This window comes from Apium graveolens, chromosome 1 (assembly GCF_009905375.1).
Source record: "Apium graveolens cultivar Ventura chromosome 1, ASM990537v1, whole genome shotgun sequence".
In the NCBI taxonomy this organism is placed as follows: domain Eukaryota; kingdom Viridiplantae; phylum Streptophyta; class Magnoliopsida; order Apiales; family Apiaceae; genus Apium; species Apium graveolens.
The window spans coordinates 171,905,160-171,977,248 of NC_133647.1; the positions used below are offsets into that span (position 1 = coordinate 171,905,160).

At 34.4% G+C, this 72,089-nt stretch overlaps 4 protein-coding genes across 4 annotated transcripts; 1 reads left to right on the forward strand and 3 right to left on the reverse strand.

Annotated features, from left to right (window-relative positions):
- Positions 1-21,537: 21,537 nt before the first annotated feature.
- Positions 21,538-23,146, forward strand: LOC141671133 (stellacyanin-like). Its single transcript, XM_074477269.1, has 2 exons — positions 21,538-21,808; positions 22,595-23,146. The coding sequence occupies exons 1-2, from the start codon at positions 21,634-21,636 to the stop codon at positions 22,963-22,965; spliced, it is 546 nt and encodes a 181-aa protein (XP_074333370.1). The 5' UTR covers positions 21,538-21,633; the 3' UTR covers positions 22,966-23,146.
- A 642-nt stretch (positions 23,147-23,788) lies between these two features.
- LOC141711508 (long-chain-alcohol O-fatty-acyltransferase-like) lies at positions 23,789-24,949 on the reverse strand. Its single transcript, XM_074513986.1, has one exon. It carries the CDS (start codon positions 24,947-24,949, stop codon positions 23,789-23,791), a length of 1,161 nt encoding a protein of 386 aa, XP_074370087.1.
- An 11,970-nt stretch (positions 24,950-36,919) lies between these two features.
- LOC141671140 (putative long-chain-alcohol O-fatty-acyltransferase 5) lies at positions 36,920-38,297 on the reverse strand. Its single transcript, XM_074477277.1, has one exon. It carries the CDS (start codon positions 38,197-38,199, stop codon positions 37,063-37,065), a length of 1,137 nt encoding a protein of 378 aa, XP_074333378.1. The 5' UTR covers positions 38,200-38,297; the 3' UTR covers positions 36,920-37,062.
- Positions 38,298-38,456: 159 nt separating this feature from the next.
- On the reverse strand, positions 38,457-41,182 carry LOC141671150 (rho GDP-dissociation inhibitor 1-like). Its single transcript, XM_074477285.1, has 5 exons — positions 40,744-41,182; positions 40,555-40,621; positions 39,857-40,075; positions 39,649-39,773; positions 38,457-38,806 (listed from the first exon to the last, which is right to left on the reverse strand). Exons 1-5 carry the CDS (start codon positions 40,981-40,983, stop codon positions 38,729-38,731), a joined length of 729 nt encoding a protein of 242 aa, XP_074333386.1. The 5' UTR covers positions 40,984-41,182; the 3' UTR covers positions 38,457-38,728.
- Positions 41,183-72,089: the final 30,907 nt, after the last annotated feature.

A 72,089-nucleotide genomic window follows, 5' to 3' on the forward strand; every position in this document is an offset into this window, starting at 1 on the left:
TAAATTGTTTATAGCACTTGCTATATAAAACATGGGTTATTTTGAATAGTAGCGACATGTTATGAAACAGTTCAAAAATATATTTGCAATATATCTTGAAGAAAAGTTCAAAAGTACTTGCCTTACAGGCTTTACAACTAATACTGATCAATTCTGATCCGACTCTGCCGCTCAGGCTTTAACGTCCAACCACTAGATCCCATTGGATTCGACTTCGACACTCAGGTCTTTCTATTGAAACTCTACTGAGCTCGTCGACTGACCACTATGTTAACTTTAGTCCATCGTCCACTTTCAGGTTCCCGACTATAACCTATAGGGTCAAAATACCCTACGTTAGGCGTCTAGGTATGCTTGACAAATCTCTAATACTAATTTTTACTCAACGATATTCAAACCCGACTCGTAATTATATGGATTATTATAATATAACAACACATCCAACAGTCAGGGTTCACATTCTCGAGAAATTGGTTTGGTGTTCGCTTTCCGAAAATACGTATACTTGTAATTTCACAAAATCAGGGTTATGGATTTTAGCTAATTATTTCATCACATCGTGCAATCCAGTTCCATATAGAGCACATATATATTTATATAACCATTCGACGTCCCGATAATCGTCGGATACGCTCCTGTATTTTCGTCGGTAAATTTCCCGGAAATCGGGCAGCGTCTCTTTTGTTTATCGGACTACCCGTCGAAATGATTCGACGTCAAACCAATCAACAATACAACAATCACCACTCCAGTCAACTCAAATTCATAACCCAATCACAATTAAATACGCAACCCAAGTAAAATCCAAGTCTCAATACAAACTCTAAATATCGGATAAATATTTCTCGAACTAAATTAATATTTTGAAATTTTAGGACTCAGAATAAACATCACAGTCCACCGTCGGCTCGCCGAGGCTCATCGCCGACGGCAGCGAAAATTCGCGGGTGCCCGTATTCGTCGGGTTTCCATCACAAATTTTCACCGATTAATTATCAAATAATTACGGTAAACATTATTTAATCATCCAAAATTCATTCGAGTAATCCCATAATTCAGTCAAACATTTCGAATAACCCCAAAAATTTAGGCTTCGAATTAACACGGGGAACCATCCCCATTACAGGCGAAACAATTTGCACAAACGGAGCAGGCAACAGTAGCACAACAACAACATAACTGGACACACGCACGCCGGCCACCTCGCCGGAGAAAGTCACGGCGTCGGCCGGAAATAATAAAGGAGAAGAACGGCAACACAGAATCGGAGTACCAGGCAGGACCACACCATATCAAACTCAATTGATTCACACACACATATATATAAAATTATGTATGTATATATCAATTAAGCAAACAGTGAATCGAAGTAACAACCAAAGAGCAAAGATGGCAACCGGAACTTTAAGCAGCGAGCGGAGTACAGGCGGCGGCGTAACCGCCAAAAACAGCCGCGGAAAGAAAAGAAACGACAACAATCACGTAGAGGTGGAGATATAAGACAGGAGAGACGAAGAGAGAGTTAGAGAGATTAATAGATTGAGGGTAGTAGTACAATGTGTGTCCTGCTTATCTTTTATTGTTATATTCTTAATAAACCTGCAGCTGCCACGTATTACTGGGTGAATAAAAAATGAGACACGTGTCCTGTTATCTCAGTTTCTCCAGAAATTCGTGAATAATCGAACCAAGTTGCGGGTAAAATAAACCCGAAAATTATCAAAATAATTCTAAAATATCACAAATAATTTGAAGTTATTAAAATAAATTTTTCATAATTTTTAAAGTATTTTTAGAACGCAACTTACATCTGTATTTCACAATTAACGAACCAAGCTGCACTTAAAACAAATTCAGAAAATTATGAGAATAGTTTTAAAATATTACAAATATCCCGAAGTTTATAAAGACATAAATTTTGAAATTTTAAGAGAATTTTTGAAACACAATTTATACCCGCTTTTAGTAATGAAACGAAACAACGAGCGCATGAAATTAACCCCGAAAATTTTCAAAATAATTTTAAAATTCTCGGAATATTCCAAACTTAAATAAATATGAGTTTCATAATTTTTAAAGAATTCTAGAATTAAATATGGATTTTACAAATAAAAGCATTCAGAAAATTATTTAAAGATGAATAATTAATAAAATATTGATTTCTCAATTTCATAAAATCCTAAAAATAATTATTGTAATTATAAAATCATAAAAACAATTTAAAAACATTCACAATATTTATGCAATTAAATTTGTACTAAATCCACTTTTGAAAGTGAAAATAATTCAATACGATCCCATAATTAATTGTGCGGATAACCCAGTACACTATAAATCACATTTGGATAATAATCAAACAACACATAGCGGTCAAAACCAACACACATATTTTATTTATTTAATAATTTCCATAATTGCACAATTAAATAATTAAAAAGAATACACAAGTCGTTATAGAATAGATTTTGATGAGACTTTTGCTCATGTTGCAAGACTTGAAGCCATCAGAGTTTTTCTAGCCTATGCAGCCCATGCCAATTTCAAAGTCTATCAAATGGATGTTAAAAGTGCATTTCTGAATGGAGATTTGGAGCAGGAAGTCTATGTCAGTCAGCCTCCAGGTTTTGAAGACCCCAACTTTCCAGATTATGTCTACTATCTTTTGAAAGCACTTTATGGATTGAAGCAAGCATCTAGATCCTGGTATGATACTCTGTCAAAGTTCCTTTTATAAAATCACTTCACAAGAGGTACTGTTGACAAAACCTTTTTTTTAGAAATGTTAATGACTCTAGTATAGTTGTTCAGATTTATGTAGATGATATTATATTTGGCTCTATAGATGAGAAACTTTGTAAAAAGTTTGCCAAACTGATGCAAAGTAAATATGAAATGAGCATGATGGGAGTACTAACTTACTTTCATGGTTTACAAGTTAAGCAGTTAGTGATGGAATATTCATTAGTCAAACTAAATATATTCATAATCGTGTAAAGTAGTTTGACTTAATGGATTGCACATCTGCAAAAACTCCCATGGCCACTGCCACTAAACTTGAATTGAACACTACTGAAAAGTCTGTGGACATTGCAAACTATAGAGTCATGGTTGGCTCACTTTTATATTTGACAACCATTAGGCCAGATATAATGTATGCTACTTGTCTTTGTGCTAGATTTTAGGCTGATCCTAGAGAATCTTATTTAGTAGCTATTAAGAGAATTTTCAAAAATCTCAAGGGTATACCAAAACTTGGCATTTGGTACCCTAGAGATTCTGGCTTTGATCTAATCGGTTATTCAGTTGCAGATTATGCAGGGTGCAAAATAGACAGGAAAAGCACAACTTGCACATGTCAGTTTCTAGGAAACAAGCTTGTGTCCTGGATTAGTCAGAATCAGAATTCAGTTTTTACTTTCAGACTTGAGGCTGGATATATTGCTGCTGGTAGCTGTTGTGCATAGATTTTATGGATGAGAAATCAACATTGGATTATGGTCTACATGTGGACAAGATTCCAATTTTTTGTGAAAATACAAGTGCCATTTCCATCACTAAAAATCTTGTGCAGCATTCAAGGACAAAGCACATCGACATCAAGTAACACTTCATTAGAGAACATGTCATGAATGGTACTATGGAACTACATTTTGTTCTAAGTGAGCAGCAACTTGCATACATCTTTACCAAGCCACTTGATGAATCAACTTTCTCTAGGTTGGTAAGTGAGTTAGGTATGCTTATTATTCGTAATTCTTTTTGATATTTTTGTAATTTGTGATGTAGCCACAAATAAGTTTGCCTTTATTAAAGTTACAAATCAGGATTAGTAAGTTGTCAGATCCTAACACCAAAATCAGGATTTGCAAACTGTCAAAACCTGACACCAAAATCAGGATTTGCTAAAGGTAAATACTGATGAAATTCAACGGATAAGAATTATCGGTTGAAAGTCAAAATATTTTCGGGTACTTTATCACTCGATGAATAAAGGCACGTCGTGTATCCATTGAATTGTTTCAATCATAGCGGTTAATTCTAAACCCTAGTCGTCGACTTTACTTACAGTGTGTATGTATATGTCGATGGATAAGTTTTGGAATTTCTATAGTCTACTTTATTTTTAAACGGTTATTTTTAGAAATTATCATCGGATATTTTATTTTATTTTTTTATTATTTATATATCTTTTTTTGAGATAGTATAAAAGCACATTGCATTTCTATATTTCACTTTTATCTTTCTCTGAATTACATAGAAATTTTTACTCTCTTCATCTCTAAAACCCCTTTCTTTCTCTGTAACTGCATATTAAGCAACAATGGCACCAGTAGTCAAAATCATGTCTCAATCTGGGTTTATCTATGAGAAACACAACTTCGTAGCACTTGTGGACAAAAGTGGTGGTTCTGAAGACTTTCACAAGATGATGGACTTCATTAACAACTGTAAATTAAAGTACTCTATGCTCGAGTCTCCGGTGATTTACTGCGAAGTTGTGAAGAAACTTTGGACCACAACCGTTTTTAACTCTACAGACAAGACCATTAACTTCAGTCTCAAATGTAATGATTACTGTGTTAATTGTGATGAAGTTCAAGCTTGTTTTAAATTGCCTAAATATAACACATTTGTTCCACACCCAGAAACTAACGTGACTAATATGCTTAAGTCTATGGTTTATTCTATTGATTATTCTAATTTAGGTGGAATTAAAAGAAAGGGCCTTTACTAGTTGCATTCTCTCAAAAGGATGTAGCTATTGAAATAAGCTCTCAACCAAGAGCACATGCCAAAAGGGGAAGGGACACATCTGACCAAATACAAACCAATATCAGAAAGAAGAAGCTAAAACCTTTGGGGGAGTCACAGGGTGCACACACAATGTCAAATGCAGTCAAAGACTCGGTTAAAGCATCATCTCAAAGTCAGGATGATGTGGCTCCAATAAATGTGGAGTCACACCCAAATTCTCTCATTATCAATACACTACACACACACAATTCTCCCACAAACTCACTAGATGTGGACATGATAAACACATCAGTTCCTGATTCTCCATCTTTAAAATTCATGTAGGATCCAAAATCTACAGCAAGTGAGCATCATCTTATTGATGATTTGTTGGCTCACTTGCCCTTTCTTTCTGAAACTAATGATGAGTCTGTGCATAAAAATCTAAAATTAATCTCCACAGACTCAATCATAGTTTCAACTCCTAACTCTTTTACTTCTACCTCTTCGACGGATATTCCTCATCCGTTGATGAATGATTGTCCCTCAACGGATAAGCTTACAACAATTATCCATTTACACTCACAACTGCTACTTCGACGGATATCACTTATCCGTTGAAAGTCTCTACACAACTAATATTTCCAAAACTATGAAAAGTGTAGATGACTTAGTAGTTGTACAATCACTCCTAGGTTTGAGGGAAGGGAGTGACTTGAGTGATAGGCTGAGTTGCTCTCAGGAAAAAGGATAGGAAATGACTGTGCTTCCACATGTTATTTCTTCCAGCATGGTAAAAGTGAGTGAGAGGAGTCCCACCTTAGATGGTGAAGGTGAGGGTGTGAGGGTGGGGAGCCAAGGGGAGCCCTTGCTGCAAAAAGAGAGAGAAAATGAGAGAAAAGTAGGTACAAAAGGAATAAGGTTGGAAACCACTGCAAGTGAGTCAATAAATGTCAATGAGAATGAAAGGAAAAAGACTATATCAGCAAGAATACAGAGCTATTATAGATTCTATCTTCCTAGATGCTGAGACATTTACTCATCCTATTACAGTCTATTAAACACTAGTTGTTCAGGGCAATGATGAAGCAGACAGGACAATTAATCTGGTACATATTACAGCTTCAATGCTAAGAGCAAAGGATGTAATCAAATCTCTTTCACCTACAATTGGTGATGTTTTTAAGTATAATTTTGGTGACTCTTATGGCGATGAGTCAAATGGGGAAGATATTGATGTAGCTGGCATGAACTTAGGGGGAGATGCAGGCCCTGGTTCATCTACAAACATTCCAGCTTGGATGCTAACAAAGGATTGTAGTTACCATCATTTCAACTCCATAATGTTCAAGCTAATTTTTCAGACTCAATCAGCCATTCAAGCTACCACTAATGCTAGTACCAGATGTCTTATAGAAGCCCATCTTAAATCTCTACAACTACACAGAATTTTAGACTCTTAAACGAAATCATGAGCTCAAGAACACCATTGATACAGTCAAGAAAGACCTCAATAAGAAGATATAGATCAAGCTTTCTGAGTCAACAATGAAGGATACTTAACAGAAACTTAGAAAGGAAAGTGATCTAAATAGGAAGGTTGAGGTATTGAGTTCAATAATGACAGCTGTTTAGAGCTCAGTGGCCAAGATACTATCAAACCAAGAAGCTCAAACTCAATTACTTCAACAGTTGATGGTTGCTCAAATTTCAAACCTTGTTTCACTTGATGATAACAAAAGGGGGAGAAGGATATGTATATGTAAATCAACAAGGTGATAGTACTAGCTATTACTATCTCTAAGCCACCAGCTTTGGACAACATTAATCTAATCAATCTTGCAGCAGCCGAGCTCAAGATAAAAGAGCAAAGAAAGAAGATTGATGATAGAATTGAGAAGGTTTTGGCTCAACTGCTACTCATGATCAGTCTGTGAAGCATTTCACTCAGTTGAAGCCAATCACCATAGATGATATGCAGCTAGGAAAAGGAGATAAGGGTGAATCCTCAATAAAGAATGTGTTCAACAACTTTGTGGTGCTGAAACCTAAACAAGCAAGTGTCACAATATCAACAAAGCACCCAATATTGGTTGATTATTCTCCTCATAGGCCATATAAAGATAAACTGATGGGTGCATCAATTGAAAGCTTTAAGATCACCAAAGATGCCATGTTAAGACCAAGAATTTCAAGAATCTATAGATATGGCTAGATGATTTCTGTGATGGCTGGGCATCCTCGGTTTGGGGAATCTAAAGAAGAAGAAAACAGAAGACTTGGAGCTCAGAGAAGTAGGAAGAAGTAGATCATTAAAGGAGTAAAAAGAAAACTGGAAATGCCTGCTAAATCAACTGAAACTGAGAAGACTTTAGCTGATGAACCAAAGAAGAAAGAAGCAAAACCACAATGGGTAAAGGGGAATAGGAAGAAAGCTAACGCAAAAGGCTAGCTAGTGCTACTGAAAAGGAAACTGAGTCAATTCAATCTACAACTACAAGTCAACCAACTATGCTCACTGAGGAGCCTATTGAATTCAAGATTCATACATGCACCAACTTTCATGGTGAGCCTATTTTTCCTAATGATGAACTCATAGATTGGGACAGTTTTCCTTTACCTGAACTCAATCCACCATTGCCCACCAAAAAGAGAAATCCAAGAAAGAGAAGTTTAGGAGTCAAGTCAAACTCACCTCAACTCACAATGATTTCTAAGCATAAGCCCAAAGTTAACAAAAATGATCAACTATTCATCTGTGACATCAAAGAATTTTCAAATATCAATCTTTTCTTGGATGAGCTAGATGAAGTAAGGGGAATTGATGCTTACAACAAGCTTCCAGAAAGATTGGTGTTTCAATATAAGGGAGGAAAGGAGATCACTTGGCCTTTACATAAGATTCTCAATAAAGGCTACAATGTCCTAGTGAAGGTGTTCTCTACAATGATGAAGGATTTTGGCTTCACCAAAGTTGCCAAATCAGAAGTACTTAGTAAGATTAGCCAAATTAGACAAAGCTGGAGAGATCCAAATGCACTGCCTAGAGTTTTAACTATCACATACAATGGTGATACAGTGCATTTGAGATGTTATTGGATGATGGAGTTCAGGGATGAAAAGGGTGTCAGAAGATTTTTCAGACTTGAAGACCATCTACAAATATAAACAATGATACACTCAAAGAAATACAGGAAATGCTGGATCTCATTGACGATGATGAAGCTGAATTCTTTAGACAACTCTAACACCAAATTGAAGAGAATGACAAGAGGCTGGGAAAGAGGACTAGGGATTCAAGGAAAAAGAAATAATCAGCTAAGACTAGAGGAGCACCTTGAAATGATATGTAAATAGACTCAACTCCCTTTGTTTAAATTTTATTTGAAGCATTTTACAATTTATCTACTGCTTACAGGCTTACTTTAATTAGGGTGTTTTGTTATCATCAAGTTAACCTGAATTTATGGCTATAATTCTATTAGACATAAATTGGGGTGATTGTTAGGAATATGTTGTAGGCTTGATGATAACTTAACAAAATACTCTAAATAGATAAGTTAAATGATTTTGTAACCATCAACTGATGGAGTAGCTTGTGTTAAACAAGTTTGTAGCATGTTTCTGTATGCAACAAGAAGATTAGAAGCTTAGAAGTTGTAGTGAATTATAAGTCATATTGACTACTAGAAACATATACAAAATAGGTTGTCTAATTCTGAATAGAAGATGCCTTGTACTTTTGTATAAGTGAAAGAGTGTCAACTGTTAAGGAACTCATCATCAACGAATAAACTTAAAGCTTCAACAGATGCCTCAAGATGCTTTCAACGGATAATCCACTAGAGACTCAACGGATAACTTAATTGAAGTATCAACGTATAATGCTGAAGTCTCAACAAATAACAGATTCAAATAGCAGTTAAAAGTGACTTGACAGTCACATGGGTTGATTGTATACAAAAGGAATGTGGCATCCAGTTTGCAGGTTTTAGAGAATGAAGAAACATTTCCATTTCCATGCTTAACTGAAGATATTCAAAGAGGCTGGATAGAGAAATGAAGCAACATGTAAATAGACCTAGATTCTTGCCTTTCCAGTTTGTCTTATTCATATGTAACTTGGTAGTATATAAACCAAGCGTAGCAAATGTTTATTATTGATCAAACGAGTGAACAAAAGAAGAAGAACAGAGAAATACAAAAAGCTACATCTGTTAGGAATTCTCTCTGTTCATCTTTGTAAAACACTTGTAAGCAGCTGTATGCATTCTTGCATCACAGAGTTCTTGAATCTATATATATCTCTGGTGTAAAGATCAATCCACCAGGAAGTTTTTAAACTATCTTGTCTAAATACTGTATGTTTGAATACTTGAATTCTTTTAATCCGCACTACTGCATATTCATTCCCAATTATATATATTCAAAAGAGATTTTATATTTCCAAAAGAAACCAGAATTTCATTCAACCCCCTTCTGTAATTCTGTTGTTTGATTGTTAGGGAATAACACAGGGTTTACTCTATCCGTTCAAGGCGAATCTTGTGCTTATGGCCTTTTGTGATGCTGACTGGGGTTTCTGCAAGACAACTCGTCAATCCCTTACTGGTTATTGTATTACATTTTGGGGCACTCTCATCTCTTGGAAGTGTAAGAAGCAACAGACGGTGTCACGGTGCTATCCATAGGCGAAATATCATCGTCTTGCTGATACATGTTGTGAGCTCAGATGATTGATATCTTTGCTTCATGAACTGCACATCTCCAATGTCACTCTTATGCCTCTTTTCTTTGATAACTAGTCTGCTCTACATTGCACCCAACCCCGTGTTTTATGAACGAACCAAACACATCGAGATTGATTGTCATCTCGTTCATCAGAAACTCAAAGAAGGTCTAATATCTCCTTAACGTATTTTTACTCATGATCAATCTGTAGACCGTTTTACAAAGGCTTTGTCTTCTTCTCAGCTGGCCTTTCAATCCAAGTTGGGAGTTGTTCACTCTCTTCCATCTCCAACTTGGGGGGGGGGGTATGAGACAACACATATGAGCGTTGACTTTTCATTCTGATTTTATCATTTTTCCTCCAAAAGTTGTTAGAAGTTGTTATATTGGTCTAGTGTCTAGCGTACTAAAAAGTACATATCCCATTTTGATATTTTTGATAATAATGTAAACACTCTCTATATAAACATTAATTTCTTTTTAATTCGGTCCTGATCTTTAGTGCTGATTGATTGTTACTTCACTTAATCGATGTGTTGAAGCTCGGAAGGTGAAGATATTGATGTTAATCTGATTTAGACAAGGTTTCTAACAATAACGAACTTGTTTAATTGATAATTTATTAACTTATTAATTTTTTTACCTATTACATAAATGAACTTATTTTTCTTAACGGTTTAAACGAAAATTGCCCAACCAGAACTATTATAATTTGGGTGATTTGGTTATATCCGTAGTGGTTATAGTTAGGTTAATGGTTAAGTAAAATGTAAAACCGCTAAATATGATTTAAATGGTTATCAGCTCCAAATCCGACTATTCGACTTGATACTCACCCTTAGCCTGACCTTCTATATGTACTCCTAAGCAACTACCCAAGAAGAAGCTTTTAGATCCTTGGCATATTGTGTTAAGCATATTGTGTCATCTTTACCTGGTGTAATATACGTTACTCTCTTGTTCTCATAATAATAGATTATTTTCAAATATTTACGTTTATTAAGAGTTTTAATTTAAGGGGTTCGGTGACGGGAAGAAGGCCACCACTAATGTGGTGGCGGTGATGGCGGTCGTTGGGAGGAGGAAATCGAGAGATTGGGGGAGATGAGAGGAGGCATGGAGATTGAAAGAAGAGAGAGGATGATCCATGTGTGTGTTTTCCTGAAGTGTGTGTATGTGTTGTGTTTGTGCGGGTATGAGTGTGATTCGGAAGAAATTTGGGCATTCGGGAAAATTTTGGTGGGAGGGGAGGAAGTTTGGGGGTGGGAAAGTAATTTTGGAGGTGGCCGGAAATTAGTCGGTGGGTCGCCGGACGGTGTGGCTACCATGGCCGACGGTGGGTTGGGGGCGAGGTTGAGGATGCTGATGAAGAAGGAAGATATAGGAATTAGTAGATTTTGTTAATTAAATTTAGAATGTATCAGTGCCTTGATTGAAGATTTTTGTTCCTTTAATGGGTTTATTAGTGCCTTGATATAAGGTTCATTTGTACCTTTTATGGGTGATATTTAGTGGCAAAATATTTGACATTTTTTAGAGGAAATTGAGTGCCAGTTATTTTGGCTTATTTGTATCTAACTACAGGAATTACCTTTGGTTAGATTTTACATAATGTTAATATTTCTACTTATCTTATAATTATTTTATTAAATTTAATTTCTATATTAATTGAATCTATATCGCCGACCGAAAATATTTAGGTGACTAAATTCTTTTGTGATATTATTCAGGTGTGGTCTTTGAACATGATGCTTGCTGGATTAGATTTGAAAGTCGAATATTTGGATTAATCTACAAGTAGTTTGCTCGAGCATATACTTTAGATAAATGATCATATTTTTCTTTTATTTAGTCATGTGTTCTCTTTTCAGACCTTAAGGCGTTATTGTCTAAGCTTCCGGGGCCATCGTGCATGACCTTCGGTTAGATGATAAACTTTATTGTATGAAGAAAACTCCTTTCTTTATTTTTGTATCTAGGTACAATCTATATTCGAGATTTTATATCTCACCGACAAAAATAAAAAAAATAAAATTTAAGGGGTTTAGTAGTTTGCCACAGACGGGTTATATAACAAATGGTTTTCTGGCCGTTGGCTGTAATTAAAAAAATAGCTAAAGGGACCGCGAACATTGTCTGGGGTCTGGAGAAATTACTTTACTATCCTCTTGTCACGGACCGCGGACATTGTCTGCGGTTGGCATTTGATGTTAATGCAGGGGGTCAATTTTCACTTTGTAAATAGAAATTTATTTAAGGTCCCAATCGCGGACAATGTTCGTGGTCCGTCACTCCGAACCCCTGATGATGTTTGCGGTCCCTATAGGTATTTTTCTTAATCACAGTCGTTGGATAGTTGATCCAACGGACAAAAAACCGTTTGTTCTTTAAGAACTCCCTGGCAAACGACCATTCCCCTTAATTTAATGATATATTTTTACTTATACTCAATATATGAATATAAATTTTTAAAATAATGTAAACATATTTATATTCAAAATAGGAGTTTTTCCAACAAATATTAATGTTGTAGGAAGGAAGGACCATTGAAATAAACTTAGGTCAATTTCCCTGACAAAATACGTGAGTTTAAAAGACATAAAAAATTTGATATTACTGCCACTTACAATATATACAGTAACTCATTAAATTATAAGTTCTAGTCAAAGGGATATTTGTGTCAGTTCGTTTAATCTGAACTTGTAAGTCGTAAACGAACCGAACGAATTATTTGTGAGCAAGCTTAGCTCGATACAAGCTCGGTTTAATTTGGTTCGATAAAAAATCGAGTTCGAATATTGAAAATAACAAATTTTATTTTTCTTATAATATAAATGGCCATATCCGTATCCGCATCCACAATCATCGGATTCAAATACGGATAATATCCGCTTTATTTTGGATACAGATAATATCCGTTTTTTCTCGGATACGAATGCGGATATTTCGGACGAATTTCAGATTTTTGAATTTTTTTGTTACCCCTACCGTTTTTTATTGTAGATAATTATAGAATATTTTTTATGATTAAATACAAATAATATATTTATATATGTATAAAGTATGTGCACGATTATATAAAATTTGTATAAACGTATTACTTAATACATTTACACACACTATAAACTAAAAAAATAAATTACAAATTATATATAATTATATATTTATATAATTTAAATATCATATATGTATTTAGTTTCATATTCGAATATCCCGAATTTGGATACGGATAATATCCACTTTTATCTCAGATACGAATGCGAATTTTTTGGACGAATATCAAATTTTTCGAATTTTTTTGACAGCCCTGCCAGCAACTTATATACCGGCTAACTTTTTTCATTTTTCTTAAATTTTGTATACATCGACTTATACTAACCTATTGAGAGACGACAAGCCGACCGTTAACTTGATACATATAGCATTTGCCGAGCTGTAGAGTCCAAAGTCCAAACCATGATTGTCTTGTAAACTAACAGAGCTACTCATAAAAAAAATTCGGATCGGTTCATTTCAGTGAACTCGCGATTTATTTTTTAAATATTTCAATTTTAAATATAAAAATGAGCTCGAATGAGTAAATAAATCGAGCGGAGCTTTTTGTTTGTCTGGCTTAAACTCGGCTCGTTTAGCATGGACTCCGCCCGAACACGGCTAAATTGACTCGTCTCGGAAAATAATTATAAATATTACAAATAATAAATTATTACTAATCACTTAAAATTTTTATTAGTACATTTTCTCATCATTTAATAATAATTTTATTATTTTTATAAATTTTATTTATATTTCAAAATTAAACACTTAATTTCATCGTAATAAAATTTTAGAACACTATTATCACGATCTATCCATCTCAAATTTTTCATATTTTCACAAATAATATTAAATAACTTGTAATTTACAACAATTAAATTTAACTAAAATATCAAAACATAATAAAAATTCTCCATCAACAAGTTAAAAAGTAATGTAAGATTTCTAAAATTGTGAATATCTTAATAATTTAAAATAAAATTGGATATATTTTTAAAATTTGACTTTAAAACAAAATGATATAGATTAAGAAACAAATTAGAGTGTTAATGTGTACATCATATAAGATAAAGACAGTAATTGATCTCGATTTAACTTGTAAATCTATAAATTATACTCCCTCAGTCCCAGCCAATTGTTATTGTTTCTGAGAGAGTGTGCGACACGCATTTTGAGATGAATATAAAGTATAATTTTATACCATTTTTTTAAAATTTTCTTTTTCTGAATAAAAATAAAATGTTTAAACTTTTATTCAAAAAAATATTTTTTTTAAAAAAATTAAAGAACTATACACTCTATTCATCTTAAAATGCGTTTCGGACACTTTCTTAGAAACGATAATAATTGGGAGGGATGGAGGGAATATTAAAGTTGTGGTCGATTAAAAACTATATGCTAAGGACAACTTGACTTTGTTCGAATTCGACTTAAATTCGGCTAAGCTCGCCTTGGCTTGGCTCATTTTCAAAAAGTATTAAGCTCTATTCGATTCAGACAAAAATCGACTCGGTTTTGTCCGTTCGTACATCTAGTCCAAACCATGATATATATGCTAAAGTTTTTAAAGAAATTGTAACCTTTTATCAAATTACAGCCAAATGAAGAACAAGAAGAGCAAGAGAATTGCAGAGGATCAGAACCTGTTCATATATCTCAGAATAAGACAATTAGATAATTAGTTGTCTCTATACCCTCTTGTTTGTCACCTTATAACTCCATACAAAATAGTACTATCACAATTCTAACAGAACCATAAAGGAAGTCGAAAATGCCCTTGGGCTTATTACACATTAAAATGTTCACTGCAACACTAGGAAAGAAGTAGACATGATCATAATATGTGACTAAGATTGACTGAGAGGAGACTTGGTCCTGCTAATACTCCCCCTCAAGCTAGGAGGGAAGTTGACCTGAAGCTCCCAGCTTGCCCAGGAGATAATAGTGTTGTTTAGTTGATAAAGCTTTGGTCAGGACGTCTACGATCTGAGCATGGGTTGGAACATGTTTAGTGATGATTGTGCCTGAGTTGATTTTATCATGGATAAAGTGACAATCAACTTCCACGTGTTTTGTCCTCTCGTGCAAGATGGGATTGGCTGCAATGGCAATGGCAGCTTGATTGTCATAGTGTAGTATAGTAGGAGGAAGATTCTGGAGTCCCATGTCTTTGAGAAGAGCCTTTAGCCAATCAATCTCACAGGATGCTAAAGCCATAGATCGGTATTCTGCCTCAGCAGTCGATCGAGCAACAGCAGACTATTTCTTGGTTTTCCACGAGATGGTAGATGATTCAAGCAACATACAAAATCCAGTGGTTGATCGACGGGACATAGGACATGTAGCCCAGTCGTTGTCACAATATGCTTGCATCTTGGCTGCAAAAGAGGAAGATAAGAGAATGCCTTGCCCTGGATTTGAGTTAAGATACCGCAGAAGTTTGTTTGCAGCATCCAGATGAAGAGTGGTTGGGTGTTGCATAAATTGGGTCAGTATATGAACTGAGTAGGAGATGTCAGGACGGGTAATCGTGAGGTAGATCAGTTTGCCAAGGATTCGCTGGTATGGATGTGGGTCTTGCAGAAAATCTCCACTAGTGGCAGTTAGGTAAAGATGAATATCCATGGGAAGTTGGAGTAGAGATAGAGTATCAGCTCCAAATTCTCGAATAAGGTCCAAAGCATACTTCTTTTGGGAAATGAAGAATCCAGCTGCTGATCGATAAATTTCGAGTCCAAGGAAATACTTAACATCTCCCAAGTCCTTCATATTAAAAGTTGCTGACAACATTGTTTTTAAATGATCAATTTTAACCAGATCATTATCTGCAAGTAGCAAATCATTAACGTATACAAGAACAAGAGTAATGGAAGATGCAGTGGTGTGTGTAAATAGACTATAATCAGACAGAGACTGAGTAAAGGCTAAATCTTTTAGAGTTGAAGAGAGTTTACTCAACCAGTTTCTGGGTGCTTGACGGAGTCCATAGAGGGATTTTTTGAGTCTGCATACCAGCCTAGATTCTGTAGTTTTCTCCCCCTGATTCAGACTGATCCTGCTTCCAAAATGAGTGTACCCTTTAGGCAACTTCATATACACAGTCTCATATAATTCGCCATGTAGGAATGCATTCGTCACATCTATCTGCATTACGTTCCAGTTTTGAAGGGCTGCAACAGTCAACAATGCTCGAACCGTAGTCATTTTGGCTACGGGAGCAAATGTATGCTCATAGTCCACACCATAGACTTGTCGACATCCCAAAATGACTAGCCGTGACTTGTATCGTTCCACCTTTCCATCTGGATGAAATTTAGTTTTATATAGCCATTTACACCCGATGGCTTTCTTGTCAGGAGGTAACATGACTATATCCCATGTATCATTTGCTTTCAATGCCTCTAACTCATCATTCATAGCCTTTACCCAATTCTCATCACACACTGCTTGATTAAAAGTCACTGGATCTGTTTGTGAAGTCAGAGAGGAGAGAAACGACTTGAAGACACAATCAATTGGCTGATTTGTAACTGTCACCGGGTTTGCAGACGAGGGTGGAAATGGTTTAGAGACATAAGATTCCATCCAAGCTGGAGGTTTGTGAGCTCGAGTTGACCTTCTAGGTGCAACAGTTTCTCCTTGAGTGTCTGGGCTGTTCTCATCCACGTTGTCATCAAGTTGAGTGAGCTGAGTTGTCTCTTCTTCATCATACAACAATGGTTCATTCAGCAAGTTAATATTCTCTTCAGTTCTGGGTTCAAGAAAGGTTACATCATCGACATATGATGAAGGTGATGGGCCAGGCATTGGCATGGCAGTAGAAAGAGGCTTCATATATGGCTTCGGTGTAGCAGAGTTCAATGGAAAGACATCGTTGAATGTCACATCTCTCGAGACAAACATCTTCATGGTTTTGAGATCAAGGAGTCTATATCCTTTTTGAGTAACTGGGTAACCCAAGAAAGCACATGGAACTCCTCTAGCAAGTAGCTTGTCATTGCTATGAACAGGATTAACTGCAAACGCTAGACATCCAAAGGCTCTCAGCTCGCTGTAATCAATAGATTTATTATGCAAAATCACATACGGACATTTGTTTTCAAGGACAAGTGATGGCAACCGGTTAATAATATAGGCAGCCGTGAGAACTGATTCACCCCAGTATGACAAATACAACCCTGACTGGAACATGAGAGCACGAGCCACTTCCAACAGGTGCCTATGATTTCTCTCTACGCAAGCATTTTGCTGAGGTCTGTAGTTGCACGAAGTTTGGTGGACGATACCGTGTCCTTCAAAAAAGGTTCTACACACTGCATCTTTGAACTCGAGAGTGTTGTCAGACCTCACAATTTGTATTGTGGCCTTGAATTGATTCTACACATAATTACTGAATATTTCCAGGGACTTTAAATACTCTGATTTGCATTACAAAAGGTATATCCAGGTCATCCTCGTATAGTCATCGACTATTGTGAGGAAGTATTTGAATCTTTGTCTAGTGCACACCGTGTAGGGACCCCATATATCTGTGTGTATCAACTGAAAAGCTTTTGCAGCATAGGATTCACTCACTGGAAATGGAAGTTTCGTAAACTTTGCCATTGGGCAAGTTATGCATACTTGAGTATTTCCATGAGCACAATATTTGATGCAGTCAATTAGCTTTATCTTCGATTCAGGGGCATGGCCAAGCCTATTGTGCCATAAGGTGAATTGATCTGCCAGAGACGCTTTGGAAGCAGTGAGACATTGAGCTTTAGAAGGCATTGTCAACTCACTATCTACTGTGTTTGACATGTGATACAGGTCATTGACCACTGTGCCCTTGCCTTTAACTTTGTGAGAGAAAGTATCTACAATGGTACATGTGTCCGGAGAGAACATAGCATAGCATTGATTGTCTTGTGCTAACTTGTGAATCGAGAGTAAATTATGTGTGAACTTGGGCAAATATAGCACATCGAGCAACCGTAAACCATTCTGTAGATAGACATCACCCACATGTGACACAGCAGCCTTGGCTCCAGTGGGAAGATTCACGATCATATTTGCTGCAGCAACTTTCTTATTAACTAAAAGCTCCAAATCAGATGTCATGTGATTGGTGGCCCCAGTGTCCATAATCCAGTCAGTTGAAGCTGCTTGTACATTATAGCAAGTAATCATGCCAGAAAAAAGGGCTATCCAAATATTCTTCAGAGAATTCATGACTCATTGACTGAGGTTGAGTGGGCAACAATTGAAGTAATTGTTGTAGTTGGTGAGCAGATAGTGACACTTGAGATGAGGAGGATTCTATATCATGACCAATAGAGACATGAGATGCACTAAGACCTTTGCGTGAAACATTGTGTCTGGGTGGAGGCCATTTTCTATTAGAAGGAACAGACTGGTTCTTATGGATTTGTGTAGGTTTGGGTTTATACTTATAGTGTTATTAAGGATATTCTATGATATTCCAACAATTATCATGAGTATGACCCCTGCCACCACAGGCACTACAAAGGACAGGTTTATTAGGTTGAAAACTAGCTTTAGTAAACATAGCTGCCATGTCATTATCAAGAGTATACGAGGACTTCAACACTTCCTTTTGAGATTCCTCCTGTTGAATGGACGCACACGCCATTTCAACACTGGGTAAAGGGGTTATCATTAACAGTTGACTACGTTGGGGACCAAATACATCATCCAAGCCATTAAGAAATTGAAAAAGTTTGGCTTCTTCTTTTTGTGTGTGAATGGCTTTTAAAGGGCGGTAACATCTGCACCAACAGTGGTGAGAGATGGCAAGAGATTCATGGATTCCAGCTCTTCCCAAACACTACTAATAGAGGTAAAATAATCAGCAACAGGGGCTCCATTTTATTTCATACCAAAGAGTTCTTTACTCAACTTGTATTTTCTAGATCCGTTCGTTAGAAGGAATCATTTTTCAAACTGGTTCCAAACTTCAGAAGCAGATGTAATAAACAAAACAGATTTTTTAATAGAATCGCAGATGTTATTATGGATCCAAGAAAGTACCATATTATTGCAGGTGTCCCATTGAATGGCTTCAGTGGTTTCAGTGGTGCTGCGTTTCTCAGATCCATCAACAAACCCAATTTTTCGTTTGGATGAGAGTTGGATCTCCATAGACCGTTTTCAGGCTCGATAATCTCCAGCTCCTTGCAGTTTGGTGACACAGATGGAGAGAGGGTTGTCTGAAGGATGAAGGAAAAGCGGGTTCTACATATCCGTAAAAGAGAACTTGCTTCCAAACGCCATGATTCGAATTATAACAGAACACCAGCTCACTCTTGAATCACAAAGGCTTTGAAGATGGGAGGAGCTAACTTTCTGAGTAACAACTATATATGAACAACTAGGTATCACTCTGATTAATTCACTCTGTTCAGCATTAGCAGCTCTGATACCATGTAACCTTTTATCAAATTACAGCCAAATGAAGAACAAGAAGAGCAAGAGAATTGCAGAGAATCAAAACCTGTTCATATATCTCAGAATAAGACAATTAGATAATTAGATGTCTCTCTACCCTCTTGTTTGTCACCTTATAACTCCATACAAAATAGTACTATCACAATTCTAAGAGAACCATAAAGGAAGTCTAAAATGCCCTTGGGCTTATTACACATTAAAATGTTCACCGCAACACTAGGAAAGAAGTAGACATGATCATGATATGTGACTAAGATTGACCGAGAGGAGACTTGGTCCTGCTAATAGAAATAAAAATAAATTTACCGCCAATAGACATACATTACTATTTGGAAAAATAGAAATATTCATTAGCCAGCTTATTTACAGAGCAAGACATGAATAGCGTTCTTTTAGTTTACATTAGTTAGCTAAGCTTGTTCTAATTCTAGCTAATGCATTCGGCATTTCGGCTAAATACATGAATCATTGACATTGATTCGCCCAAGCAAAACTTCTTGATTAACAGGGATAAGAAGAAGTAAAATACTTGTCTCTATTTTAACAACAATGAATCTTGACTTTGCTTTTATCTACATTTTTGTTGTCTTTAACCTTTGGAGCATCCGTTTGGTTAAACCAAAAGGGATCAGCTATATTCCTTCATAGGATCAACTATAATATATATAATTTTAGATGATAAACATATGACATTGCTTTGACAGCACTTAAAGAGATCTTTATTCTCTAGGTTTCTCAGATTAAAACAAAATACAACTGCATAAATAGCCCTTTAGATAATTATCCGAACCATATCAAATGTTGGAGATTCATATATAATGTAACTTATCCATAGATATATATACTCTGATCATTTCGAGTACTCCGAAAAAATGGGTCAGAATCTCTGTTGTATGAAGCACACGGGTTCCGGAAATGATCACACCAAGAAGGCTAGCAATAATGGTTCAAATTTGAGCACAAAGAGAAATTTAGACAGGAAGAGTAAACAGGTGCATTGTTCATGCGAAAATAAAGTGAAATTATTGACATTGGAGGATTATTTAGTGGATTCACAGGAAGTGAATAGATACGCTCAATGCATTACTGATATTGGTGATCATCAACGTCAAATTGTTCAGAAAGGTTATCAGAAGATCCATCCAGCTTCTCCAGATGTCAATGCTGGTTTTTATACCCCGAGAATAAGCTTTTCTTCGGATAAAATAGGTCTGTTGGGAAGAGTTGATGAAGAAAATGAAGATGGTAGTTCGACTAGTGGGAGAGGGAAGAAGAGGGTGAGTTTTAAGTTGCCAGATGAAGCTGATATTATTGTATTTTATCCATCAGATGACACATTTGAAGATTACTGATGACTTCTGGCCTCAGAAATTCCGCCAAACCATACAGAGTTCTTCACAAATTTAATTTGTTCAAAGCATTAAAATGCTTCAAGTATCAACTTTAGATAATTAAGTTTAAAAGGTTCCTCAAAGGAAACTTAGAGAAAATTTTCTCCATGTACTACGTCCATAAAGTTTCTAGAGGGGAATTGTGTTTCAACTTTCAAAAACTTTAGATTGCGATATTTAACAAATATTTTAAGTATTTAACTTTTTACTGTAAAAAACAATTATTTGAATTTTCATAATGTATCATCATTTAACAAGTCTCGAAGAAATCTAGATCTATCATAAAAAGAGCAAGAAAAATACCGCTACATCAAAAAGCGACATTCACCGAGTACTATTATTTGTGGACTCCTGAGCCAAAATTTAAGAACGGACCAAGATCAAATCCTATTGTTGACTGTATTGGTTTTATGTTTTTTTTACATTTTAATCCATAATATAAGCATGTGAATGTGATGCAGGTAATGCATATATATCACCTCTTAAGTTATAATCCAGCCTCCTTGGTGCTTTCTGATCCCAGCATTCGAATGATTCGTTATTAGAAAAAAGTTAAGTAGCAAAATAACAGAAGAAACATTTTGTTTTCCTTTTTCTTTTTTCAGGTTTAGATGCATAAGCACCCCAAAAACATAGAAACCATAAATTGATCAAGCGTGGAATATTTTACTTGCTCATGCCGTAAACCCTCTGCCCCATGTTGATATCCAATGCTCACACACCGTGAACTCTACTTGCTCACAATTTTCCCTTATTCATTTTTTTTTTTGCTAAATTAATTTTCCCTTATTTTTTATAATGAGAATCTTTTTTTATAACCAAATATCCTGACCAGTTTACGTGACATGATCTCTTATACATTCACCTGCAATTGACTCTAAATTTTGAGATGATAAATTTCTAAAAACTCGATTTCACAAAATGAGTTACTTGTGATGGATTTATTTAACACCCGCTAAAAAGAAAAACGCTGTAATTGTCCTGCATCTTAATCATAATTAATCTGGAGAGGGAGGAATCGGTCATTTCACAAAACAAGATAATGTAGATGGTCGGCACTTCGAAAATGTGGCTAAAATCTCACCGTAGTGCACACCTACCAATCCTCACTTTATGTAGGGCACAATTTACCGACACTCACGGATATCAAAACGATAAAATATAACTTGTCATTATGATAAAGTAAATGTAAACTTACTACATCTCCCTTTATATAGTACCTTACCATAACACAAAAGTTGGTACACTTCAATACCAGTTGTTTTAGTTTGAAGAGACTAATCTAGCTTTTCTAATGGCTAGGTTTGATATCTTCACTTGTTTGGTTGTTGTGTCATTGGCTATGGGAGGTGTATTGGTTCAAGCCCATGTCCACCATATTGTTAAAGGTGAAACCGGGTGGGAACAGTTTTTTGAGCTGGGTTTTAAATCTTCAGAACTCATGATGTTCAAAGTTGGAGATCATATTTGTAAGTTCACTCTTTCCTCTTATTTAATTTGGTCGATTAGTAGTAGCAAAGGTAGTATTAGACTGTTTAATATATAGAAAAATAGTAGTGACAATTTCTTGATGTGTAAAAGCTACCTTGATAATAGCAAAAGGCCGAGAATTCTAATTTTGGTTCTTGATATAAATAAGAAGTTGAAACAAGAGACCTAGACACAAGAGACCTAGAGTTTAAGTGTTTGTGTTGTAAATTTTGTAGAATAGTTTATGTAGCTTCTATAGGATACACAATAATTCGGTACAAGATCTTAAACCTTACTCAAAACTTCTTCAAATATATGTATAGGCAAATAGGCAACCTTTTCAGATATATGGATAACAGTGCAAGAGAAACACAATTGCAAGTGACTAAATGAGGGTAAAATACCAAATGTGATTGAGAATTGAAGTTTCGATGGAGACATATGTGCGAAAAAGGTAGTTTTAGCGTATCATCGTAACATCCCACATCGATTAAATTAAGAGTACTCAAGTTAAAACGACAAATTTGCAATTAATGTATATCAAATTACCAGCTCTTTTGGATTAATTTGTAGTGGGCTGTTGGGCCCAGATATGCATTTAGTTGTAGGTTTGAATATTATAATCACAGTCTTTTTTATAACAAGAAATGTACGAATTCGAATTTGGGTGGACTGTCAGTCTAAACACTGAATTTCCTTAAAAGAAACGGACATTAGCCGACTCTTGATTATTCTAAATGCAGTACGACGTTTAATACAAATGTTGATGTTTTCACTTTTTGCAGGGTTCCGCAATGCACAGGATGGTATCGTGGAGCTGCAAAGCCGCGACGAGTACTTATCGTGCGATGTATCGAATCCAATCAAAATGTACACAGACGGTCCAGACAAGATCTCCCTGCAGGAAGAAGGTATCCGCTACTTCGCAAGTGGGAATCCAAGAGAATGTAAGAATGGTTTGAAGCTACACGTAGAGGTGCATCCTCAACAGAAGAATGAGGGAACAGAATCAGCTGCATCAACTACAATAACAGCTTCATCAAATGGTTCTGATGTGGTCAAGGCAGCTGGGCCTACTTCAACTTCAACCCGTCTTGGTGGGTTTTCGAATATGGTTTTTATTTGCCTCCTGGTTTTAGTTGTGGGCTTGGTTTAAAAACCTTTAAGTTGGTAGCACAAGACCCTTAATTAGTGTTTTGTAATAAATTACTTGGATTTGTAGTGAGATTAGGATTTAGATAATATTATTACGTAGATGATCTAGTCCAAGTATGATGTAATCTGCGAGATCATTTCGTATCCTATAATATTATGGACCATTTCTAATTTTTCCCGTATTTTACACTCTCCTCCTAACTATCACGGATAACTAACTATTGTCAAAATTAACAATGTTGGCCAGTGAAATGGATGATCGGTTGAATTTAGCCGATTAAATTTAACCATATTTACTTAGATGCCCACCAGCACAATCAATCGACAAGCTTAGGATGCCCACCATCACGATCACAATTCATGACCCATTGCCCCCCATTGCACAAACTTCCATTTGCTGGACAGACCAGAGCTGTCAAGTTTAGCATTTTCCTATAATTAGTGATATTTTCAACCGATGGTATTCGAGCCATATTACATCTATTTTGGGTTTTTTGTACTAAAAAATTACCAAATTACCTATATTCTTGTTTTCGATTTTAATTTTTTTCAACTTCTATTTTGGGTTTTTTGTACTAAAAAATGGTATTGATAGGTGTCTTATTTATACTGTGTCTTTTTGTAGAGAACATTTGAGAATTTAGAATGTCACTTAGCTCAGAGACAATTTTATATAGAAGATGTGTTTGTTTAGCCTTGTAATTTTTATATGGAAAAGAGACCACAATATGAAGAGACCTTGTAATGTGAAGGGCTTATTGTCCTCAAGTAAGATATATTTATTTTCGAGGCATAACAAAAGTTTCATACATTTGCATAGCAATTTAAGTTTCATCAAGACTTTGATTCCATGAATTTCCAAATGCTCTATTGAATAGTGGCATTACATGCCCTTCCAAACCAACACAACTCATCAAGAATTCATATACAAGCACATACTCTTTCACCATCAACGTATCTACATTCTTTTGCATCAAATCCAGGATCACCAGCCACACAAATGTGATCATTATGAAACCAATAATCATCGGTGACACAATTACTCGAGGCGGATGCCACCGGCTGCTAAACTTCTTCTTTAACTCACCCTCGATAACGACACACAACCCTTGCATGACAAAGAAATATGTGTAACCCCAATTGGGCCCAGTCCGGAATAACTGATAGTTCAGAAGCTCATGCATGAGTCCAGACACGAGAAATGTCGCCATAATGGCCAAAAAATACGCCCATGTACGGCCTAATATTTTTTTAACATAGTTGTATATAGGTCTGAATATCGTTAGGCGAAGTATATCAGAAGAAATCAAGTTCCATCTTTTGCCCCAGTAATCCCCAATTGATGTTGAGAGTAATGGTTCATCAAATGGTTTCCGAACCTCTACTCCTAGCAATGATTGTGCAATGATAGCACACAATGCCAACATGACTTCTAAACCGATGTAGACGTTCGACATATAGAAAAACATAAGCATTTTTGGATTTAAGGACTCTCTGTAAGCATAGAAAAGTAAAATTGAGGGTAGGTACATTGCTTTCATAGCATAATGCGAATATGGTTTTAGGCCATTGCTCTTGGTGATGACAACTGAAGATGGAATTTCTACAATTTCTTCATATTGTCCATTAATCTTTTTTATGGGAGCCTCCTTTGTAGGGTTTTCTTCGGCTATAATGATTGGTAAACATGCAACTGCCAAGAACTGGGACAGAGGAAGTGATGGATCGGATAGAGGGCCCGTACCAAATGAGAGGAGAAGGAGCTTGAAATTTGCTACCCAAGACAAGCAGAAAGCAGTTGAATATCCTAGATGATATGAAGTAAGAAATTGAAGAGGAAGGAAGACAAAGAGGCACATGACAGGGAGCATTGGTATGAGCCTGAGTATACCTTTCGGAACAACTTTAGATACGCCATGGCAATAATATAGAGATAAAATTGCAGAAGTCCAGACCAAAAGATAGTTTTTAATCTCCCCTTCCATATTGTTAGCTTATCTGAGGTTTTAACTTGGTTTAAACATTCTTTATTATAGCTGAAATTTGTAATGTACTTGAATTTGAGTCATACAAAGAGTGTCATTTCAATCCTTAGGCTTATTTCAATGCCAATTGCCGCAAGGAAGTTGTGCATCACTATTTCTAGTCACATACAGAGTAGTATGTGGTTGTTGGCTTGTGCTTGAGCCTATTTGTGGGAAAAATGGGATTCGAGTGACAGTAGCCTAAATGTTAAAGGGTTTTATATCATGCTGGCCACTCATTCTGCTAAAATATCTCACCCGACTCCCCGTTCTCGATGGGACTCATTTAAATCACTCAAAACACTAAATATATGTTTCCATTAATTCAGAGATGTTAACGGAATACAAATTAGTTAAATGATATGTCCGCCACGTGGATAAAATGAAACAACATAATAAATATATATTTGCCACAAATACGCATGTGTACCATCAATTCATCTTCCCAGTAAACAAATTTACATAAATCAAATCCTTCAATCCTCTTATGCACCGTCTACACCTTCCACTTGCCAAACATAATCATCAACACTCAGTTTCTAAACTCGCTAAATATATCCACTTTAGTACGTCTAAATAGGCCACCTTTAGGCGTCCAATCGATCCCTGCTAGCAAAGTTGGGGTGGGTTCTTACCAACACAACAAAACAAAGAAAAGACTTGGGGTAACCGGAAAAGAAATAGATGAAGAAGAGAGGTAGAAATTACTGTACGAGATGCTAGTGACCTTGATGATTATCCATATATCTTTCCTAAACCCAAAGCCATTTTTATGTGCTTGCATCATCTAGAGACCATGCTGTTCAAATCTATTTGGGAGATCACATGAAGCCCATTAATTGATTTGGATTTTTAACTTGATGTTTAACGAAATTGATATAAACAGAGCCAACAACAAACAAAAAGTATTTGTGTTCCATGTTTATATTTTTTGTTTTTTTTCAACTCCATGTGGCAACCACATCATATGCCGAATAGAATTCTGTTAACTTCTTCGTTAACCAATTTTTTAGATTAAACGGAGTGATGTATGCAGTATTTTTAGTGGTTTAAACGAGTCCTCGTTGAAAACGGTGAGTCAAGTGAGATATTTTGAAGGAATGAGTGGCCACATTGATATAAAACCCAAATGTTAAATGATTCATTATATTTTCCTCACTCTTTTCACCATTTCTTCCGATGTTCAGTTGTATGCTCTCTTTTCCCCTCCTTTCCTTCGCAGAACTGTTGGTAGCAAAATTTATGTGAAAACCAATTTTATGCTAATAATATGGAATTGAACTACTTAACAAGTATGATCTGAGTATCATTGTGTTTTGGTGCGACTGAGTATCATCCGTGATTTCTGATTTTCTTAGACCTTCGTGTTTTGCATATAAAAATTGATCAAATCATGGATATGCGCGACTTCTTCTACATTAAAATTAGCGGAATTCTGCCCATACTTTGGTATTTCCATCCAAACTCTCAGATAATGTAGTATTCTGAAATTTTTTTCCCCTTCAATCGACTCTATACAGATGCCTGACAATTAAAGGAATAAAGAGTAACTTAAAAGGTTCACAAGATGTGCACTTCATGTTTGGGAAAAAATGGTAGTAACTTGGATATTTCTTTAACACTTTCAGATTGAAATTATTTGTGGTTCACCAAATAAATCAATCGGATAAAGTCAGAAATTCTGCGAGAATAGAAAATGTGTTTTTGTTGTGAATTTCAAGAAAATGAACCAACTCCTAAAATTGATCAATTCAACACCTATATATGGATGTCAGCAGATGTGTCTTTTTCCAACAGACACATCTCAGTCTTTTACCAATAGACACATCTCACTCTAACAGTCATGACTAAAACTAACAGACACATCTTATTTCAATAGGTGTGACTGCTGCCAATGGACATGTCTCATAAATAATAATATCAAAATCACAATAAACTCGAACAAAGCGTGCACTCCGCACTCTCCCGACTTGTTTAATTTAATATTATGATTATATTGATCAACTAGTCAATCCAATTACACTAAAATATCCAACAATCCTCTCCCATTTTAGCGTAATCCATGATTAACTAAAATAAATTCACAACAAACAACAAACTCATGCATAAATGAAATATCATGACGATTGAATTTCATATTAGTATATTACACATTCCATATATTCGAATATCAAGGTATCACTATGGATTGAATCTCTACTATTCATAGGGAATACACGAAGATAATATACACATAAATTTACATTCTCAAATTGTTCTTATTTGACATTATCTTTTACTAGCCTTGTGTCCTAATCCTTCATAAGCATATAAAAACCAAGACTTAGCTTCTTGAAGCGGCTAAACTTCATGCTCAAATAGGTAGTTCTTTTACTCTCGCACCTGCATATGCAATTTTTCAAAAGAACTATTAAGAAGATAAGCTGCAACCTCCTCAACTTGCAGGTATGAACACATACCTTGGGATGATACTTCTAATGTGTTCCAATCTCTAGATGTTAAGCTTTCCACATTGAATTCAACACCTAATGTAATATTAGGTGAGAATTGGGCTTCTCAACATGAGAGACTTTTAGATGAACTTCAATCCCATCCCCACAGCCGACTTGTGCACAAGATCTCTACTCAACCCTTTGGTTAGATGGTCGGCTAAATTATGTTGAGTTCTTATAAACTCCACTGATATAACACCATGCGTGATAAGCTCACGAATCATGCTGTGTCTAACACCTAAATGTCTAGACTTGCCTTTGAACACTTGTCTATAAGCATTAGCCAAGGCAGACTCACTACCACATCTGATAGATATGGGTGATATCGGTTTAGGCCACAATGGAATCTCATAAATCAGATTTCTTAGCCATTCAGCTTCTTTACCAGCCGATGATAATGCCACAAATTTAGATTCCATCAATGAATCAATAATGCAACTCTCTTTCTTTGATATCCAAGAGATAGTACCTCCGCCAAGAAGGAATACCCAGCCACTTGTGGAAGAATGATCTTCCTTATTGGAAATCCAACTTGCATCTGAATGACCTTCAATAACCGAAGGAAATCCGGTATATATCAAACCATAATCCATGGTTCCTTTCAAGTACTTGAACACTCGACTTAAGACTTGTCAATAATGTGAACTTGGTTTGCTTGTATACCTACTAAGCTTTCCAACAACATAGGCAATATCCGGCCTAGTGCTTAACATGGCATACATAAGACTACCAATAGCTCTTGAGTATTCAAGTTGAGATACTGCCACACCCTTATTAGGTAAGAGTTTAATAATAGGATCAAGAGGAGTGCTAACAGGAGAACAATCCTTAAAGTTAAATCTTTTCAAAATCTTCTCAATATAATGAGATTGAGAAATTGAAATACCATTGTTCTCACGCTTGATCTTTATACCAAGAATCACCTCAGCCTCCCCCATGTCTTTCATATCAAATTTAGATGACAAGATTTTTGTTTTATTTACTTGATTTTGGTCAGTACCAAAAATCAACATGTCATCCACATATAAACAAATTATAACTCCTTTACCAGAAGCATCAAATTTTCTATATACACACTTGTCTACTTGGTTAAGAAAATAACCATTAGACAAGACCACATTATCAAATTTATCATGCCAATCCTTCGGTGCTTGTTTTAGACCATAAAGTGATTTCTTCAACTTACACACCTTGTTCTCATAACTAGGCATAACAAACCCTTCGGGTTGTTTCATATAAATTTCTTCATCTAACTCACCATTCAAGAATACAGTTTTCATATCCATTTGATGAATGACAAGGTTGTGTATAGCAGCAAGTGCTATTAACAACCTAATAGTGGAAATCCTAGATACAAGAGCATAAGTATCAAAATAATCAATCCCTTCTTTTTGTCTAAAGCCTTGGATAACGAATCTAACTTTAAACTTATCTATTGTACCGTCCACCTTCATTTTCCTTCTGAAGATCCATCTGTTTCCCAATGCATTACAGCCAGGGGGCAGATCACTCAATTCCCATGTATTATTATTTATGATAGAATCCATCTCATCCTGGATAGCTTCTTTCCAGAATGCAACATCCCTTGATGTCATAGCTTCACTAAAAGTTTTTGGATCATCCTCAATAATAAAATAACATTGGTATTGATATTCAATTTCATCTCTACCTTCAACTAGATAAAGATGAAAATCATCTACAAAAGACTTCACTTTTCTAGCTCTAGTGCTTCTCCTTAGTTCAGACGGTCCATGAACATCTTCAGTAGAAACTGAGTTCCTACTATAAGAATTATGAAGCATGTCCCTTGGCCTAGGCATAGACGTAAATATGTTTTCATCAAAGATAGCATCTCTTGACTCAATAATCGAGTTCACGGACACATAGTCATCTGATTCTAACACATAAAATCTATATGCGATGGAATGCTCAGCATAACCAACAAAAATACAATTTATACCTCGTTCACCCAAGTTTATTCTTTTTTGTTTAGTGAGTCTTACAACTGCTCAACATTCCCAAACTCTCAGAAAACTCAATTTTGGTGACTCTTTGTACCAAAGTTTATAAGGGGTAATCTTATTTCTCTTACTAGGAATTCGATTCAATAAATAACAGGCTGTTAACATAGCCTCACCCCAAAAACCCTCACTCAAACCCGAGTAAGATAACAAGGAATTAACCATTTCTTTCAAAGTCCTATTCTTTCTTTCTACCACACCATTTTGTTGTGGTGTATAAGGAGCCGTGGTTTGATGTATTATACCAGTAGATCGAAAATATACCGGATCATAATACTCTCCTCCTCTATCAGTACGTAGATTTTTAATCATGGTACTCTGATGTAGCTCTACTTCTTCTTTATATATTTTAAAGAAGTCAACAACTTCATCCTTTGCATGCAACAAAATAACAATATTTAGAAGCATCATCAATAGTAACTACATACTTTTTATTTCCTAATGATGGTATAGAATGAAAATCACATAAATCACTATGTATTAGTTCTAATACATCAGACACCCTATTAGCATCTTTAAAGGGCATTCTATTTATCTTTGTCGACATGCATGTTTTACATATTTCATTATTTAAATCAATAGCAGGTATGAGACTCATTTTAGATATATCCTTTATTCTTTTATAATGTACATGTCCTAGTCTAGCATGCCATAATTTTGATTTATTCAAACTATTGTTAGTACTAGTAGAAGCCATACAAGTAGATTCTTTAATAAATGGAGTATTTACATTCAACATAAACACACCATTATATAAATAGCCAAAGCCAAAAAAATTTCCATGTTTTGACAAGATAGACTTGTCACTTTCATAAACTTGTTTATATCCATGATTATTTAATACAACACCAGACAAGAGATTCTTTCGAATCCCCAGAACATACAACACATTATTTCCAGAAGTAAAAACTAGCTTGACATTTCCTAGTCCTTTGATCGGTTCAGTTGCAATATTTCCCATCTTTAAGATAGATCCATCTTTGATTTATTGAAAGTCTATGAACCAACGAAGATCTTTACATACATCACTCGTTGCTCCTGAATCAATCCACCGAGCAACATTATCATCCTGCACATAAAATGCCTCAAATATTAGTGATACATAATTCTGACAAGAATTATAATTTTATATTAAAATCCGACCTTTTTGCTTTTCTGGATCCTTGGATCCACTTGGACCAGCATTTTGCTTTTCTGCTTCCTTTTACCAACCCGACAATCCTTCTTGAAATGTCCAGGTTTGCCACACTTCCAACATGCCATCTTAGGCTTTTTGTTGGAAGAGTTGTAGTTTTCTTTAAACTTCCATTTATTACCCTTGCCATCCTTAGAATTTTTAGAAGGTCCACCATCTTCAACCATATTTACAGAAGAATTACCGACTTGGTTCTTGCCCTTAGGATTATTCTCAATTTCTTGAGTTCTCAAAACCTCTTCAATTCTGAAGTGACTTCCAAGTTCAACCAACATCATATCATCTTTATTATGTTTCAAGGTGTATTTAAAATCCTTCTATGATGGTGGCAGTTTGACTATAACACCATAAACAGAGATAGATTCATCCATCTTCAAATTGTGTTGAACAAACTATCCCAAAATCATTAATAATTCATTGTATTGTTCTATCACCGGTTTAGAATCGATCATTTTATAGTTCATAAAATTACTGACCAGAAACTTCTTACTAGAAGCATCTTCTGCCATGTACGTGGATTCAAGAGAATCCCACAATTCTTTCGCTGAATCAACATTTTGGTATACATCGAAAAGGGAATCAGACATATTGTTCAAGATGTGACCGCAACAGATGTAATCATCATTTTCCCATTTGTAGCACTTCCTTGTTTATTCAATAGTTTCATTCTCAATCACTTCTGGCATGGGGGTACTCAGAACATACACAACCTTCAGCGTGGTCAACAGAAAATGCATCTTCTTCTACCATCTTCTAAAATCCTGACCCTCAAACTTGTCCAGTTTTGCAAACTTGCTTGTCATATCTTTTGCAGATTCTCCGTTCGTCATCTTCAGAAAAAAATTAACTTCAAACTTTGTTGGGAAAAAATGGTAGTAACTTGGATTTTTCTGAACTCGTGTGAACACTTTCAGATTGAAGTTATTTGTGGTTCACCAAATAAATCAATCGGATAAAGTTGGAAATTCTGCAAGAAGAGAGAATGTGTATTTTGTTGTGAATTTCAAGAAAATGAACCAACCCCTCAAATTGATCAATGCAACACCTATATATGGATGTCAGCAGATGTGTCTTTTTCCAACAGACACATCTCTGTCTTTTACCAATAGACAGATCTCAGTCTAACAGTCATGGCTAAAACTAACAGACACATCTTATTTTAACAAGTGTGACTGCTGCCAATGGACATGTCTCATAAATAATAATACCAAAATTACAATAAACTCGAACAAAGCGTGGACTCCGCACTCTCCCGACTTGTTCAATGCAATATTATGATTATATTGATCAACTAGTCAATCCAATTACACTAAAATATCCAACACTTGAGTTCTTATTTTTTCCAATTTCCCTGACACTTTCCTCACGAGAGTAATGAGGGCTTGTGACAGTTGAACTGGTGATACAAAAGGCTAAGATCATTGATATTCTGAAATTCCTTCCTACATAATTCACAGATTATTGTATTAGCAAAGTAACTATATATTAGAGCATCACAATGTTGTCCCTATATTTAGAGCCCAACTGATGCCACGTCATTAGAAAATGGGTATAGATCAATACTCTCCAAAGAAAAGTTCACTTCCCAGCTCTAATAAGTCAATTTTATTCAAAGTAAATGAAATTAAATTAACAAAAATATAAGAAAAATTAGGGTTTTGAGAGTCGACCCCCAAAACTAGAGTTCTAGCCACCACTCCTCCATTCTTCAACCTTCAGATCAAACCCCCCTTCGCTCTCCCATCTCCTCTTTATTTATCTATCATTTTCTCAATAAAACCAAGATCTAATTCTTTTCGGGTGAGATCTTGTCGAGTACCTTATTATCAAGGTTGTTAGTCGTGCCCATATTTTTGGGACGTTGTTAGTGTTTTATGTTATTATGTCATTTGGTCATTTGTTGCTAGTTTCGGCCGCACAGAAAGAATTTATATGAAATTTTTTGAGATCCGTAAGGCTTGTATCAGATCTGGGATGGTGGTGGATATTGCAAAAGCTCACATTTCACAACAAAAAAGTGTTCGTATTTTAGGGGTTTTTGTTGCTCTATTATCAATTGATAACTGATAGTTCTGAACATTAGGTTACATATGATACTTATGTGAAGGTCAATTGTCTTACTACTAATTTTCGGAATTGATATAGGTAGGATTTGTAATATATGGGATATCGCGTATAATTATTTTTATCAATAAATGATTATTATATGATTATTATGTGAATTTTGGTGAATTATCTGATAATTGATAATAATATTTATATGTTTATATGTGACAGGATATGAGTATGTTAATTTTAATATGTCTAGAATAAAATATAGATAACTGTGATATTTTTCTGGTAATTTTTGGATCGTTATTTGATTTTATAATGATTTACAGATTTAACAATTATTTTCAGTGTAATTACAAAACTATTTTATAAAACTGGGAATCATCCATCCTCAACCGGTTTTACGTTTTTACAACCCGAAACTCATCCGAAAACTTCTTCCTAACCTAATCTAGTAATTCCGGACATTTTCCGTTTTTTGACTTTTTCGATCCAGATTATGGTTTGACCCGTGCGCGACCCCGCGCACAATTTTCGATACGATAATTATTTCGATATACCAACAAAACCCGTATTCTCCAAAGACGGGATAATATTACATTATTTCGTATAAAGTGTTTTATAAAAAGTCCGGTTTGGATAATTATACAATACAGGTATCAAAACGGATTGTTTTCGCAGTTACTTAGCGGCTAAGCAACTAATTTAACGATCCAATACAATCCAATACAATCCAATATTCTATAAATATAAATAGCCCTTTTATTATTTCATTTTAGTCGTATAATCACAATCAGTCAGTCAAAACCATTAATTTACAGAGAAAAACCCTAAAAATGTTATGTTCTTGAAAATCAAACGCACGAACGAAGGTGTTATCGAACTCGGGTTCAAGCGTGTAATATATCAAATCGAAGCTCTCAAAAAACCCTTTCTGAATCCACCATCTATTCTAGTGTAGTAATCAAGTTATTTTTCTTATTTAATTATTTTATTTCGAATTTATTAAAGATTAAATTATAAAATTTTGTTCTTGATGTTGTTGATATGATTTGATGATTCCATCGTGTAAATCTTTTTATGGTCATTTTGGTATATTATGCTTCAAATTTAGAGTTCAATAACATATACAAATTGACGTTTGATTCTGGGAAATGGAAATTAGGGTTCTAATAGTTGAATGTTTTTAATTTGAATTGGGGACTTCGTTTATGTTGATTCTAGGTTGAATTAAGTGATGTCAGTCAACAGATCATAACAAAACAAGCTCAGTCATGTGTTTGGTTTCTGTGTTGGAGGCCTAAAAGTATCATCGGAAAAGTTCGAAGCTCCGCCGGCGATAATGGAGTTTTCGTCGGAGAAGCCAAACAGGAATTCCTCTGCAATCATCGTTGGTCTGGCTGTGTTTCTGAGTTGTTGGGGAATCGATTGGACTCAAGAACAGACGAAGATCATCCGTAGTTTGCTCGAATTGGGCTCGCCGAACTCTGCGATTTTCCGGCGGGTTTCGTTGTTCTTGATTGACCCGTTCGGGTCGGTCTTGGACTCGAAATAAACTCGACTTTGATCTGATTATTACAAAAACATTTCTGAAATTTTGTTTTTACAATTTGACCCCCAAAACTTCTGAAATCTTACAAATAAAGGATGCCTATTTTAAAAACATACAGAAAATGGATTTCTGTTTTAAAAATATTTTGTTTATTATTTTAAAAATCAGAAAAATAGTTATTTAATTATTTTAAATTCAGAAAATTCTTTAAATTATTTATTTATTTAAAAATAAATCAAAATTATTTTATTAATTAATTTTAATTAGTTTTTAATTATTTTAATTAATCAATTAATTTATTATTAATTGATTAATTAATTAATTAATTAAATTAATTATTAATTAATTATTAATTGATTTAATAATTAGATTTAAATATTTATTTTGGATTTAAAAAAATTCTAAAAAGTAGTTTCGAGTTTTAAAATATTATATTAAATTATTTTCAAGACTCGATAATTATTATAAAAATATTTTAAAGTCAGATTCGTATGTTAGAACCTTATTATTTAATTATAAAATAATTCGGAGTCCCGTTTAAATTCCGAAAAATATTCAAAAATTTGTATTAAATACCTGAAAAATCATTTTAACCCCGAACCTTCTTTGAATACTTATTTTAATTAAATATCTTATGTGTTGTGCGTTATATGTGATTCGATTGATGTATAATATGACTATATGTGCATTGTTTGACGATTTTAATCATAACTTTCAATCCGTACGTCGGATTTGGGTGAAACGAAGGGTAGTTGGAAGCTTGTAACGAATAGAACGAAATAAGAAGTAGTATTGATAAATACATGTGATGTTTAACAGAGGAAGCGAGGCGTAGAAAGGGAAAGCAAGTAGTCAGTAAGTGGGAACCAATTGACAAGTGCTAGTAAAGTGAAAGCGAATTGATAAGGCAAGTGTCCCTAAACTTTCTCGTATTATATTGCAAATACTTTTGAACTCTATTCACTATGTTGAAATCATTCCAAATATTTCGTATTCTGTATTGAAAGTAGTTTGAAGTACTTAACCCTAAACCCTGATTCTTATTGATCTTGAGCCATAAGCCTGATTCTTCACATAAACCATTGATTGTTGAATTCTCAAATACAAACCACACCTTCACGATACTACTCCACAAATACATATCTACCACATACTGATTCTTGATATGAAATTGCTTAACATACCAACCATTATATCTTGTGTAACAGAAGACCAATTCTTGTAACTCTTGAACCCTTGGGTCTTCTGCTTTCTGATTCTTTCCTTGATTGAAACGAAACCTTTATGATTTCCTTGTTATTTCATGGATTTACATATCATCCTATGCTTCAAGATACATATTATTTATGATTCAACTATTGATTTACATTGCTTATCATATTGTGATTCTAGAATTGGATTGTTTTTAAATATAGATCAGATTTATGGTCAGACCAGATTCGTGGTCATAATAGGCCAATGTGTGCCTTGGATCCAGTATATAGAGCAAAGCTGAGAGCCTTTCTCGGGGTTAGTACGTGACTGATCAGCAGCCTAACCTTGGTTTTTAAAATGAAAATGAATATCCAATTTTAATCATTGCTTATCAGTAAACTTGATTCCTTATATCATCTCAATTGATCATTGTTAATCTCAATGACTATCATTGTGACTTGATGAGCTAGCTAGCTCACTCTTGCAAATCTGTTTACATTCTTTTCCAGTGAAAAAGGAAACTGATGGTAGCGAGGATCCCCAGACAAGTGTGCGAGCTAGGTATCCAGGTTGAGATGGAATAAGCTAGCAGATGATGTGTGGCTTAGTTTGTGTTGATAGTTTGTAATAAAGTTTACTTCTGTTGTAAGATAAATAAACCGGGATTTGGAACGTTTGTAATATAAATAAGGTGATGGCATGTGAACATACTTTAAACTGCTTCGATCTGTGGATAACGGTAAGTAGGGTCATTGCTATATATTATTATATTCATAAAAAGGTTTAAATATGGTGTGTATGTGTGTTGTGGTCCCCAAATTTCTGACCCGGGTTTGGAGGGCGTTACAGGATTACTCGAGATGTCATTTTAATACTTTTTAGATTAAAGAATTTAAATATTCTATGCGTTAAACAATCTTAAAGCAAAACAGCTATTTGGGTAGCTCGATTTTTGTTTAACAATCAAGTTGTAGTTGACAGTTCGAGGGTTTTTTCCGGCTGAGGTTCAATATTTTAATGAATTTTTCATTTTGTTCGTAAAAAAAAAGTTAACAAAAAATGAAAAAAACTAAAAAGCAAGAAATGGGTCGGTCCATCATAGTTGGACTGCCCACTTTACAAGCATCTCCTCCAATGCAAAAGTCCCTTAAATTTACCAAGCCATTTCACGGGGAACGAGGCACCAACTGGGCTCCCATTGTAGTTGTGGATGCTCTTAGGATCACATTTACTGTATTATTTTTTATTTCTCTTATGTTGTGTTTTTTAATAGTCAATCATAAGTATATCATAGCATTAAGATTGTTTTCGTGAAAACTCCTTTTTATAATAGTCAGTTATAAGTACATTTTAGTGGTAAATTTTCGAAAACACTCTAGACGTGTGTATACCATATACTATAACGAGTATCGCAGAGTGCTTAAATGAATTTAAAGAAAACTTTATTGTCGTATTACTGCTACAATATTATTCTACACGAGATTCGTATAAATATGCAAACTATATGCTTATGGTTCCGTCTCGCGGTACAACTTCTTGCATTTCATTTTCGAAATAATCTACATTTCCTAACAAGCTAAAGAGATTATCATTCTAAACCAACTTTGATATACTCTCAGGAGAGCAGCATACTGATTCAGGAATATAGTGTCAACATTATGATTTACCAAGTCGACCATCACTAGCCCCGCAAAAGAACTTATCACAAAGAAAAATACAAATGGAGGTGGAAAGCCCCGTCGCACGGTGGCAAATTTGGTCTGCAGACGACCCTCAATGACCAAGCACAACCCCTGGACGACAAAGAAATTTATGAAACTCCAAGTAGGAAGAACACGGAAAATTTGAAAGTAGAGGAGCTCATGCATTAGAGCGGACACAAGAAATGTGCCCAATATGGAAAGACTTAATGCCCATGTTTGTCCTAATGTTTTTGATAAATAGTGAAACATCGGATTGAATATAGTTAAACGCAGTATGTTTGTTGACACTAGGTTCCATCTTCGACCCCAAAATTCACGAAGTGAGGTTGAGAGGTATGGATCGTTGAATGGTTGTTGAAGATCCAAGTTGAGCAACCATTGTGTAAGCATTGCATAAGTCACCATCAGGAATTCTATGATAACGTACACATAGTAAGAATAGATATGTACGCGCACCACTGGATGAATCGACTCCTTGTAAGCATAAATTAAAGGTATCAAGGGCAAAACCAATGTCCTTCTGGCAAAATGTAAAGGGGAATTTAGGCCATTACTCGTGCATTTCACAGCTACTCTGGTTATTCCTTTAACTACTTCATGTTGCCCATTCCTGCCATTTTGAGGCTTCTCGTTGTCTGGATTTTGGGGAGGAGGCTTTTGTGCTGAGGAGGCCTTGATAATGGGCAGACAAGCAAGTGCAAGAAAATGGAGCGGAGGGAGTGATAAGTCGGAAAGTGGGCCAGTGTCAAATGAAAGGAGGAGAAGCTTGAAATTGGCAATCCAAGACAGGCAAAAAACAGTTGCAACCCCCATATGGCATGTGTGAAGGCAATGAAGAGGAGCTATGAAAAACAGAAGTATCACAGGGAGCATTGCCATGAGCCTTGGCATACCTTTTCGGACAAAAACTGATACAACATTGCAATAAAATAGACATGCAAAGGCAGAAAGCCAGATCACGATGAAATTACGAACTTCATCTTCCATTCTTCCTTTGTTCATTTTCAACTTAATACTAAAACAGATCTTTAATAAGGTTTATAATGGTCATGCACAAGCGTGAGCTCTCGGTCTGTTGGCTCATTTCATTGCCAATTCCTTGCTGGCAGTTATGTTACATTCTTTTTGTTTTGTTCTTTAATATATACAAGAAGCATTTGTTTGATGATAATTAGGCTTGCTTTCAGGGAAAATGAGTATTGTATGACAGACCACAAGCTAATTTATACTGGATTCACCAGTACTGCTTTCATGATAAATGAACAAATAATATATAAACCAATAATAAATTGTAACCAAGGCAGAGCATGGAGCGGTTTTGTTAACAAATCACAGACCTAAACCCCAACTGCTTATATTACTGCGCTGCAGTACTTTCATATTATGAATCAGTGATTATTTAAATAAGTAATCAATCTTCCATTTCTTAATTAGCAAAGTATTGAATTCAATTTTCATTTGTATCTCTACTAAACATCAATCAGGAATGTCGAGAAAATTAATATAGTTTAGAGTGTAACAGATCAAAAGCTTAAGTTGATTGCCAGTCCTTCCGAATATCAAATGTGTAGTTGATTACCAAGTAACATTTGTTGTCGTCATCAAGAAACTGTAAACAGAACAAGAAAGCAAACGAAAATAATGAGCAATGAAGAACAATAACACGAGTTAAACATCTGTCACAGCGATCAAAAGATATAATTACATTCAGAACAGTGATAATTAAAATCCAGATAATCTGCCCAGACACCAAGTGCCAACTGCAGAAAACTGTCCCACAGAAAGATGTTGAAGCAATTATCAACCAATATATGGAAAAGCCTAACATGCTCCTAGATTTTTCTTATCTACAATTATGACAGGTGGTCCATTTTTTACGTTATTAGGTGATTTATCCTTGCACATGATGGTGCAGTTCAATATCGACCCCATCCTACCTGAACGCAAATCTCTACACCAGTTCATGTAAATTTATACACAAACACAAATACATGATTTATTCAAAAAAAGCACTCATATACATGCAACTGTAGACAACTTCATGAGTTTGACACATTCAAAAGAGCGCATATAATTTGTAGAATATCTGGACTCATTGAACCCCACCTTGTCAACTTTCAGCAATAAAAGTTCCTTTCTTGCTCCTCTAATAATTAGTACTTGCGTAAAGTGAAAGCTTTAGCTGGTTTTTTATATCCGAAAATTTTCATTTATTAAATTTATTTTGCATTACAGTTCCCCGCAGCTTTGCCTTGCAATAAAAACTAGTTCCTTTAATTTTGCATAATTTTTTTGGTTTAGTCTTTCATAGATGTAAAACAGAGACGGCCTAACCAACTTTCATATGCTTTGATATCGTTGAAAAATGTGTAGTATGTAATCATATTTTTGCACAGTTTGTACAAACAGTACTGGATAATGTCATAGACAAATGACTATTGTTAAACTGACCTTTGTTCTAGCTGAATATGAACCTCTGGCAAACATGCCTGAAGGGGTTGTTTCTTCAGGCATTTCGTGTGTATAAGGTTCCTGTTGAGGACTGAATGTTCCAATCATTTCTTTCGTGTTGTCCACTACAAAACAAACATTCTGTTAAAAAGACCAATCCAATTGTATGATCATTGAGTTTATTCTGCAATTTCAGATGGAAGTATACCCTTTAAACCGGTTTTCCAAACTGTGTTGCGGTATTTGAGTCCTGATACAATGTTATTTCCAACTTGAAAAGTGAACTTCAGGCTGTAGCGGCTCCCTTCTTTTAAAGTAAACCACAAACCCTTAGGACTTCCAGACTCGGGAATTGAAAGCAAGATATCAGATCTGCTAGGGGATTTGATGGCAAGGCTTAAAATTTTAACTTCCGGGTCCAGAATTTCTGCAATATCAAGGCATTAATAAATTGTCAGCATTGCTTGACACAGAATAAAGATGGTGCTATGGTGGTATATGAAAAAACACAATTTTTTCTTCTTTGCTAGTTATAAATAACACTGTTTTTAACGTCACTGTGTCCGGATAAACATTCTTGATTTCAAGGAAATTCACAATGGCAAATATTTTCGATTCTTAGAACTTAGAAGACTGTATTGAAGCTTTTCATTGATAAGAACAGGTTCAAAGTCTCCAAGCAATTAAAAATTTATAAATTCACACCAGCCTATATTTGACGGTATAATCAACATAACTGATACTGCTGTGATTAACTATACCATTTTCAAACTTTTTCATATTCGGCATGCATTTGTCATTAACAAGAATGTAAATTGTCTACAAAAAATCCAAGAAAGAAAAGAAAATTTCTGAAGAATTCAGTGAAAAGAACTAAGAATTCTCTTATCTTATCGAACAACTTACCTGCAACAGAATTTATATCTAAACTTCCAAGAAGTTGTTCTTTCCATCTCCTCAAGCTCTCATCATCCTAAATTCCAAACACGAACACACAAGTACACATTGTCATGACAAAGTAGTCCACTGTTAAACAACCTTAACAATTAATTAAGGGCCAAAGATAAACATTGTATGCTTTAGACAAATACAGACCTTATCCTTCTCATACTGTTCTTTGAGAGTTTGTTGAGGACCCAACTGTAATATTTCTTCTGCATCATCTTCATCCTGATCAGTAGCATAAACATGATTCTCATTGATCTTTATACTCATCTTCTCCTTTCCAGGGCCTGAACTACCATACTCAATATCTTTAAGCCCCTCATTGTTTTCATCATCAAAGCCCATGTTCTTGGAAGTAGAACTTGTACCAACTTCAACAGCCAAAGACATTTAAAGGGTCCAAAGTTGAATAATTGGCTTCAACTAAATCACCAAATGGAAGTTATGGAGTGACAGATATATGGGACAAACAAGAAAAGTAAAACACTAGCATTAGTTAAATAAGGTTCCTCATTCTGTGAGAGTAAAATAAACCATAATAATACAATGGGCACACCCCTTGTGACATGCTACTTGTATTTTTTATGTGAGATTGTGGAAAACAGAATTCCCTCACAGAATGCAAGTTCTTATATACCAAGAAACTAAAAAGAAAATTAAAAAATAATAGACTATGAATTAATATGTAAATTCACATAAATTAATAATCACACACTAAAAATACAATTTTTACATGAATAAATTGAAGCTGAATTTGACTATAAAAAATAGAGGTCCTTGTTCATGCACATATATTCTAGTATAAAAAAATCAAAAAATCCTATAATAAAATGAGAAAATCCCAGAATCATAATAATAACAAACTTATTATCAATTACATATTTTGATATAGTAACATCCAAATAATAATAAAAAAATTGGAAGGAAATTAATACAACTACGAACGTTTGCTTTATTTTCAAATAATAATAATAATAATAATAATAATAATAATAATATACAGTAACAAAATGAAATCAAAGATCTTAAGAATATCTTTAGGGGACATGGATTTAAAAACAAATATTTATAATAACAAAAAAACCATAACTATATTATTATCATAGGGGAATTGTTTAAAGAAATTGATAGACGGAGAGAACGTGAAGATCACTATATTTCCGTGAAGAGCATAATAATAGTGACAACATGTTAAGTTTAAAATGATTTAAAAATACGGGAGAGAAACAGATCTCTTGTGATATTATCAAATTTCATTAGTTCCATAGTGGATAACCTTGCCAGAGAAAAACATGTGCACACATCACAGCTTCTATTACTCTTAGAGGTTGATCTCTTCAACTTCTGAATGATTGTATATACTTCGTCATAACTAAACTGGGGCTACCCATGCACCAAAAATTAATTAACCTTTTAAATCTAACTCCAATAAAATTATGTAATTTTTTTTAAAAGTTGGTATTAATGCTATAAATTATACTTCATGAGTTGAATTGGTATTGTATGCTAACTAAAATTTTGAATATTCTTTTAATCACTTAATATTTAGAAATTATTTTTGGTTATGTGTATTTTTTTTTTCAAAAGCAATCAATTTAGGGCTGGGAAAACTTGTAAAAAACATTTAAATTAAGTGCAATAAGAGAGAAGTCTTTCAATGTATTGGGCTTAAACACCAAATTTTCAGCTTTCTAAACAACAATAACTTTGAAGTTAAGCTTGTCTGGGAGGTCAAAAACATTGGAGGTCTTTGTCTGGTTTTTTGAAGAAACGAGTCAACAAATTTTAATCTGATATCATGTCATTCTTGTTTTCCAAGTACACGCATCTAGCTAGTTTCCGTAAAAAATCATCTTACTAGAACCGTGAACTGTGGAGAATCATTAATTTTATTATAAAATCTTATTATAAATTGTAAAATTTTATTATAAAATCTCATTATAAATTATAAAATCTTATTTCAAAAAATATAAAATTTGATGTTAATGTAGAATAATAAATATATTTAAATATAATAAAAAATTTAACAATTAAAATTTTATAGAATTACTTGATTTTAAATTTAATTTTACAGTGGAATAATTTTTAATAAATATGATTCTGCTGCGATTCTACTATAGAACCAATTTAAACTTTTTCAATAATTTCAATAATTTTTAAAATAAAAAAATTGTTTAACTTTAATTTTTAGCTTGATAATTAAAATTTATAATTATATATGATGAAAAATAAAATAAAATATATATTTTATATTTTTTAAATAATGGTTCTACACAATTCTCTATATAACGGGTTCTCCGTGGAGTCCCTCCAACATAAACCAATTTAGAATAGAAACTAGAAACCAAATAATTTATTTTTAAAATTAATTCGAAATATAACACATATGGTATGCAAATCGATCATTGAGAGATGTAGAAAAATACAGTGAAATCGGATTTTCAAATAAATTTACGGTTTGACGGGAAATATCAAATTTAAAAACGGGGGAAAAACTGAAATTGAGTGTGGGAGGGTGCAGGGTAGTTGGGTGGTGTGATTTAGGGGACGATCTAATGGCTTAGATTAGTTATAAGTTTGTATTTTAATTTTAGTTTGTATTTGATCATTCCCCTACATATATGAAACCAATTTAGAATAGAAATTAGAAACCAAATAATTTTTTTTAAAAACTAATTCAAAATATAACACATATGGTATGTAAATCGATCGTTGAGAGATGTTGAAAAATACAGTGAAATCCGAATTTAAAAAAAAATTACGGTTTGACGGGAAATATCAAATTAAAAACGGAGGGAAAAAGCTGAAATTGGGTGTGAGAGGGTGCAGGGTAATTAGGTGGTGTGATTTAGGGGGACCATTAGATTGAGTAGATCTAATGACTTAGATTAATTCTAAGTTTCTATTTTAATTTTAAGTTGTATTTGATCATTCCCCTATATATACTAGCCTTACAATCCGTGCGATTCACGGGTTTTCATTAATATTTTTATATTATTTAAAATTATAGTAATTTTTTTTTATTCATTACCTTATTATTATATTTATAGATAATAATATAAATATTTGTTATTGGCGAAACTCGAACCTGAATATTAGGTAGTGTATAAATATAATATAAATATTGGGTAGTGTATAAATATAATATAAATATATGTTGTTGGTGGGATTCGAACATGGAAGCTTTAATAGTGTATTAATAATAATATAAATATTTGCTGTTGGCGGGGTTCGAACCTGAAAGATTCAATAATGTATATCCTTTTAGTATTTAAATATAACGGTCAAGATCACTTAATTAAAAAAAATATGATAATCATATAAATGGGGAAAACCAAATCAACCAAAAAAGACATACCAAATTATAACTCATTCCGGTTATCCTAGTATTATTATTTAAAATTATAGTTTTTATTGTTATTGGTGGAATTCAAACATGAATATTGTGTAGTGTATATATATACAGGCCTTTACTCCGTAGAGAACCATCTTATATGGAGAACCGTGGAGAACCATTGTTTTTATTATAGAATCTCATCATAAATTGTAAAATTATATTTTAAAAAATATAAAATTCGATGCTAATCTAGAATATAAATATCATAAAAAATTTAACAATTAAAATTTGATAAAATTACTTGATTTTAAATTTGATTCTATAGTAGAATAATTTTTAATAAATGTGATTCTACTGTGATTCTGCTATAGACCCAATTTAAACTTTTTCAATAATTTCAATAATTTTTAAAATAAAAAATTGTGTAACTTCGATTTTTAACTTGATAATTAAAATTTATAACTATATATGATGAAAAATAAAATAAATTATATATTTTATATTTTTTAAATAATGGTTCTCCACGATTCTCTATATAAGAGGGTACTCTATGGAGTGCTGCCCATATATATATATATAATATAAATATATCGTGTCTAGTTTTTTGCGTATTCCAAAAAATAATGGTCAAGTCCCAACTATACTTAAGTTATTTAATATAATTGCAGATTAATATACATGTATGACATTTGATGTCATTTAGTTCATTAAAGTGCTAATTTTTAAGAAAGAAGTTGAGTGCGATTAGAAATCAATTTGGATAATAATTTATAGAGTTTGTAGTTATATCAGATACATGATTTAATTTTTTTAACTAAATTATATTTGTTTACTTTATTTTGGAATGTGTTAACATATTTTTTAGGAAGGTGTTAACCGACCGACCAAACGAAACTATGTTTCGCTTATAATAGTATAGTATAGATACACACATTTTATGGATAAGAGAGCTATCTGTACAATGCTGTCAGAGGGCTTCTCTCTTCATTTTTTGTGTAATGCATAATCCAAAAGCTCCCTCTCTTCATTTTTTTTGTAATGCACAAGTAATGTACAATACAAAAGCTTACATACTCTTAACATATATAATATTATTATTGAATAATTTCGTTATTATAATAATTTACTTGTTAAGATATTTTCCCAATAAAAAAATCATTAGTATAATATAATAATAATTTTTTTGTTGTAGCGTTCCCTAAAGGTGTTAGCACCGTGCCTTTATGATATGTGCCCATGGTCAGACTTCTGCTCTGCATGTTTTCTACTATATTTATAATATCTATCATACTATATAAGTATATATGATATATATATATATATTCTAAAATCCCATTCAAACTCATGATATTGCAGCAATGAGCATTGAGAGTTTGTCAGACAAAAACGAAATCGCGAAATAAAGTGAGCCTTTGTAAAAATATCAGCAATCTGAAACGAAGAAGGAACAAAAGGCAATGAGATAGTACCTTGTAGTAGATGAAGGCGAGTAAGATGACAATCAATCTCAATATGTTTAGTGCGCTCATTAAATACCGAATTACGTGTAATATTAATTGCACTCTTATTATCACAATATAATGGGGTGGAATTAGGAAGGCTAACACCCAAATCTGCAAGTAAGCGACGTAACCAAACAATCTCACAAGTAGTGGAAGCTATGGCACGATACTCAGCTTCCGAAGACGATCTCGAAAGAACATCTTATTTCTTACTCTTCCATGAAATAAGAGAATCACCAAGAAAAATATGAAAACCAGTTGTGGATTTACGATCCTCGGGATCACCAGCCCAATCAGCATCACTGTAAGCACGCAACTCTAAAGATGAGTTAGAAGGAAACAAAAGACTCTGAAACTGAGTCCCACGAAGATACCTAAGAATGCGAAGAACTGCAGCCCAATGTATGGTAGTAGGAAAAATGATAAATTGACTAACTATATGAACAACATGTGCAATATCCGGACGAGTAATAGTGAGATAAACAAGACTACCAACAATCGTACGATATAAAGTAGGATCTGCTAAGGGAAGACCGTCAGATGGAGAATATCTAGCATTCATCTCTAAAGGAGTTTCCACAGTCTTGTTATCAGTAAGACGTGCACGGTCAAGAAAATCAGCAATGTACTTAGATTGATACAAAAGATACCCCTTTGATGAGCTAGCAACTTCAATTCCCAAAAAGTAACGGAGAAAACCAAAATCTTTCATGGAAAAATAACGAGCCAAATCACGTTTCAATGACTCAATACCATCACAATTATCACTGGTAATAATCATATCATCAACATATAAAGACAATAAGATACGAACAGCACTCGTAGATCGTATAAAAAGAGCAAAATCATGATTACTAGGATGAAAACCAAGTGAATAAAGTACTATAGAAAACTTCTCAAACCAACAACGAGATGATTGACGAAGACCATAAATAGATTTACGAAGTCTGCTGACATAACCTGGTTGATGCGGAAGACTGGGAGGAGGCGTCATGTAAACTTCCTCGTAAAGATTACCATACAAGAATGCATTCTTAACATCCATCTGAAATATTTTCCACTTTCGAACAGAATCCATTGCAATCAAAGTACGGATATTCGTAATCTTTGTAACAGGTGCAAAAGTTTCTTCATAGTTCAATCCATACTCTTGAGAGTAACCTTTAACAACAAGTCGAGCCTTATAACACATAACGGATCCATCAGCATTTGTCTTAATTGTATATACCCAACGACAACCAATTGCATGTTTTCCTGGCGGCAGTGGGACTAAATCCCATGTATGAGTTTTTATGTAAAGCAGTAAGTTCCTCGGCCATAACATTCTACCATAGAGGATCATGAACAACCTCTCTATATGATGCAGGCTTAGAAAAATGGTGAACAGAAGTAACGAATGAAGCAAAAGACGGGAATAAGATGAATAAGTAAAATCAGGAAGTTGGGTGGACTTACGTATGCGAGTAGACTGGCGAACTGGAGGAGGAGTTGAACTTTCGGTAGACGATTGAGTGAGAGGAGAGTCTAAAATCTCTAGTGATGATTGACTTGTTCTAGAACTAGGTGGAGATTTCGGAGTCTGAGATGTAGATGTAAAAGTCGGTGGAGATATGGGAGTTTGAGATGTAGATGCCTCCGGAACTGAAGTATTACAGTTTGTGGTTGAAGCATCCTCAATGTTTATGTCAAAAAGATTAATACGAATAAGCACTTCTTGTGTCATATGACGCGAACTAGCAGGAACATAGAAAAACGAAATATGCTCCAAAAAGTAAACATGCCGAGAAACATACAATTTTCCACTGACCGGGTCAAAACAACAATATCCTTTCCAGGTAACACAGTAGCCCAAAAACACACATAAGCACACTTAGCAGACAATTTACTACGCTCAACCTGAGGTTTAAAAATAAAGCAGGTACAACCAAAGACACGCAACGAAGCATAATCAGGAACTTCATCATATAATTTCTCAAAAGGTGACAAAGCAGGTGACATAAACAACAGTAAGAAGTGCTTCACCCTAAAATACATTTGGAACGTCAGCCGTCAACAAAAATGTGCAAGTTGTTTCAACAAGATAACGATGTTTCTTTCAGCAACATCGTTCTGTTGAGGAGTATCAGTATATGAGGTTTAACATATAGTCCCATTAGAAGCAAGCAAGCGAAAAAAAGCGTTAGAGCTGTATTCACCTCCCAAATTACAACGAAAACATTTAATGACAACTATATGTTCAGTTTTTATATGAGCTCTAAAATCTTTAAAAATATCCAAAAAATCAGACCTACGCTTCATAAGATAAATCCACGTATAACCAGTGAAATCATCAATAAACGAAACATAATATCTAGATCCTCATTTTATGGGCATAGGCAGGTCCCCACACATGCACAATATAAACGGAGCTAGAGATAACGTAACACTCTTATAAAAAGGTAAAGCCGTAAATTTCGCTAGTTTACAACCGCTACAGTCAGAAATATCATGAGCTTTTAGTTGTCCCAAGGCTCTAGTTGAAACTAAAAATTGTAAACGAGATTGAGAAACATGACCTAAACGAGCATGCCATATGTAGAAGTCAGAAGACAAATCACTCAAATGAAAAGATGATAAATCAACACTAGGAGTTCCCATAGCAAATACATTGAGTTCATCCAAAATATAAAGTCCTCCCTTCTTACGACCTTTCCCAATTACTTTTTGAGATCTCGGATCCATAACATAACAAGTAGTAGAAGACAAAGAAACCAATTAACCAGATTCACATAATTGACTAACCGAAACAAGATTTAACTTGAGATCCGGAATATAATAAACATCAAAGAGAGATACTGTTGGGGTAACTACAGAAGCAACACCTTTTAACGAAATAGGAGTGCCATCAGCAGTCATGATGGATAAAGATGAATCATCAGAAAATGAAATGAAAGACGACCAATGAGGAGACATGTGATGCGATGCACCTGAATCTAGAATCCATAGAGAAGAAAATAAACTTGAAGTACCCGTTGACAAAAGACCCGTTGATGATGAGACATGGATGTCGAAATATTGCTAAAACTAAACTCAAACCAAATCAGAAATAAAGTCGAATCCAAATTCAATGCCAGATTTAAATTGTACCCAAATTCAATCAAGAAACCAAACCCGAAATCAAATCCAAACTCAAATAACCAATTCCAATCCAAAATCAAATCCGAAAGTAGATCGAAAACCAATTTCAATTCTGATTGTAAATTTAAAACTAATATCAAATCTCAAGCAAATAAATAAATTACTAAAATTGTAACATCAAAATAATCAAGTACTCCAAAATCCAATCAATCAAATAACCTAAATTACAAGATCAACAACGATGAAAAGAATTAACTAAAAGTAAACAGTAACCTATTGGAACCATCAAAAAATCAATTTATGGAGCTCCAAATACGATCTCCACCGTTCAAAATTTAGATACTGATGCAAATAAGGGGTGGTTAAAATTTCAGGATGATCCAACGGTTGAAACCCTAGATATCGGAAAAACAAGTTGGCTGATCTGGGCAGAAAATTGTCTGCGAATTTTTAAGAAAATTTTGTTGTTGTAACGTAACTCTATCCATTTAATGATCCAACTAAACTTTCACGATCACTCGAAATCTAACTCTTGATACCTTGCTAAGTTTGGAGATATAATACGAACGTGAAACTTTATTACAATCAACTCAGAATTTATAATACACATTTCAACATATATAGAAAATCAATATAAGCTAAATACTGAAAATAACCTAATATATATATATATATATATATATATATAGGGTTAAGTTCTATGGAGACCACTTTTTTTGGAGACCTTGGAGACCACTTATGTTTTGCAAGTTAAATATTGCATAAAAATATTGCAAAACATATTATTTTGCGAATAATGCTCTATAAAGATCCTTATTTTATTCAAAATCTTGAATATCATATATGTACTTCATGTAAAACATTACAAAAATATTTTATTCTGCAAAACATGTTAAGTTTGCAGAACATTTGTTCAGTTTGCAGAACATACACATTCTACTTATTAAACTTAAATGATCTTCAATAATTTTAATGAATTAGTGATACTCGTAAAACATACTTCACAAAATAATATATTTTATAGTGTTTTGATTGCAGAACATATGTGGTCTCCAAGGTCTCCGATGAAAACGTCGTCTCCATAGAACTTTTCTCTATATATATATATGTTCTAAAAATAAGTAGGTTAAAATTGTGTTTTGTTGGTAAAAAATTGCTCGTTTATTTTTAAATATCGCTCATTAATCGTTTGTTAATTTTCTTAGAAGATAATTTTATCATTTTTCAATTAATAAGTGTACCAGTTGATAACCTGTGATAAGTACGGGATGATTTAATTTATTTAAATAATCTTTAAAAATCATAATAGTATAAGTACCATGTCAAAATTTCTAACTTTTACTCAGAAAATCCAACCCAAACTATTGAGTACGATATTTATTGTTATGATTATAGTAAAAAAATTATAATTATTATACAATTTCAAAAAAAATTATTATTTCATTAAAATATACTATTGAGTCATATGAGAAATAGGAATACTTAATTGAAATTAATATACGAATTGCAATTAAAAAATGGGTAAAATAATACATATAATATTATAAGTCATATAGAAGTAAAAGAAGAATAAAAATTATACATTTAGAGTTATAATGAAATTCAAAAAGTGTGAAATCAAAAATTGATGAAACCAAACACGTATAGTATATTGAATTTGTAATACATAAGGGAATTAGGAACACAAAGGTTAAAGTCAAAATTGGGTAAATAAAAATAAAACCAAACTTATTAGGTAGAAGTATAATGAAAAAACTAAACTTAATAGAATCACACGATATGTAGAAGTATAAGATAACATAAATAAACCAAATTTAATAGAATCATAATACATGTAGAAGTATAACATGTATAAATGGTTTAATTAAAAATTTAGTAGAATTAAAAGACAATACAAAAGTAGAATTATAAGATATACATGAATGAATAAGTGAAATCAACAGTTGGTGGTACCAAAAATTGGTGAAACCAAAATTAATAGTACCATTTAAAATAGGTTTCTCTTATGTTAATTATCAAGTAGGTCATTTACTACGTCCAAATGTATTAGGGGTTTTGTAGTTAGTGACTCACTTGATACATTTGGACGCAATAAATGACCTACTTGATAATTAACTTGTTTCGCTTATTAATAAAGATTATTAATGGCAGGTGAGAAAACGTATATTTATTGTCTTTTTAAAGAATTTGACAACTGTTGAGATGGTAGTGTCGATGGACGACAACTTAACGCACCTATTTTATTACTCATTTTTGTAAGCACCACTTTGATTCCGACATTCAAATTTCCTCTTACAAGGAGTTAATTGGTAAAGATCGTGAAGCCTTTAATACAGTAAATGATGTGCTTCGTCAAGTTGACCAGTGACTTTGTGGTGATTGTAGAAGTATACATTCGGTTCGCAAACATTGTTAGCATGCAAATGATCAATTATTTTCACCTCCCGCATATAGGTAGACAGTTCTATTTTTTCTGTATTCATGGTATTTTCACACCTAATTATATCCTTAAAAGCGTTGTTGATTCCATGGACCCTATGCCTATTATCCAATCCCGTATTTTAGATGCTATTATACTTGACAAAGAGTTCCGATACTCATTTAGGAAAGTAAAAAAATTCCTCCTACATGTAAGGTTTACCTTTTTTGTAGTTCTTAAGGCTATTTTGACTATAATTGTCAGCAATCATTTCTACTGCGATTCTTGGGTACGACTTCTCATTTTTATTGCATTTAATTTAAAGGTCTTCACCCTATTGATTGTCGAGAGAAAAAATATGGTACCAAAATTTTGTTGACATTATCTGGTGTTGCCCCAGACACTCCAAATACTAGGCTTTTAGCCGAAGAAAAATACCCTCAGGCACATTCTCCTACAACGCCCAGTTTCTTTTATGATGAAAGCCCTATTTTGGCAAATATTGAAACTATTCAGCGTTGCATCAAATCCTTTCTAAAAAGAATTTCATATGGGCGAGATGTGTTGCGGGCTGAACATCTCCTAGATGCATGTTGAGGTGATGAGTCTACTTTAGACAAAGAGTTTCTTGCACTCCTTACTCCAATTATTAATTTATGTCTGCAAGCTAATTACCTAACTTTATTTGGGGGATTTGTTGCAAGTGCTCCATTAACTCCACTTCTTAAGCCTGATGATGGAGTGAGACCCATTATTGTAGAAACTTTATGAGACGTCTATTTTCCAAAGTAGTGTTGCAGAAGGTGGGAAAGGAGATGCCTGCTAACTTAAGAGATTTCTAGTTTGGGGTTGGTGTTTCTGGAGGTGCTGAGGTTGTGCTGCATGCGGTTGGTCGATTTGTTGAATCACGAAAACAAGACGATATGAGTGAAATTGTGAGTAGTTTTATAAATGAGTTAATACGTGCACAGACATTCTATTATCTGCCTCGAAAAAAATTCGATTCATGTTCAATTCGATTTTTAAGCGAGTCGAATATGAACACACTTTTAATGATTGTTTCTTAATGAGCGAAAATATAGTTTGATTCCAATATTTACGAACAAGTTCAGTTACATAGTTTGTGAACCAGTTCGAAAACCTGGTTCGTGAAATCGTCAGGAAAGTTCATGAACAAACTCGTAAATATAGTTCATGAACGAGTTCATATACATACTCTTCGATATGTACCATCTGTACTAGCCATGCAAGCATTTAAAAGGAGTTGATAAATTTGCGCTAAGTACTAGCAGAATGTATTACATATCTATGGAAGTTTACTTAAACCCTTCATTAGTTACTTTTGTTTGATCTATCCATTACTTTTTATTTGAACTAATTAAAATTGTAACATTAGTTATTTCAAAAATCTTACTACATCAATATGTATATATTTTTTCAAAGATAATTAAGTTTTTGAATTTTCATCTTATATTAAATATACATTTGGACTTATATTTTGTTCAGACTTAAATTTTGTCAGACTTAATTTTAAAAAATAATAATTTTATGTATATAATGTGACCAACAACTATGTACAATGTATTACATATATTAATATTTGTACTCCAAAAAAATATAATATATAAAGAATAATAAAGAAAAAATCAAATTACTTTTTTTATTAAAAGTTAATTTATTATAAGATTAAAATCACAATGTTTAACATTGACTAAACTTAACATATCAAATATAACGTAGAATCTCATCTCAAATTAAAAATCAAGCGTAACACAGAACCCAGTGTAAAATACAGAATCTGGTACATTTTTTTATATTTTTATAATAATAAAATTCTATGTAGTAATGTCGTATTTGATTCTAATTTTTTCTTAGAAACTATTTTTTATTCATGAAAAACCCCTTTCACTGTGAAAATTAGAATCTAAATGTATTTTCACTCAGCGGGAAGTTTCCCTCTCTTTTTTGTAGGACCTAAAAACTAAATATGACCGAACAAATTCGACCAGGAATAAATTTGATTGTCATCGGTCAAAAATAAGTATTTGACCTCAAATTTGACTACTTTCAGTCAAAATTAAGCCTCACCGGTTATAAATTAAAATTGATCATAAATATGACCACCGGTGGTTAAATTTAGCCGCAGTCATATTTAGTTAGTCAAATTAAGACTAAAATAATATACAAATAACAGCCCGCACTTCCGGACTGTTAATTCTAAATCAAAACTAAAATAAATACAATCATTGAGCCAAAAATCTATTTCAAAGGTTACTATTACAAAATCGCAGCTAAAAACGAAAGTCCAAAAATCAATCTACTCCAAAGCTAACGTCCTCGAATTCCCAATGCTATCCAATTTGAGTCTTAAAAGAAACTTGAAATTTGTAAGTAATGAGTCATACAGCCCAACAAGAAACCAACCGATCTAACTAGTGGGGCCAAGAAACATGTACATATATAACAAAATAAGATAATCTTTACAATACGAAACAAACACTTTCAATGCATATTTTTATTCTTATTCGATACATACGATAAAAATTGCACGTAAATAACAATATTTCAAAACCCATAATTCATGTCACGACAACTACAAACCGGTGATAACGATCCTAATTTTTCAGAAAACTGTCACTGCAATCCGGTGATCACAGTCCTAAGTTCTTATTTGTTATTTTCATAAATCATGACATAAATCAGAGATCCAAAATTATCGTTTAGACACCACACAAATATAAGAATATTTATACTATGACACATAATGATTTCAAATATATCATCACTTAGCCCAAGTTTTGATAAACAAATATACACACATAACACATAATTTTGAAAACACTAGCAAGAGCGATTGGAAATTTACCTCAAAATCTGACCAAATCTGAATATATCCTTTTCGACACTCTAAACGACCTTATCTTGGAAAATACGAAACATGAAAGTTGTAAAGAATGAAAAGACTTTTCCGAAAAGTCCGGAATCAATGAATTCTAACTTACGGTGAATTTATTAAAAAATTTACAAAATTGCTAATTTTTATGGCTTTTTACCCTACGAATTTTCATAATTAAGATGAGAAGGACGAATATGATGTATTTATAATGATACAAGACCCCATTTCTTAACCTATAAGTTATCCATATTTGAATATTATCCAAATTTTAGGCCCATAAATTTAATTTAATTTTAAATTGTAATCATAATTTTTAATCCCCTTTTCTATTATCCTATTATTATTATACTTTTAAAAATAATGTGATATTATATTACCCTTATTTTTTTGTAGTGGCCGTATGTATTATTCAGACTATATTTATAATTAAGCAAATGAATCAAATAGCTATTCTTTTGAATTATAATATAAAAACGATGTGATCATGAACATGAACTCATAAGCATATTCATGAGATGTTCGTAAACATTATTTTATGAGACATGTTCATGAATAAGTTTTTTTAATAAGCGAAAAATAAATTGAAAGTTTAGTTTGAAAAAAGCTTGCTTTCGCAAAATTTAATACGAATTGAAACATGAATACTTAAGAGTTATGTTCAGTTCAAATCATTTAGGGTCTTAATTGTCAAAAGAATAATATATTAAAAGGGTTAAGTTATATGAAGACCAGTTTTTTTTGGAGACCAGTTTTTTTTGAGACCTTGGAGACCACTTATGTTCTACAAGTTAAATATTGCATAAAAACATTGCAAAAAATATTATTTTGCGAATCATACTCTACAAATTTCCTTATTTTATTCAAAATCTTGAATATAATATATGTACTGCATGTAAAACATTACAAAAATACTTTATTCTACAAAACATGTTAAGTTTGCAGAACATTTGTTCAGCTTGCAGAACATACACATTCTACTTATTAAACTTAAATGATCTTCAATAATTTTAATGAATTAGTGATACTCGTAAAACATACTTCACAAAATAAAATATTGTATTGTGTTTTGATTGCAGAACATATTTGGTCTCCATGGTCTCCGATGAAAAACTGGTCTCCATAGAATTTTTCTCTATATTAAAATAGATTACAATAAGTCTTTGTATCTACTCTAGGTCTCCCACAAGCATCAAATCCTATGCTACAGCTTAATTACACTTCTACATTTAATAATTTCACGCAATTGTACTTTTTATTAATAAGCTAAAGCAGTACAAATTATTGAAATATCGAGTTTTGGTACTTACGTGATAATTATGTCACTATTTTAAAATTAATATTAAAAATCAACTATTAAAACAAATAGACTTCTATTCTTCTTAGATTTTCTTTCTATTAATTAATGTCATGATTATATAATTGTATAATATTATTAAATCTCAACAATTAATTTTAATTGTCGTATATTCTAGATAGACTTTGTTTTCTAACCATGTTTGAACATAAAAGTACCAAATTATTAAAATTACCAAATTACCAAATTTGATACTTTATATAACTATTTTTAAAATTTTATATTATTAAATCTCATTTGCCGACATGAATTAAATTTTATTTTTTATAAACTTTGTTTAAAATAGTTTATTAACAATAGTTAAATAATAGTAAATGACTTTATTGACATTTATTTATTTTTAAACCAAAACTCATTGGTTTAACAATTTTATTTGTTGGCCATCACAACCTCTATTTATTTGTTTCGAAACAAAGTACGAGTTTCAGTATTAAACATTTTTTAACATTTTAATTTAAGTATTAAACATTTTTTAACACCAAGTAATTAATGAATTGTATGTCAAATTTTATTAAGTAATAATAAGTTAAGTAAAATAACATTTATTTATTTTTAATTTGAAAAAGAATTAAATAAACAAACAAACATACCCCGTATATCCCGCTTAACGCAGGGTCTGGGGAGGGTAAGATGCACGCAGCCTTCCCCTCATTTTGAAAAATGAAGAGGCTGTTTCCCGAAAGACCCCCGACTTGTGTGTGCGTGGCAAAATATGTAAAAAGTAAAATAACAATTTAACATGTTAGATATATTTGATAATGTCATGGCTAATATGATTTATGTTTAGTTTTCAGATCTTACTTAACAGGACAAATTAGTACTTAACTGGGAATCAGTACTTATACTGGAAGTCAGGACTTAAGGATATCAGTACTTATATTATCAAGAGATAATCATCAGAAGTTGGATATCAGAACTTAAGTGCTGAAGGACGATCAGATAAGGATAGTAGCTGATTAAATGAAAGAAGATCGAGATAAATATAAGAAGAGATATGCATGAAGAAGGAGTTCCGTGAAGAATGGAATACTTGGAAGAAAAGATATCTGATTGATATATTTTAGGAAGCAGAATTATATTCCATATCAATTAGCGATTATCTTGTAACTGTGTAATATATAAACACAGACATAGGGTTTACACTATAAGTGTTATCATATTCGAGAAGATTATTCATTGTAACCCTAGCAGCTCTCGTGATATTTGTTCATCACTGAGAGGTAACAGTTCCATACTGTAACAGAGTTTATTGTTTCAATAAAGTTTATTTTCTGTTACTTAAGATATTAAAGTTCGATTTAATTATATTTTACACTGTATTCACCCCCTCTACAGTGTGTGTGACCTAACAAGTGGTATCAGAGCCTATCTGTTAACACACATATAGTTAAAGATCCAAACACAATCATGTCTGACACAGAAACTCCAACTAAGCCTACCAAAACTGAAGAACCTCCAAATACACAAATCCAAAGTCGGTATGAAACCATCAGAGTTCCCATACTGAGACCATCTGAATATGCCATATGGAAGGTGGGGATGACCATGTTTCTGGAGGCTACAGATCCAGAATATCTTGATAGAATCGAGGAAGGGCCTCACAAACCAACCAAGCTCGCTGTTGCAGTTGCAGGTGAGGCAGCAAAGACTATACCAAAGGAAAAGAGTGATTATACTGCTGAAGATATCGCATCAATTGCTAAGGATGCTAAGGTACGACACTTACTGCATAGTACCATTGATAATGTAATGTCAAACAGGGTAATTAACTGCAAGACTGCTAAAGAGATAGGGGATGCTCTGGAAACAAGGTGTCAGGGAACTGATAAGATTAAAAAGAACAGGAAGACAATACTCACTCAAGAGTATGAACACTTTGACTCAAAGGCTAATGAATCATTGAGTGATTTATATGATAGATTTGTCAAACTCTTGAATGATCTGTCACTGGCTAATAAGGAGTATGATCTTGAAGATTCAAACCTTAAATTCCTGTTAGCTCTTCCTGAATGTTGGGATTTGAAGGCAACAACAATAAGAGACAATTACAATCTTGATGAAACAACTCTTGATGAAATTTATGGAATGCTCAAGACTCATGAACTTGAGATGGAACAAAGAAGCAAGAGGAAAGGAGGAAAGTCAAGGACAGTTGCTCTTAAGGCTGAAGAAGAATCCCCCAAGGCAGCTACCTCAAGGAAAGACAAGGGTAAAGCTCTTTTCAAAAAGTCTGATACTGAGTCATCAAGTTCTAAAAGTGATGATGACTCAGATTCTGAAAGCTTGCCTGAGACTGATGCTGATGAGGAGATGATGAAGTTGTGTGCTCTTATGGTGATAATGATAAATCAGAAGTTAGAGAGGGATTAACTTCTGACAAACTAAAATAGGAAAAGACAGCTGAAGTAAACATAGGCTTAATGACTAAGAAGCAGCTTAAGCATAAGCTGAAAGATGTTAAGAATGTAAATAAGGTAAAATCACCTAGGAAAAATAGGAATGGAAAGGAAGGTGTGAATAAAAGCAATGATTATAAACCTGTTCCTGATGCTCCTAGGAAAACATGTCATAAATGTGGAAGTTCTAACCATCTGGCTTCTTTTTGCAGGAAGAATAAGAACATTAACTCCTTACCTTCAAAATAAGGAGTTAAGAGTCAGTCTGTTAGATATAAACCACAGAATCCTTCTTTTCATCGTGGTAGTTTATGGCATTCCATTTATACTTGTAAGGAATATCATAGCTTATACTATGATTATTATCAATTAAAACCTTCTTTGAAGAAAGTTTCCATTGTTCCTTCTAGTGTAAATTCTGATTCAAAGTCTGATAGTGTAAGTTCTGATAAGAAAAATGTTAACATAAACTCTGATGCTAAATCCGCTGCAAATGTTAACAAACTTGATAAGGCCAAAGGATCCAAGCAAGTCTGGGTTCTTAAAACTAATCATTAGTGGTCTTTGTGATTGCAGGGCAACAGGAAAAATATTCTAGTTTTGGACAGTGGATGTTCAGGACATATGACTGGAAATAAAGCCCTGCTATCAGACTTTGTGAAGAAAGCTGGCCCAAGTGTTTTTTATGGAGATGGCAACATTGGAAAAACATTGGGATATGGCAATATCAATCTTGGGAATGTCATCATTAAAAAAGTAGCTCTGGTCTCAGGACTTAAACACAATCTGCTTAGTATAAGTCAAATCTGTGACAGAGGTTATCATGTTGATTTCTTTGAAGAACACTGTGAAGTTGTGAGTAAATCTAAAGGCAAAGTTGTTTTGAAAGGATACAGGCATGGTAACATTTATGAAGCTAAGCTTTCAACAAGTACTGATGGTTTTGTAATCTGTCTGATGAGTAGAGCATCAATTGAAGAAAGCTGGAATTGGCACAAGAAACTCTCTCATTTAAATTTCAACAATATAAATGAGCTGGTCAAGAAAGATCTTGTGAGAGGACTGCCAAAGTCAGTATTTGCTCCTGATGGCCTTTGTGATTCTTGTCAGAAGGCCAAACAAAGAAAATCTTCATTCAAGAGCAAGACTGAATCATCAATTCTTGAGCCTTATCATCTACTACATGTTGATCTATTTGGTCCAGTAAATGTCATGTCTATTGCAAAGAAGAAATATGCATTGGTCATAGTGGATGAGTTCACTAGATACACATGGGTGTATTTCTTGCACACAAAAAGTGAAACTGCATCTATCTTGATTGATCATGTCAAACATCTGGATAAATTGGTCAAAGATTCTGTGAAAACAATAAGGAGTGATAATGGCACTGAGTTCAAGAATTTGATAATGGAAGAGTTCTGCAAAAACCATGGAATTAAGCAGGAATTTTCTGCTCCTGGAACTCCACAGCAAAATGGAGTTGTTGAAAGGAAGAATAGAACTCTCATTGAAGCTGCACGTACAATGCTTGAAGAAGCAAAGCTTCCGACCTATTTCTGGGCTGAAGCTGTGTAGACTGCCTATTTTACTCAAAATGCAACACTCATTAACAAGCAAGGAAAAACACCATATGAGATGGTGAAGAAAAAGAAGCCAAATCTGAAGTACTTTCATGTATTTGGATGCAAGTGTTTTGTTCTCAAGACTCATCCTGAAGAGCTATCCAAGTTTGATCTAAAAGCTGATGAAGGAATTTTTGTTGGATGTCCACTTTCCACAAAAGCCTTCAGAGTCTATAATTTGAGAACAAAAGTGGTCATGGAATCTATCAATGTCTCTTTTGATGACAAGAAGATTACTAGTCTTGAAGATTTTATTGACCATGATCAGCTGAGATTTGAAAATGAAGTCTCAAATTCTGATACTGAAAATCCTGACAGTCTAAGTCCTGATACTGTAAACTCTGATGGATTAAACTCTGATGTTATTGAAACTGTGGTGACTACGCCAAAGGAAGATGCACCTATGCAGAGGGAGCATACTCAAGATCTTACCACATCTCAAGAAACATCAGAACATACATCTGGCTCTTCAAGTTCTGATTCGTCAAGTTCTGATAAGCCAAGTTCTGATAGTGCTGAAAATCTAAATTCTGAAGAATCCAACTCAGAGAGCATAGTTTCAGGGGGAGCATCAAAAAATGAAAATGAAGACAGCATGGATCATAGGGAAGCATCCAGTTCTAGAGAAAACCTTCCATCTGCAAGGAAGTGGACAAAATCACATACACCTGATTTGATAATTGGAAATCCTGATGCAGGTGTCAGAACTAGAACAGGTACTTCAAACGAATGTCTTTACAATTCTTTTCTCTCTCAAACTGAGCCAAAGAAAGTGGAAGAAGCTCTTCAAGATGCTGATTGGGTGTAAGCAATGCAGAGTTAAATGAATTTGAAAGAAACAAAGTCTGGACCCTAGTGCCAAGACCAAAGAATAGATCTGTTGTTGGTACAAAGTGGGTATTCAGAAACAAAACTAACAGTGATGGCATAATTACAAGGAATAAGGCAAGGCTGGTTGCAAAAGGATATTCTCAACATGAGGGAATTGATTATGATGAAACATTTGCACCAGTTGCTAGGTTAGAAGCCATAAGGATATTTTTGGCTTATGCTGCTCATAAAAAGTTTACTGTCTTTCAAATGGATGTGAAAAGTGCTTTTCTCAATGGAGAATTGGAGGAGGAAGTATATGTTGAACAACCTCCAGGCTTTGTAGACTTTAAACATCCAGATTATGTCTACAGGCTTGATAAAGTACTTTATGGACTTAAGCAAGCTCCTAGAGCATGGTATGAGACTTTAGCTCAGTTTCTTCTGGAAAGTGGATTCAACAGAGGAATAATAGACAAAACACTGTTCTACCTCAACCATGGAAATGACTTAATTCTGGTCCAGATTTATGTTGATGATATCATTTTTGGGTCTACAAATGACAGACTTTGCAAGAAGTTTTCCAAACTGATGCAGTCAAGGTATCAGATGAGTATGATGGGGGAACTTAGCTATTTTCTGGGCCTTCAAGTCAAGCAGAATGAAGAAGGCACTTTTATTTGTCAAACTAAGTACACCAGAAACTTGCTGAAGAAATTTGGAATGCAAGATTGTACAAGTGCATCCACTCCCATGGCCACTGCAACAAAACTGGATAAGGATACTGGTAAATCAGTAGATGTTACTGATTACAGAGGTATGATTGGCTCTCTACTCTATCTAACTGCTAGTAGACCTGATATCATGTATGCTACCTGTCTTTGTGCAAGATTTCAAGCAGATCCAAGAGAACCTCACTTAACAGCTGTGAAAAGAATTTTCAAGTATCTTAAAGGAATAGCTGATCTGGGATTGTGGTATCCTAGAGAATCATATTTTAAACAAATAGGTTACTCAGATGCAGATTTTGTAGGTTGCAAAATTGACAGGAAAAGCACAAGTGGAAGCTGCCAATTTCTTGGAGGCAGATTGGTTTCTTGGTTCAGCAAGAAACAAAAGTCAATTTCCACATCAACTGCAGAAGTAGAGTATATTGCTGCAGGAAGCTGTTGTGCACAGATTCTTTGGATGAAGAATCAGTTACTGGATTATGGGTTAACATATTTCAAAATCCCTATTTACTGTGATAATCAAAGTGCTATTGCTATGACAGGTAATCCAGTTCAACACTCTATGACAAAGCACATCAGCATCAGGTATCACTTCATCAGGGAACATGTGGATGAAGGTACAGTGGAATTGCACTTTATTCCAACAGATCAACAACTAGCAGATATCTTCACAAAACCATTGTGTGAAGCCACTTTTACAAGATTGGTAAATGAACTTGGAATGGTTTCAGGTTCTTTCTCTAAATCTGCTTAGTTTTGTTCTGTTATATCAGACTTTATGATCAGTATTTACAGAATTTAATCCCTTTGTGTATTCTGTGCTTAATTGACAAATGTGTTTAAGTACTGACTGTTGTCTAATATATGTTTCTAAACTCTGATAAGTGATATGTCTGTTTAAGTAACTATTCGATCCTATGAGGATAACTGTGCTAGATGCTGACCTAGTAGTCTTTGTAACACCCCCAGATCCGGGGTCGGGGATCCGGGTCGTCACGAGTTCCATTTCCCTTAATAACACCCAATCTTAATAATTACTCAACTACTCTGTACTGTGACCCCACTATAAACACACACACCACACGTTATAGTCTCAGAGATGAATATCCAAAAAAAATAATCACAAGTCATTTTATTCCACAATTATATGCCAATACACCTTAAACAGGTTTCTGAATAAATTTACATTTCTTTGCCATTATTACAATTCATAAATATACATAATCTGATACATCAAAAGTTGAAAGCCTAGCCTATTGGTAGTTCCTACCTCAGCTATGGCGGCATCAGTGCTTCTAGAAAACTGCGGAACGTCTCCTAACCTCTTGCGAATCGGGAGCTTGGTCCGGTTCATCTTGTCTATCTGATGTTGTGTGATGAAAGAAGAAAGCAAGGGTGAGCAGCAAGCCCACTAAAATAATATGTATAATGATTAACAATATATGAGCCTTCTCATAGTACTCATGAAAGTCTTGGTCAAAAGAAATGAACCAAGTTGATATCTTAATGCGATGAAGTCGCAAAATATTCAGTATATATACATATATACTTTTCAAAATATTGGAAGTCCTCTTCCATGCATAATATACACAAAGTCCCAGTGTATAACTGTATATAAAAAAATATCGTTGCAAGGTGATCTCATATATCTAACCTTGTCTCAACATTTTTCTGAAAATCTTTGTCATTCATAAGACAATTATTAATTAGATATAAGTTTAAAAGATGAAGTTACAAGATACCCCAATATATTTATATCTTTCCCAAATACTACTTGAACTACCACCGTTCAAGTTATAATTAGTTTCAAACGTTCATCACATAGATGAGACTACAAGATAATACTTGAATAGATTCAACCTTTAAAATATCATCAAAATAAAATGAAGTTATGAGATACTTCATTTGATGTAAACATCATTTTGAAAACTTGACCATGCCAACACCCAACAATCGCCCAACCGTAGCCTTTCTATCGAAGTGCTCTGGGTAGTGTTGCAGAAATTATCCAATTGGATGATGAACTCATTACGGGAGTTTGCCGCGCCAGGAAGACCACTTACGATGATCAGTCGTAGTAGTACAACCCCACCATTTTCTACGTGTAGAGGAGAACCTGTCGGATTTACTTGTCAACCGAACACTGAACTCCTAAGGAATGGACCGCCTTAGCGGAACTTCCAGGCCATTTGGGCCAATATAATAAGGCTGGGCCGGCGCTACTCGGCCACTTACGCCACTCCTAGTTCAGATGAAATCCATGACTGAAACGTAAGGCTTGTCCCCACTTTCCCCAAGTAGAAACTTGTTGATACGGCTCCACCAAGAAGTCGTATCTATTTGGAAAGGAGAACTCACCGATATTTCCCAGGCGATGCCTGTTAATGGATTAACTTGTTCCAAGAATTTTACTTCCCGAATATTGGGTAAGTAATCAAAAACTCTTTTACCAAGACAGCAACCTTGTTGCGAATATAAAACACACCACAGAGCCGGATCCCTCAGGTTTTGAGCGAGTATTTAAATCCCCTTCGAAAGGAGGATCTTAAAAAAAATGAGTTTTGAGATCCGCTCTAACTTTTTAAAAAAAATCATTTTGAAGACTCGCAAAACATTTTTAAGAATGTTTGGAGTGAAGCTGATTTAATGAAGTAAATCAGTCCCCAGAATATTTAGAAAATGTCTGAATATTATTATTTAAATAATATTCCCATAAAGAATAATCTTTATAAAAATAATTGAAGTAGAAGTTTTAAAACTTATACTTGAAACGAATATTAAATAACCAAAGATATACTTATATGAAAGTACTATCTTTATTTGAATAATCGAAAATAAGTTTGATTATTTACACCTTATTCTTTAATAAAATAAAGAATATATCTCAGCAAATAATCGGAGTCATAGATCCTCAAATGAATATTCAAAAATATTCATTAAATAATATAAACTGAGTCATAAGCCCTCGAATGAATATTCAAATAATATTCAGATAATAAAATAAAAGGAGTCATACATCCTCAATTGAATATTCAAATAATATTCAATAAATAATATAAAGGAGTCATAAGTCTTCGAATGAATATTCAAGATAATATTCATTAATAAAATAAAGTTAAAGTTATCGAATAAACCTTATTCGATTAATAGTTTTAAAAACTATATCCATATATATATATAAATAAATATATATATATATATATATACTCGGGAACATCGACTCCCGGTTTAGAAATATGTTCACCTTTTATCCCCTATACTAAGGGTATACGCAACTACTTGCTTATTTCTAGCATAGGTATTATGCAACTATAAGCATTGAAATCAACAGATAGATAACCAGATTACGAAACAGACATGCATATATACCATATCAGCATGCTCCAATATATCGCAAAATTTGCTAATAACAATCATGCACTATCACAAGATAATGCATATACATATATTTACATCACCACAACAGTATATCGGGTAGAAAACTTGCCTGAGCGACTGGGGATTACGAATGGCTCGGGACGAGTCTGGTAACCTATAAACAACAAGTAAGTTGGAATTAAAGCAAAGTCACTTGTAAATCTATACTCTAACCAACTCAGACTCTAACGCTCGTTTTGCGCTTACTGATTCTCTTAAGTCACTCGAGTACCCTCGGCTCCACCATTTTTAATAATTTAACCTTTACGAGTTTTAAAGCGATTCCTTCGCGAGTGCCTTACCAACTGCCTAACACACTTACCATAAATGTTTCATACATTAATTAACCCTTTTTGGTCTTTAACCTATGTTTCAAAGTAAGGCGAGGGGAAAAGTTTCGTTCGCGAAACGCCGTTACTTGAAACGGTCGTTTCTCCTAAACCGTGCATCGGAATCGAACGAACTACATATCAAAACGAAGCTCGTAACATGAGCTATCTAAACATGGCAGTGGTCATAATCTAGCAGGGGGTTCTCGGGTCCTAATGTTATGCACAAAAACAGTCCAAAGAAAATCGGACGTTACGACGGCTATGTTTACGCGATTACCAATGTTTAAACCATTCAAACCCATTCCAAATCAACCTCAAATCCAACCTCAAATCCATCATACAACAAACATCCATCCTTATCACATCATAAAAACCCCAACAAATCCACATTAACCATTTATACTTATTCCTCACATGAACTAAAAGCTTTACTTAGGTTCTTTAACTAATTACCAAGATTTACAACTCCAACAATGCAACAAAACCAACTAATCTCTACAAACTCAACCAAACTTCAACCAATAAAGCATCATGCTTCACATATGCTATATCAAACACATTCAATCCTAATTACTCAAAACTAAAGCTAGGGTTTGTAGTTTATACCTTCCTTGGAGAGTGGAGAATCAAGAGAATGGCTTGGAATCACCTTTAAAGCCCTTATCCAAGCTTAATCTAAACAAAACTTCAAGAACACAAATTTTAGTTCTTGAAAACACTATTCACCATCTTCTTTCATGATTTATAGAAAAAGATTGGCTTGGAATTAGAAGCTTAAACTTATAGGAAGTATGTAACTATCCATGGGGAAGCTTAGATAATTACCTTGCTAAATAGTAAGTGGAGGAGCTTGGACTTTCATTTTTTAAGAAAACCACCCGAGAGCTTCATGAACAAAGCCTTGGTTGCTTTTGATTTTTGATGAAAATGATTTTTGCTTGGCTTGGTTGCTTGGTTTTTGTGCTTGTTTTAGTCAATTACCTTCTTGCCCTTGAATTTGTGTGGTTCTCATTCAACCACACCTCCTTCCTTCCCATGTCATGCTTATATCATCCTCATGATGTCATCCTCCCTTCCTTGTCCTCTTTCTATTGGTTGGATGACATCATTCCCACTAATCCCTTTGATTAACTTCCTAATCGTTTGCCTAATGACCGCTGATCTGTTATACGGTTCGCTTAACTTTCGTTCTCGTTTATCGTTTGAAGGATCATACCCGGGATCTTATTACTTAGGTTCCCTTAACCTTTCTCAATACATTATATTCCTTTTTATGATCCTCTATTATAATCCTTTAATTTAAATCCTTTTTATCCTGTTACCTTATACTCAATTCTCTCCGTATCTTGTGGATTTCCGGGAAAAACCAAAGTGTTCGGAATTGGATTCTGACGATCTTTACATACACTTATATACTTCATAGAGTACTAATAATATCCCAGAATATCCATAACAGAACCCCTACATAGTGTGGCATGAAAAGTTTTCTCATTCAGCAAAAACACTATTCATAAGGGTTTCAAAATTTTCCAAAAATTGGGGTTATTACAGTCTCCCCTCCTTAAAAGGATTCCGTCCCGGAATCAGATAGAAAATGAATAGGGATACTCTCTTAGCATTGCACTTTCTAACTCTCGAGTAAATTTTCCCACATTGTGGTTCTACCATCAAACTCTTACTAGTTTGATAACCCTTCTCCTAAGCACTCGTTCCTTTTTACTCTATACCCTTCCTGGTTGCTCCATATAGGTTACGTCTGGTTGCATGTCTATGCGCTCATATGCCCCTATTTGTCTGGCATCCGAATTACACTTCCTTAACATTGATACGTGGAACACGTTATGAACTTGCTACAGGTTCGGGGGTAGGGCTAGCTCATATGCTAACTTCCCAAACGTCTTAATATATCCAAGGGTCCAACAAATTATAGACTTAGCTTTCCTTTCTTTCCGAACCTCATCAATCCTTTTTCAAGGGTTTCCAAGGGGATACCTATAACATTACTAGGCCCCCTATTTCATACTCTTTGTCCTTTTTGAGTCAAATCAGCATACCTCTTATGTCCATCTTGGGTTACTACCAGCCGTCCTCTGATTAGATCTATTATATCCCTGGTCCTTTGGACTACTGCGGGTCCGAGCATCTTGCGCTCTACAACTTCATCCTAACATAAGGGAGATCGACATTATCTTCCCTCAAGGATCTCATAAGGTGACACCTCGATAATGACATATGATCTATTGTCGTGATATAACTAAATCCGCGTTAAGTGATCATTCCAAATTTTTTTCAAGTCTATTGCACAGACTCTCATTATAGCGTTTAGCATTAGAGCTTTTGCTTCTCAATACCCATTCTTTTCGAGTTCGTAATCGCTACTACCTTCCGTTCCTAATATTATACTGGTTATACTTTTGCTCGTTAGCGTTCTATAACCTTTTAATAACCACGTCAACCTTAGTATTACGAATGTGTTCCCATTCTGAATACCACCATAACTTTACTACTCCTTTTTCAGCTGTTTCTATTTTCGAAAGCTTAATCCTTCATATAGAAGTAAAAGAATTTATTGAGAGATCACTATGATCATGAACACTTGTTATCTCGCATAGTTAGTACAGAAGGTGGCCAGCCTTTAGTACTTGACAAGCAATTAAACAATAGTTGGTATCCTACTAGGCTTCTATCACACAGATAGACAGTCATTCGGCAATACCTCCCCTTCTGGAAGGGTTGTTCTTCTCAACTTACATGAAATGAAAAGAAGAGAAAAGAACGAACTGAAGAGAATTGTATATATGAAAGAAAAAAAAAATATACTGCCACAAAATATATGGCTTGGAACCTACCTCTGAACTATAGAGGTTTGTCATAGGAGAACAAATCATATACGTATATAAATCAACATTAAGCATTATAGCCTCGTATTTCCCATGCCTAAATATTTTTGCTATTCCGTCCATCATTCTATGGACCCATGCTCTTCCTCGAGCTTATACACAATCACCTTTGAAACTCCCTCGACATCGAAAATCGAATCTGGGATCTCATTCTAGACATCATCGTTACTTGAATTCTATGCTTGCACCGCAACCTTCCTCGTATAATAATACGACTCTCTATTGATAAGAACGAATAATTATTCACCAGGTAGATACTCTACTTAATTAGTCTATCAATGATAACTTATACACTATCACGACCCGATTAGTGGTACTCAATCTCAACACCCATTCCAATACAACTCTCATGGTTGTAATCAGCTCACTACTCGCAGAATCATTGCTGCCTTACTATGGTCCACCACTGACCTACTGTAGTCATTCATTTTCCATGAAGTCTTAATAGCTAACCATACGGAGTCCATACATCTCGTATCTAATTCTCCTAAGGAGTTAACATAACCACCAATCACAATTCATGAAGAACACTCCAAACTCTGACGTACTTTCATGACATAAAGCAGATAAAAGTGCAGAAGAGTTTCAGTCAAAGCAACGATAGCAGGTTAATACCATTCTTAATTATATGCCTTCAATAGAAGACTTAACTCAAAGGTTTGTTTAGTCTTTTTTTTTTTTTTTTTTTGAAACATGGTCCTGGCTTATCTCAAGATAGGACCTCCTAAGATAGATAGCCCGTTCATGGCGATTATGCGAATTAAACCTTTACCAACTACTATTACAGTCGGGTATTGCACAGTCATCAGAAGGAATGTCAATCTTCCAAACCATAATACAACCTTCACAGCTTTAACCATCATCACTGCATTCCTCTCGCACGAGCGCCTATAATTATCCTCTTACCTTTAAAGTGTCGGCCACCTCTTTGGCCTTTCCTGATAGTAAAATTTCCTTACAGTCAATGTCACATTAACCACCTCCAAATAAATTTTCTACCTTATTTCAATCACAGCTTATGTGAAAATGCTTTCCTTAAAATCCGATGAGTAAAAAAAAATCACCATTTTTCCATAAGTTATTGCCTCAGTCTTTAGAGGCTAATCACTGTCAAGACTGACTCTCAATCATACTTAGAACATTTTTTTTTTATCTTAAGTCCTAATTGCCCTGAACAATTTCGACCATTACTGGTTCGATCCATACTTTCTCGTGGTTTAACACGTGCCCCACTTGGCATCATTATAATTACGTCATATTTCCTTTATCCACATTTCTATTCTTGAGAATTTTGAATATTACCTTTTTCCTTATAAAACCTCTAAGGTTATCCTTCAATCGTTCCTCCTGTATTCCCTAGATACAGGGCATATCACAATACCATTTACTAATAGTAGAACCATTGTCTATATACTTCTGCAAAATTTCTCCACTGATTCTTAAAGGTTGTTGTTACCTTAACCCTTTCCCAATCATACTGTCAAAACTCATACTGTCCCTATTAAGGGTGACATGCCAACCTTTATGCAGTCCCCTAGGATTCATTTTAAGTTACCGATGTTCTATCCTTAATTCCACCTTTAAAAGGTACCTGCATCCTTCCATGGATAAATCAAGTCATATATCCCTGATAAGGGTGTCTTATTCAATCATTCCCACCTCGATAGTCTATACCTAACTTCATAATAGCATCCTTATTCAAATTGAGGTCAATCCATATGGCCTCCAAAAGATAACAATGGTCATCCACTTTTCTTTCTTGATTTGGTAATGATAACATGGATGTTCTGGAAGATATTGGTCATGTTCAACGTGAACTTCTTCTTAATAATTCCTTATTTACTTTTGTTGTTTATCTCAACAGTCATCTCAATGTTGGGATATCTTTCATATCTGGCGTCTCCCTTTCTGGGTATCATGCCACCGGTCTTACACTTTACCTTCTTGAGGGTCACTTCCTTCACCCAATTTTCTTAATTTCTTACTTTCTTGTCTCCTCAGTCTATCCGCGTCTCATTATTTATCCTTCGAATTATCTCAAGGTTTCCTCGAATCTTCCCAACTTACAGGGGATAAAATATATGTATCTCTTATACCTTCAACCATCAATTTAACTCATGGTGAATCACTCTCATCCGGACGATTACCTATATTTCTATTTCTATTTCTACGAGTCTTTAGGGTTTCCTCATACCCAACTCCCTTATCATTCCTCAAACTCTCTTGCCTTTATATTCCTTTCCACTTCAGTTTCTTTTTATTTTCCTTTCTCTTATCATTATTTCATGAACTAACACAACATAAGTATTGATTCCAAACATCCCGTCATTCTGGATTCGTGTCCTCAGAACGAATCTTGATAACTTTTACAACTTAGATTCATAATTCATCATACTCATCCACTTTTGTTCTAGCTCCAAAGCTTTTACACTATCTCCTTATCTTTGGGAATTACTTTCCCGAAAACAATTGACTGAACTTAAATCAGTTTATTCTAACCTCTGGCTCCGTGCCTTTCTTGGTCTTTCACCAGCGGGTGGTCTCTCTCTTAGGAGGGTAAGTGACAAAAACAGTCTTTTGTGGTTCGTCAATCATTCAGAATCTCAAATGATTCCTCTATTTCCTTTAGCCAGGCTCTTGCCTCGACTAGGTCAACCTGTTCCTTGGAACTCTGAGAGCTTAGAGACTTAAAGGTCATGAAAGAATTTCCCACCGCACTGTCTCCTCAGGGTGGTGGTTGGGGATAATAGTCTAAGTTCTCTTTAGACAGGTCCATGAATTGCCGTATAGGGGTACCATCTCGGGTCTCCTGTCCTTACTCGACTTTTGTTTCCTCAGTCTAAATATTTCTTCCTACTCCCCATAATTGGGGTCATCTTACATAATTTAAATCCTCATTTTCCACTTCATTATGTCATGGGTTCCTTCTATCTTGATGGCGACCTCCCTGACTATCACGTTCAGGGTTTGCTCTAAATCTTATTCCTCAAACTATGGCTCTCATCTAAGTTCTCATCCTTACGCTCTTGAACTTTCGGAACCCAAATTCTATAGGAATACCTCATTATTCCTTTATCATCTTTCTCTGGCACCGTATGCTCTTTTCCAATAATTCGGTCTCTATTGCAATCTCAAACAGCTTTTCGGTACCGGCTCCGGTTACCTTCACTACTATTTCCAAAATCTCTTATAAACTCTCCCAAAGACATTATCATCTTGAGTCTCTCCTTTTTACTAAGGGCATCAGCCACCACATTGGCTTTCCCCGAATAATAAAGAATCTCCCAATCATTATTCTTGATTAGCTCTAACTGCCTCCTCTGGCATATGTTGAGCTCTTTCTACGTGAAAATGTACTAGAGCACTTATGGCTAAGGTAATTCTCGCACTTCTCTCCATACAAGTAGTGCCTCCAATCTTTAGGGTAAAACTATTGCCACGAGCCTAAGCTCATGGGCGGGGATATCGAATTTCATATTACCTTAATTGTCTTGACATGTACGCGATTACCTTACCGTGCTGCATAAGCACGCACCCTAAGCCCTTGTGCGAAGCGTCACTACACTTCACAAAATCTCATTTTCCATCTGGCAACGCCAACATAGGGAACGTCACCAACCTTTGCTTCGGTTCTTAAAAGTTGTTCTCGTATTTCTCTGTCCATTCGAACTTCTCAGTCTTACGAGTAAGCCGCGTTAAAGGGGCTACTATCTTTACAAACTTGAACGAACCTCTGGTAGTGACCGGCCAATCCTACCTCTGGTAGTCGACCTAACCATGGTCATCAATTCATCAGTGGTCCTTTATCCAATCTTGTCAGGATCCTCCATGGGATCCTCCTCAACAACTATCCCTTCTAGGACAACATCCTTAACCGCTACATCCTCAATATCAACATCATCCGGTCCTGCATTAGGACACTCTATCGGATCCATAATCCGATCTCCAATTAGTAATAAAACATCATCGCGCTGTTGCTCCTCAACCTCAGGGTTCGGAGTCCCGCTACCATATACGATAACGAACTACGCTCCTATCACGATATTTATAAGGGTTCCCATAAGGGTTTTAACTGTCAGTACTACGTTAGGTAGTCCCACTATGAACTTGGCAAGAGTTCTTATTATCTTAGTGAACTTATTATCTTAACGTCCCATCATCTCTGAGGTTTATAACGCTTAGCTCTGATACCATTTCTGTAACACCCCCAGATCCGGGGTCGGGGATTCGGGTCGTCACGAGTTCCATTTCCCTTAATAACACCCAATCTTAATAATTACTCAACTACTCTGTACTGTGATCCCACTATAAACACACACACCACACGTTATAGTCTCAGAGATGAATATCCAAAAAAAATAATCACAAGTCATTTTATTCCACAATTATATGCCAATACACCTTAAACAGGTTTCTGAATAAATTTACATTTCTTTGCCATTATTACAATTCATAAATATACATAATCTGATACATCAAAAGTTGAAAGCCTAGCCTATTGGTAGTTCCTACCTCAGCTATGGCGGCATCAGTGCTTCTAGAAAACTGCGGAACGTCTCCTAACCTCTTGCGAATCGGGAGCTTGGTCCGGTTCATCTTGTCTATCTGATGTTGTGTGATGAAAGAAGAAAGCAAGGGTGAGCAGCAAGCCCACCAAAATAAT

Coding starts and splice junctions, on each gene's coding strand:
- LOC141671133 (XM_074477269.1), top strand. CDS start 21,634: ATGGCTAGGTTTGATATCTTCACTTGTTTGGTTGTTGTGTCATTGGCT. Junction 21,809..22,594: donor CAAAGTTGGAGATCATATTT/GTAAGTTCACTC, acceptor CACTTTTTGCAG/GGTTCCGCAATGCACAGGAT.
- LOC141711508 (XM_074513986.1), bottom strand. CDS start 24,949: ATGGAAGGGGAGATTAAAAACTATCTTTTGGTCTGGACTTCTGCAATT.
- LOC141671140 (XM_074477277.1), bottom strand. CDS start 38,199: ATGAACAAAGGAAGAATGGAAGATGAAGTTCGTAATTTCATCGTGATC.
- LOC141671150 (XM_074477285.1), bottom strand. CDS start 40,983: ATGTCTTTGGCTGTTGAAGTTGGTACAAGTTCTACTTCCAAGAACATG. Junction 40,622..40,743: donor AACAGTATGAGAAGGATAAG/GTCTGTATTTGT, acceptor TTTGGAATTTAG/GATGATGAGAGCTTGAGGAG. Junction 40,076..40,554: donor AGATATAAATTCTGTTGCAG/GTAAGTTGTTCG, acceptor TTGATATTGCAG/AAATTCTGGACCCGGAAGTT.